Here is a 72,089-nt window from a genome sequence, read left to right as displayed (position 1 = left end):
CGGACCTTAAAAGGTTAACATCCAGCATTTTGACTTTGTTAAAAAAAAATGATTGTTTTTAAAAAAAAATATATATTCTAAATGTTACAATCTACTGTTTATCTTGTCAAATTGTGATTTATTTTAGAAGAAAAAAACATGATCTGCAACATACCATTCTCTATAAATCCATTTTAACATTCAGCATTTGTTTTTTCTCTCAACCATATTGTTATTGCTTTCTTCTAAGTGGGCATGCGCTGCAAACAAATTGCAGACTTTTGCCTCCCGCCACACGTCACATAGGGCGCCACGTGCGGTTTTGTCGCGGAGCAAATCCTCCGGGGAGGTCCGGCCCATCGCGGTGGCGCCTTCCCTCGCCCGGCGGGCCTTAAATGGGGAGCGGCCAAACCCCGAAAGTGCGGCAGAGCGGAGGCTGAGGTCGACGCCTTTGATGACGATGACGATGATGTCTGCGACAGTAGACAGACTTCATCTTCATCTGGAGCCTCATCATACAAGAATATTATATATTTAATACAGAGCAGTGTAATTAACACAAATCTTGTAGAAAAGACTGTTTTGGATTTTTTTTTTTCCTTTTAATTTAGCTATTACTTCATTTGAAAGGCAGAGATGTCCACTTTTTGTCCTTTTTTTTTTTCTCTCCTCAAAGTATGGCTCAGTCAGTCTGTCTGCACGCTGGTCACGCCCCCAAATTGATTCTTCATGGGGATGAAAAGCTTTTCACCTGGGCTCCAGGCATCAATGTTTTCATGAAAAAGATTAGCAGCAGCAAAAGGACATCAGCCACATTGACGCCACATGGCTAGCACTTTTTCATTTGAATGTAAAACGTTGTATTTTCTGTCTCGTACTTTTTTTCTAAGAAAACATTTTTCTTGTAATTTTTGGTAACCTTTCTACAAGTGATGCATATTTCATACTTTTTTCATATAACATCGGGATTAATTCCACTCACGTTGCATAGTTATTTTTTATAACTAGTGTTGCACCAATACTGATAGTAGTATCCGTACCATTGTTGTTTTTGGCGGCTGTTTCAATTTCCGTCTTAGTCTTAGGCAGAGGTGGGTAGAGTAGCCAAAAATTTTACTCAAGTATGAGTAGCATTACTTCAACATAATATTACTCAAGTAAATTAAAAGTAGTCGTCCAAAAAATGTACTCAAGTACAAGTACAAAAGTATTTGGTAAAAAAAATACTCAAGTAATGAGTAACATGATAGGTAACTGCTTATATTTTTGTTGTTTTTTTTTTTTTATACAATGATATTTTTTTTCTGAGCACAAAGTTATCTATGTGAACTGTGATACTGTACAATAACCCATTACAGAACCAAATCAAGCCAAAAAAATACAAAAAACGAACAAACAAACAAAAAAAATCATTGAATTCCGACGAGGGGAAAAAAAGATTACATAAATGAACCATTATTCGTACAAAGAGCTTGATTGCCCTCTGGTGGAGAAAATAGTTCCTAGTTTTAATAGTGAAAACTTCCTTCATAATTACTATTTTGAAATTAAAAGGATCATATCTCCGGTTTTCTGTGTTTAATCGGTAATAAAAGTATAATAAATAAAATAATGGTCAAGAGATTAAAATCTGCGCTTTCAGTCATGTTGACAGTAGCGCTCTATGTCAAATACTTCATTTTTTACAGTGGTTTAAAGACACCACGTGATTGAACAGGCTGGCATTATCATAGCAAGGCAAGCCTGTGTCTGATTGGTATAATGGAGTCATGTGATTTGTGTTGCGACGTTGTCAGGGAAATTCAACTTTGAACTCCTAGACAAGTGTTACCTCGATAGCTCGATTAGAGAAATGAATACGACCCCAACCATGGATTGCTTCGCTTCGAAGGCTTTACGAACAAGAGCTATCGGGTACAAAATGATGTGACTCAGCCAGGAGCTGTGATCACCCAGAAGTACAAAGAAGTACAATAGAGGCTGGACATTTATACTCTTGAAAGGGCGGTGCCGAAGCCCACCGTGAAACGAAACCTACTAAGAAACGAATCTCATCATCTCACAAACCTGGGTATTTTTCCATACAAAAACATCTCAACTTACAGAAAAAACATCCTCTATCAGGGGAAAACCACCTCAAGTTATGACCTTGAACAACATTACTTCATTTCTGGCTAGAAAGAAGATGAACTCAGCCTGATAAGCCACACTCCTCCCTTGTATTCATTCAGGTCATATTGAAAAACACAGGAACATAACAGTCCATATTTGGGCATATTGTGATACAGTCTACAATAGTCAAGGCTATGAGGAGGCACACTCAAACAGATTAATATAACAATAATGCTCTATGCTACAATGTTCTCATGCAAGCATAACAAAGCATACAAAATATAATGTACAATGCCCTCCATAATTATTGGCACCCCTGGTTAAGATGTGTTTTTTAGCATCTAATATTTTTTTTAAATTCAAATAATATGGGACCTTAATGGAAAAAAAGAGAAAAATCCAACCTTCAACACAAGTGCATTTATTCAGTGGGGGAAAAATCCCACATAAAGAAATAATTGTTTGACATCAAATAATGTGTGTCACAATTATTAGCACCCCTGGTGTTAATACTTTGTACAACCCCCTTTTGCCAACAAAACAAGGTCTGGGGACTGAGATGGCCATGGGAGGAGCTTGATTTTGTGTCTGGTGAACCATTTCTGTGTAGATTTGGCCATGTGTTTAGGGTCATTGTCTTGCTGAAAGACCCAGTGATGACCCATCTTCAGCTTTCGGGCAGAGGGCAACAGATTTTGATTTAAAATGTCCTGGTATTTCAAAGCATTCATGATGCCATGCACCCTAACAAGGTTCCCAGGGCGTTTTGGAAGCGAAACAGCCCCACAGCATCACTGACCCACCCCCATACTTCACAGTGGGTATGAGGTTCTTTTCAGCATGCCACGAAAGATGCGCATGCTTATTCTCTCACAGGCATCTCATTGGTGAAATCGGTAGAGCTACTCTTAGCATCGCTGGCTAAAAAGATAATAAATCTAATACGTATGTAGAATAAAGAGGAAAAATGTAACGACTCTTGTTTAGCCCAAAGAACTCGATGCCGTCACATTATGAATTCTAGCCTCGGGTGGAAGCCAGCAAGCTGTGGCGGCTAGCTTCAAACTGGAGTCGAGCACTGGGTCCAGCGTTTTGTCTGAGGTCTGCAAAGAATTGTGGCCAGCCCTCTAGCCCGATTTTTTTGCTGTGTCCTACAACCAGCCAGTGGGAAGCCATAGCAGATTAAACATCAAAACAACTCTTTGGACACCAAACAGGTGCTTTATTCTTCATATACTTGAAGTGTGACACCTAAATAAGTCACAGACTCACAGCAAACATATGTACACAATAAATGATGAAGTGCACCAACCAAAAATACGACATAAAGTGATAAAAAGCTGGCAGTTTTTGGCTGTCTGGGTCACCGCTTCTCTTCGTATGGCCATTCGATTCCGAACACACACATACTTGTCTCAGTGGTTCTTCAATTTTTTAGTCTCCTCCCACGAATTGCTTACCATTTAGCAATCTTTATAATGTCTTGATGAGACATTGTAGAAGTTGTCATACTTGTTCTTAGTTGATACTCTCGCCGGCTTAGTCCATTTTTGCATGTAGCAAAAATGTTTGACAGCGGCCATAGGTGGAGTTTGACTTTTGGGGCAGGGGCGGCACAGCATGTTGATGACCCTGAAACGCAGTGTCAGCAATAAAATTAACTTACAAGAATATTTATAATAATAAGATGGCAATGAGCGTTTTTTGTTTCCCATCATTCCAGAAGGGAATTCTAAATCAGGCTGCTTAGGCAATGCTTTTAGCCAAGATCATCAACCATTGAATATGGTACACCCGCCGCCGGTGTCGTGCCAATGTAGTTACCCCAGTCAAAAATTGTATCCCCTGGGCGGAACCATATAGAGGTAGATTTGTGTCTTTATTATACAATCAAAAAAAAGAAAAAAGTTGCTTCAATCAAAAAAACGTCGCTTCAACCCAAAAGAAAATGTGTTTGAATACAAAAATAAAGTTGAAACAAAAAAAAACAATGCATGTGAAAGCTGTTTTTTGGGGATTGAATTTTTTTTTTTTTTTTTTTTTTTTTTTTGATTGGACTCAAGTTATTTTGATTGAAGCAACTTTTTTGATTGAAGTAATGTTGATTTGTGTTTGGGCCACATTTCGGCTAGGATTGTCTTTGTTATTCAATCAAAAAATAAGTTGCTTCAAAAAATGTATATTTTCCAAAAGAAAAATAACTTTAATCAAAAAAAGCAATTTCAATCTTAGAAAAAATTTTTGAATGCGAAAAAATATTTGAGATTGAAAAATTTGCATTTGAACACTTAATTTTAAGTTAATTAAGTTTTCTTTCCTTTTTGTGTTTGGGCCAAATTATAGGTAGAACATTTGTGTCTAAACCATTCAATTCCAAATAAAGTATTCAATCAAAAAAAAAAAAAAAAATTCATTCAAAGAAAAAAAATCATTTGAAAAATTAAATTGCCCTCCTCTATTTTTTTTTTTTTTTTATTATATGCAAAGAAAATGACCGTCTAAGGTGCTAGTCACATGATCTGTTCAAAAAATAATTTTGACCAATTACATATATAAAAAAAATTTTCATTTCATTCGTCTTGCAGTTTTATTGCTTTACAACTTTTATATACAGTATATAGGAACGTCAATTTCATGCAATGACACTTTTCTGCCACTGGAAAAGCGTAAATGTCTAAAAGTGGAATTCGCAGGAATTTTTCAGATTCATTTGTTAAAGGGATCCTTTATTTTTAAGATAAGTAATTCTTAGAATATAAATGTTAGTATGAGTTATAATAATTTGATATTAAAAACCCTCTCAATGTTTTTGTTTTAATAAAGTTTGTAAAATTATTTTAAGTGATAGGTCGCTATTCTTGTTACGTCGCAGTGAGTGACGTTACCTGTCCCGTTGCCGAAATTCCAGCATGTCACTCGTTAGCTTTCCCAACAAGTCGTCAGTTCTACCTATTTGAACCAGATCTGAAAAGTGAGGAGCAGGACAGCACTGTCGGTCATTCACAAGACGAGCTTCAGGGAAAAATGCGTGCAGCAAATACCTGATAAGACAAAAGTTGGGCAAAAGTCTCAATGACAACAGAACAAGAGAGAGTGTATGCTGTTGGGAACTCCGGTTTTATTAGCAGATATTCAAGGTAAGCATATTGCGTTTTCAAACTTATCCCAATATAATTACAGTAATTTTCGGACTATAGGCCGCTACTTTTTTCCCTCATTTTGAATCCTGCGGCTTATAGTCCAGTGCGGCTTATATGTTGATTTATTTGGGTTAATAGCTAACACTTTATTTGACAGCGGCGTCATAAGACTGCCAGAAAACAGCCATAATTATGACATGACACTATTATGAGCATCAATGAATGCTTATGACAGATGTCACTGTCATCCGGCAAATTATATCACCAACTCTATGTCCAGCTCAGATGTTTTACATGCAGTCAAAAGTGAGATAATTTGACATCTCTCATAAGCATTCATTAATGCTCATGGCAGTGTCATGTCATAATTATGATGGTCTTATGACAGTCGTATAGCGCCACAGTCAAATAAAGTAGCTAACTAGCAATTAATGAAACAACTGGAACAGTAACTGAATACATTATTAGCACAGAACATGAATTTTGAATGTTATTTACATCTGTAGAGCTGCAATGCATGCTAGGAGGCATGATGGATGACAACAGTGTTGACAGCAAGTGGCAGCAGAGGTTCACTGTCTCCCCCATGCGGGAAGTGATGGAAAAATGACGCTTGTTGAATTAATGAAGTTTTGCAGCCAATTGGTTCAAAGCTTCATAATGATTCATTTGGTTTTATGACAGTCTTATTATGCCGCTGTCAAAAAAAGTGTTTCCGGTTAAGATTTTTTTATGTAAATATCCCATAATACAGTGATCACAGCTGCGGCTAATAGTCCAGTGCAGCTTATCTATGAACAAATGCCTTTTTTGTGTCAAATTTAGTGGGTGGCGGCTTATAGTCAGGTGCGCCTTATAGTCCAGAAATTAGGGTACGTAGATTGTTAGGATCCAGAGCTGTCGTGTGCTTTACATACAGTACAGGCCAAAGAGCACACCTTGTGTAATCCATGTCTTGTACATTGTAACACGTGGTAGCTAGGATACGTGTATAAAAGTACCAAAAAGAGGAGAAGCTTCCACTTATGCACATTTATTCTCAAAAAATAATATTTCCACCTTGACCACTCTTCACTCGAGAGCTCAGCAGTACGCAAACACGCGTTCCCTGACGAACTCCAACATTGTTGTAAGGTCCACGTCGTCAGAGTCACTGTCGTCACTGTAGCGTGCCATTGTGCTTTAATTATATAGTATGATTTGGGGAAAACTCCCACAAAAAATAGTCAACAAAAAAGATAGCAATAGTAATCCAAATCCGCGTTTATTACTCACTCGAAGATCCAGGAATTAGACCGACCCCATTGCAATGTTGCAGCCGCGATTAGACCGTCGATTCCACAAAATAGACTGATCCGAAAAGCCGTTGTGGAACCGGAGAAAAAAAAAAAGACAGATCCGAAACCAATATTGCAGACGCGGTGGGACCGTCGGATCCAGAAAATAGACGGATCCCTTACTTGACTGAGGATCCAGGAAAAATGTTCAGGCGCCAGTAAATGCGTGGTAGGTAGGATACATGCATACAGGGACCAAAAAGGGGGAGAAGCTTCCACTTATGCACATTTATTCACTAAAAATAATAATTCCACCTTGACCACTCACTTCACTCCCCTTGTTTCCATTTGACTGTAATTGCATCCAAAAGCAGCACATCATGGCATTATACTTGGTGAGTTTAGGCAGCAAATAAGCAATTGTTGAACACGCTACAGATTTGGAAAGATCCCAAAGACGTCATCACTGCGAGCCCGCAAACCATGGCGCCAACTAACGGTCAAAATATGGACTAAATATTATAAAATATTGCCATTGATTTAACATTTTATGTGTTTCTAACAACATATTTTAGTACAAGAGAACAATTGTGGTTTATTAGAGCCTACATGTATTTAAGGTAGAGGATCACTTTTAATAAAACAAAAAATTAAACTTTTTTTGATACCGGTATTTGATTTTTTTTTTATACACCTGTACATATTTTTGTGATATCGGTGCAGTAAAGGCATTAGTGTATCGGCTTTTTTTTTTTTTTTTCCTAAAAAAAAACAAACTTGCTAGCTTGAGCTAACAAGCTTTTGTACAAAAGTCTAACATAACAACTTTTCTTTCTAAAAAAAAAAAAAAATCTACTTTTTTGTCTTCTTTCATTGTTACGACTATCTCTTTTCCAATAGGCTTGATTACCCAGTCATTAATTTTAAAATCGTGTCCTCTGTGTAACCCTGAAAGCGAGCTAAACTCAACAGGAGGGTCCTTTTTTATTAGCTGAAATATTTTTGCTCAATTTTTCCTATTTTCCAGCAGCTTAGCAGGATAAGTGAGGTATGTAGGACTCTTGATTTAACCTACTTTCAAGTGAGAACATTTTTCTTTCCAGTAAATCCTCCTCTTGGGCGTTCTGAGCAGGTGAAAACAAACGTAGGGATTACGTCGGTGGCTACTGTCGGGTTCTCAGACGCTCGCTCTCGACCGAATGCGGACTTTTTGTCAACACAAAATACTTGGCTAATCCCGTTAGCGTGCTAGCATGGCTGTCGGGAGACTTTTGCATGTGAACAAATTTCAAATAAACAAAATGTAAGTCGACGCCAAAAAGCCTTTTGAATTAAAAACAGTTTCCTTTCATGTCAAGTTAACTCATTGCCTGCCATTGACGGCGATAGACGTCCAATCCATTTGAGTAAGTGAATGTGAGAACAGCGGTATGGAAGCTAAAACATACATTTGAAAGTGGAGGCGGTTCATGAGCGCCAATTGCTGGTGTGGCACTCAAGGCTTTCATATGTATGTACAGTGGGGCAAATAAGTATTTAGTCAACCACTAATTGTGCAAGTTCTCCCACTTGAAAATATTAGAGAGGCTTGTAATTGTCAACATGGGTAAACCTCAACCATGAGAGAAAGAATGTGGAGAAAAAAAAAAAAAAAACTCACATTGTTTGATTTTTAAAGAATTTATTTGCAAATCATGGTGGAAAATAAGTAAAGTATTTGGTCAATACCAAAAGTTCATCTCAATACTTTGTTATGTACCCTTTGTTGGCAATAACGGAGGCCAAACGTTTTCTGTAAGTCTTCACAAGTTTTTCACACACTGTTGCTGGTATTTTGGCTAGGGTTGTTCCGATCATGTTTTTTTGCCCCCGATCCGATCCCGATCGTTTTAGTTTGAGTATCTGCCGATCCGATTGCTTTTTTTTTTGACCCGATTCAATTCCAATCATTCCCGATAATTTTTCCCTATCATATAAATTTTGGCGATGCATTAAGAAAAAAATGAATAAAACTCGGACGAATATATACATTCAACATACAGTACATAAGTACTGTATTTGTTTATTATGACAATAATTCCTCAAGATGGCATTTACATTATTAACATTCTTTCTGTGAGAGGGATCCACGGATAGAAAGACTTGTAATTCTTAAAGGATAAATGTGGCTGTGTATATTGTGACTAAATATTGCCATCTAGTGTATTTGTTGAGCTTTCAGTAAATGATACTGTAGCCATTTAACTGTTCTGGGCAAATGCATGATGGGACGTGCAACCATGACTGTGCGTAGTGGCACCAATTGATATATCTTCTCTGCGTTGGGAAGTAACATAGGGTGTTAAGGAAAAGATCAACCACGACAGAGCTTCCCCACATTGCTTCCCACGATATTTCTAATTGTTGAGAGAGGGATTTTAAGGCTTTAGCCAATTAAAAAGAGGCTCCAAAGACTGACAAAATTCTCTCTACTCATTTTACGCTGCCTGTTAGCTCTATATATAGGTAAAACGGTGCCATTATAGATTGAACGCGACAATGCGTGGGTGGGTCGTGCAGCGCATGCGTTAATTGCATTAAATATTTTATCGTGATTAATTTTTTAAAAATTAATTACCGCCGTTTACGCGATAAATTTGATAGCCCTACTTTAAGCCAAAACTAAAGATTCTGGATGAATGTAAGACATTTTGTCTGTAACGTTAAATACAATTAGAAAACGATTTAATAAAAAAATTTTAAAAAATTATAAAAAGGCATGTCCGATATTTTTTTGCCGATTCCGATACTTTGAAAATGACGTGATCGGACACGATCGATCGGGTCATCTTTAATTTTGGCCCATTCCACCATGCAGATCTCCTCTAGAGCAGTGATGTTTTGGGACTGTCGTTGGGCAACACGGACTTTCAACTTCCTCCACAGATTTTCTATGGGGTTGAGATCTGGAGACTGGCTAGGCCACTCCAGGACCTTGAAATAGTTCTTACGAAGCCACTCCTTTATTGCCCTGGCTGTGTTTTTGGGATCATTGTCATGCTTAAAGAACCAGCCACGTCTCATCTTCAATGCCCTTGCTGATGGAAGGAGATTTTCACTCAAAATCTCTCCATACATGGCCCCATTCATTCTTTCCTTTACACAGATCAGTCGTCCTGGTCCCTTTGCAGAAAAACAGCCCCAAAGCATGACGTTTCCACCCCTATGCTTCACAGTGGGTATGGTGTTCTTCGGATGCAATTCAGTATTCTTTCTCCTCCAAACACGAGAACCTGTGTTTCTACCAAAAAGTTCTATTTTGGTTTCATCTGACCATAACACATTCTCCCAGTCCTCTTCTGGATCATCCAAATGCTCTGTAGCGAACCGCAGACGGGCCTGGACGTGTACTTTCTTCAGCAGGGGGACACGTCTGGCAGTGCAGGATTTGAGTCCCTGGCGGCGCATTGTGTTACTGATAGTAGCCTTTGTTACTGTGGTTCCAACTCTCTGTAGGTCAATCATTAGGTCCCCCCGTGTGGTTCTGGGATTTTTGCTCACCGTTCTTGTTATCATTTTGACGCCACGGGGTGAGATCTTGCATGGAGCCCCAGATCGAGGGATATATCAGTGGTCTTGTATGTCTTCCATTTTCTAATAATTGCTTTGATTTCTTTACACCAAGCATTTTACCTATTGCAGATTCAGACTTCTCAGCCTGGTGCAGGTCTACAATTTAGTCTCTGGTGTCCTTCGACAGCTCTTTGGTCTTGGCCATAGTGGAGTTTGGCGTGTGACTGACTGAGGTTGTGGACAGGTGTCTTTTGTACCGATAATGAGTTGAAACAGGTACCATTAATACAGGTCACGAGTGGAGCCTCGTTAGACCTCGTTAGAAGAAGTTAGACCTCTTTGACAGCCAGAAATCTTGCTTGTTTGTAGGTGACCAAATACTTATTTTCCACTCTAATTTGGAAATAAATTCTTTAAAAATCAAACAATGTGATTTTCTGTTTTTTTTTTCCCCACATTCTGTCTCTGATGGTTGAGGTTTACCCATGTTGACAATTACAGGCTTTTCTAATGTTTTCAAGTAGAAGAACTTGCACAATTGGGGGTTAACGAAATACTTTTTTGCCCCACTGTAACTGCCCGTTTTTTGCTTTTAACCAAGAATCTAGACTGTTTCACATTTATTCTGCATGCTTTCCTCAAGTATTAAGTTTCTGATATGAAAAGCGAGTGATTTATTAGCAGGGGAAAACTTGCACTGAATTAAAAGAAAAATTAAGTTGCTATTTTGGGCGAAAACTTATATGATATGTTAAATATTGCTATTGATCCTGAAAATATAGGTGATTATTTCTGCATTTGATGATTTTTTTTTTTGTGTGCATCTGGCATAAAATTTGAGAATTTTATAGCCATTTTAAGTTTTGTTATACTTGTATATAAAAAATAATCGGGATTTTATTAGTGAACGACTTTAAATCTTTTGATGAGACTCGTATATGCCTAAGGGAGGTGCCTGTTTTGGGTTTAAGTCACTAGCGGCTTTGGTTTTTTAAATATTTAAATTTTAAGTTTTTAAAAATAGGCCACCTATACGGATCGGCCCCGAGCCCCGGGTTCCGTCAACTGATAGTGAAGTTTATGTGTTGAAATAAATGAATAAATAATGAAATACATAAAAAGAAATTGAAATAAAAAAAAAACAACAACAAAAAAAATAAAAAATTCAAATAAATAAACATTGAAATATATAAATAAAAATTGAAATAAATAAATGTAAATTTAAATAATCAAAAAAATATTGAAATAAATATTCAAGTAATAAATATTTAAATGGAAGAATTTTAATGACACACTTGATCATTTATTTAATTGTGTATTCATTTATTTAATTTTTGCACTCCTGGTCCTCCATATTTACAGGTCAATTGCTGTTCAATTTAGAGAATTTACAGGTTACTTTCTGTTGATTTTGAGTCATTTTCTACTCATTTTGGGATATTTCAGTCACTTCCTGTTCAGTAACCCGAAATCAACAGGAAAAGACCTGTTAACGCCCCCAAAATCAGGAAGTGACCCGTAAAAGACAATGTAAGTGTAGCCTCCAGCACCACAGTTAAAAACCTAGGAGTTTTATTCGACCCTGACTTATCATTTAAAGCTCACATTAAACAAACCTGCAGAACGGCCTTCTTTCACCTGCGCAATATAGCCAAAATTAGAAATATTTTATCTAAAAGCGATGCCGAAAAATTAATTCACGCGTTCGTTACATCGAGACTGGATTACTGCAACTCCCTACTTGCAGCTTGTCCTAAAAGTTCTCCAAAAGGTCTTCAGCTAGTCCAAAACGCAGCAGCAAGACTTTTAACAGTAACCAATAGAAGAGAGCACATCACCCCTGTGCTCCAGGCCCTTCACTGGCTTCCAGTCGAGTTTAGAATTAAATTTAAACTTAACTTAACTTACATTTAAGACCATTAATGGGTTGGGGCCATCTTATCTCGCCGATGCTCTGGTTCCATACCGCCCCAACAGAACACTCCGCTCTCAGAATGCAGGTTTACTGGTAGTTCCCAGGGTTTCTAAAAGTACTGTCGGAGCTAGAGCCTTTAGCCACCAAGCCCCTGTTTTATGGAATCAGCTCCCAGCTAATATTAAAGAAGCCGATTGCATCCATTGCATCTTTACGAACTGTAATTCCGCCTGCTAATTCCCATTAGCAGTCCTGGGGCTTCCTGTCAATCTGTCCTGGGAGTGGATCTCTCCTGACTGTGGTACTCCCCAAGGTTTCTCATTTTCTCCCAAAGACTTTGGAGTTTTTCCTTGCCAACATGGAGGGTCTAAGGATGGGGGATACCCAGGACTTGAACTTTATTTATTCATCTTTGTTTCTTCATTTGCTGTTTCTGATTCTGTATCATATTGCCTCTGCAAAGCCCTTTGAGACAACCTTGTTGTGATCCAGGGCTATACAAATAAAATTGAATTGAATTGAATTAAAAGTGACCAAAAATGACATGAAATTCCCCCAAAATGAACTCATTGCCTGGCATTGGCTGCCATAGTTCGAATGGATTGGACGTCTCCGAGTGATAAACTCATTCCAATCCACATTAGAAGAATGAAAAGAACTTGTTTTTTTGTTTATTAGTTGATTTGAAGAATATCCTAGAATGATTTCCTGACCCATGTATCGCCTTATCGTGAGATCATCGTTATCATGAGCTTTGTATCTAAAATCCTATCGTATCGTGTCACATAAATTTAGCACTTAGACAGGAAATAAGTAGTAAGAGAATAATTATATTTAATAAAATCTAGCAATATAATATATATAATCTAATAATATATAATCTGTTGTTCAAGAACAGTTGCTCGCAACCATCAGGATGAATTTTGGACCACTCCACTTTAGTGCAGTCCAGCAAGATTCCTGTCTGGTTTGAAGAGCTCTCTTGAGGTCATGGAATGTACCGCTGCTAACCAAAATCTCCACAGAAGCCTTGTTCCTCCTCCCACCGTTGAAAAGACAGCATCTTCAAACATTCGGTTTCGGTTGAGCCCATCTGCTCAATAAAGACAAAACTTGTCTTCTCCCTCCGTGTAACCCCTTCTCCCCCTCTCTCTGACGTCCTGCTCAAGTTTCCCACCAGGCCAAGACCCTCTTCATCCCCCACTCTTGAAGCAGAGGTCACATATGAGAGCGAAGGCAATGAAAGGGTCCACCGGTGTGATTTATGACCCTTCGCGGTCATCCGATACCGATGAGGGGATGCTTCTCGTTACCTGAAACCTTTTGGCCAACGTCAGGTGCAAAATTTCGGGCAGTGGCGAGTACAATCTTTTACATTTTTAAAAATGTAATTGTCTGCTGGCTATCTGGCATTGGCCAGGTGTGATTCATCTGTTAGATTTTGGGGGAAATTCTTACACAACTGCTTGTATAAGTGGTCTCGTCGTACCGTGGACTCGCTTGTCATTTATTTGGTCTGCTTCATATCAAGCCTGTAGGTCAAGCTCTAGTTTTATAGCTTTGAAAGCATGTTTTTTTAACCTTTACTTTATACAGGTAGCCCCCGGGTTACTACGGACTCGACTTGCGAGATTTCGACATTAAGACGCCCGAGTCTCGTCCGCCATTGACTCCAGTCGTTTATTTATTTATTTATTTTTTAAGCTGCATAAACACTAAGCAATACGTTTTCAACCAAAAAAGTCCCTTCAATCAAAAAATATGTGTTTGAATGCAAAAAAAGTATTTGAGATAGAAAAAGTTGCATTTGAATACTTAATTTTTCATTAAAAAAGTTTTCTTTGATTGAAGCAATCCTTTTTGTGTTTGGGCCATATTATGATTAGGACATTTGTGTCTAAATCATTCAATCCCCGTAAAAGTTGCTTCAATCAAAAAAAACATTTTCAATGAAAGAAAAAAATCATTTTTAAAATAGTTTTTTCTCTAACATATATATATATATAAACGATTAAAATTTTTAATCGAGTTAATTACAGCTTAAAAATTAATTAATCGTAATTAATCGCAATTAATCGCAATTCAAGCCATCTATAAAATATACCATATTTTTCTGTAAATTATATATATATTCTGTAAAATAAATTGTTGGAATGGAAAGATAAGACACAAGATGGATATATACATTCAACATACGGTACATAAGGACTGTAGTGGGCATTTCACTCTACTGTCATTTAAATCTGTCTATGCTGTCCTCACTCCGAAGCGTCTACTTTTTCCAAAGCGAGACAGCTAGTGAACGACGCCTTAATAATTAGACTTCTTCCTTTTTCATCTGATTTATTAATAAAATGGCCTCAAACCATTGTCCTCTTTAGACCGTCGTAAAACTACAAAATAAAAGTACACAAGCATTGCATTAGCAACAACGTTAGCTTAGCACGCTATACAGGTTCACTAAACATAAACAAAAAGCGTCTCATACAAAAAATATAACATTTCGCTCACTAACATAATATGTACATTCTTTACAACAACCATACTTACGGACAAATCTTGTTCAAGGATGATATAAGCACAACATTATCAGCCCGAGACGTCGTGCAGCCATAATGAACTGGCAAGAAAACAATAAACCATGTCGCAAAGCGACCAGAAGAGTTCGCTGTTGGACACCACCTTTTTGTGCTGTCCAACAGCGAACTTGCTGTAAAACTTGCCAAAAGGCAGAATACTTTCTGAGCGGGACATGTGCGTTAATTGCGTCAAATATTTTAACGTGATTAATTTAAAAAATTAATTACCGCGCGTTAACGCGATAATTTTGACAGCCCTAATACATACATACAGTGCTTTGCAAAAGTATTCGGCCCCCTTGAACCTTGCAACCTTTCGCCACATTTCAGGCTTCAAACATAAAGATATAAAATTTTAATTTTTGGTCAAGAATCAACAACAAGTGGGACACAATCGTGAAGTGGAACAAAATTTATTGGATAATTTAAACTTTTTTAACGAATAAAAAACTGAAAAGTGGGGCGTGCAATATTATTCGGCCCCCTTGCGTTAATACTTTGTAGCACCACCTTTTGCTCCAATTACAGCTGCAAGTCGCTTGGGGTATGTTGCTATCAGTTTTGCACATCGAGAGACTGACATTCTTGCCCATTCTTCCTTGCAAAACAGCTCGAGCTCAGTGAGGTTGGATGGAGAGTGTTTGTGAACAGCAGTCTTCAGCTCTTTCCACAGATTCTCGATTGGATTCAGGTCTGGACTTTGACTTGGCCATTCTAACACCTGGATACGTTTATTTTTGAACCATTCCATTGTAGATTTGGCTTTATGTTTTGGATCATTGTCCTGTTGGAAGATAAATCTCCGTCCCAGTCTCAGGTCTTGTGCAGATACCAACAGGTTTTCTTCCAGAATGTTCCTGTATTTGGCTGCATCCATCTTCCCGTCAAGTTTTGACCATCTTCCTTGTCCCTGCTGAAGAAAAGCAGGCCCAACCATGATGCTGCCACCACCATGTTTGACAGTGGAGATGGTGTGTTCAGGGTTATGAGCTGTGTTGCTTTTACGCCAAACATATCGTTTTGCATTGTGGCCAAAAAGTTCAATTTTGGTTTCATCTGACCAGAGCACCTTCTTCCACATGTTTGGTGTGTCTCCCAGGTGGCTTGTGGCAAACTTTAAACGAGACTTTTTATGGATATCTTTGAGAAATGGCTTTCTTCTTGCCACTCTTCCATAAAGGCCAGATTTGTGCAGTGTACGACTGATTGTTGTCCTATGGACAGACTCTCCCTCCTCAGCTGTAGATCTCTGTAGTTCATCCAGAGTGATCATGGGCCTCTTGGCTGCATCTCTGATCAGTTTTCTCCTTGTTTGAGAAGAAAGTTTGGAAGAACGGCCGGGTCTTGGTAGATTTGCAGTGGTCTGATGCTCCTTCCATTTTAATATGATGGCTTGCACAGTGCTCCTTGAGATGTTTAAAGCTTGGGAAATCTTTTTGTAGCCAAATCCGGCTTTAAACGTCTCTACAGCGGTATCTCGGACCTGCCTGGTGTGTTCCTTGGTTTTCATAATGCTCTCTGCACTTTAAACAGAACCCTGAGACTATCACAGAGCAGGTGCATTTATACGGAGACTTGATTACACACAGGTGGATTCTATTTATCATCATCGGTCATTTAGGACAACATGTTGATTCTTGACAAAAAAATTAAATTTCATATCTTTATGTTTGAAGCCTGAAATGTGGCGAAAGGTTGCAAGATTTAAGGGGGCCGAATACTTTTGCAAGGCACTGTACATATATATATGTATATATATATATATATATATATATATATATATATATATATATATATATATATATATATATATATATATATATATATATATATATATATATTTATATATATATTAAATTTTTTTTTTTAACTATATGCAAAGCAAATGACCATCTAAAGTGATAGAAAAATAATTTTGACCCTTTATAAAAATATGTTTTTTTGTTCATTTCATTCATTTTTGTTGCAGTTTTATTGCTTTACAACTTTTATATATACTGGAAAGTCAATTACATGCAATAAGACTTTTCGGCCACCAGGGCCTGGCCCCCTTTAAAATCCGCTTATGCCTCTACCCACCTCTGCCGGTAATGAATGATCGCTACTGATTGGACGTCTAACATCGTCGATAGCAATGAATGAGTTAAAAGTTCACTGTGTCTGTCCCTTAAGCCATTAAAACAACATAGACATTCCCGCTCTGCTGCAGCTACTGGTGCAGAAGAACTATGCCAGATTTGACACACTTCATGGGTCATACCAACCCTGACACGCATTAAGATGACTCCTCAGAGAACGAAGGGAAGGGAAAACCCTGTGACAAAATACACGGGTGCAGTTTGAGGCCACGTGGATGTATGTAAACGGAGCTGTTAGATGTAAAGTAGCACCAAAAAGTGGAAGTGACAACTGGATTCCAGAGGCTTTTCTCATTAGAGTGCCACATTTAGGTCAGGTAGTAGGTCTTGGGACTCCCTGCGGAGGTTTTACGTGAATGAAAAGCCACATCAGCAGCGTGGAGTGCTTTCTCGCGGACTTTGCCAACCTTTTTTTCTGTTCCCTCAGACTTTGCTTGCTCAGCATTGAACCGATCTTTTCCGTCCCTGCAATTACACCACGGGAATTGTTCTCTGCCAGCTGCTGTCTTGTTTATTTCAAGGGTGTAGACTGGATGGACAAGATGGATGGGAATGAAAGCCAAACCTAAAACATGAACATATGTTCAAACCTTGTCCTGTGAACCCAAAACAGGATGTCACACAGCAGGTTATCCGGTCAGTCAGGCAGACACAGGAGGCTAATTGTCTTGCTGTTGCTGTTTTTGGGAAAAGATGGAGGGATGATGTTTTCTGTCTTTAGAATAAACAAATATGTCTGGTGGCGTCCAAATCCAGATGCTTGGCTCCTCAACAGTCCTGAAATTAAAGCATTTCGGTACCAACTGATACTACCGCCAATGCAGAGATGGTTGATAGCGGAATACTAACTTGTGGACTGCAATGACATCTACCGTATGTGTATTGGTTGAGTTATTCACTTTAAATTGGTAAGTAGCTCACAACTAATATTGCTTTCAGACCAGCCGTGTTATTTTCGGCGATAGGCAGTCCTAACGACTTGTTACACACATCAGACACCAGTTTGAGCCGTAGAGAAGATGGCTGAGTTGATCTTTCTGCAACAGATTTCAGCGACAATGAACAAGCAGCCAATCAAATGTTTCCTCATTCACGTGACTTCTGTTGCAGAACGCTGAAGCTGAAACCATCGTCAATATCCAGTCAACAAGTCCAAACAAAGAGAAAAAAAACCCTACAATTTACGAGGATAGTCAAAATATTAGGATATTAACTTCGTAATATTACGAGAATGAAGTCCTACATTGTAATATTGCAAGAGAAAAGTCATAATGTTACGAGAATTAAAGCAACACTCCGTAAGTTTTCAGTTTTGATCGGTTTTAGCGATGCCAGTGGACAAAAGTGGTAGTGTTTTGCCTTAAGGAAGACCAGCACACACCCGCACAGTGTCGTAAAATCATCATCTCCCTGTCACCTTCAGATGGATTAAATGACATTTGTTTCCAGCGGCTGTGTGAAGGATGAATATTAAAAAGGTAATGAATCCATTTGTGGCTTTTTCTGCTATTTAATAGGAATGGAAAATTTGGACGTGCATAGCCGTCCATGGTATAGCCTGACTTGAGTGCCAGTTGAATGTCAGTGCGCTGTAATGGTAAGTGTATGGTCAAAAATAACAGCCACATGTTTTTATGCCATTTAAAATGAATGGAAAATTTAGACGTCCATAGCCGTCAATGGTATAGCCTTAGTTGGGTGCCAGTTCAATGTCAATGGGTGTAATGATAGGTGTAAGGTCAAAAATCACAGGCACACATGTTTTTCTGCCATTTAAATGAATGGAAAATTTGGACGTGCATAGCCGTCAATGGTATAGCCTTACTTGGGTGCCAGTTGAAAGTCAATGCGCTGTAATGATAAGTGTATGGTCAAAAATCAAAACCACACGTTTTTCTGCCATTTAATATGAATGGAAAATTTGGACGTGCATAGCCGCCAACGGTATAGCCTTACTTGGTGCCAGTTGAATGTCAATGGGTGTAATGGTAGGTGTATGGTCAAAAATCACAGGCACACATGTTTTTCTGCCATTTATCAATGGCATCACCTGACTTGGGTGCCAGTTGAATGTCAATGCACTGTAATGGTAAGTGTATGGTCAAAAATCACAGCCACACGTTTTTGTGCCGTTTAAAATGAATGGAGAATTTGGAAGTGCATAGCTGTAATTGGTATAGCCTTAGTTGGGTTCCAGTTGAATGTCAATGCGCTGTCATGGTAAGTGTATGGTGTAAAATCACAGCCACACTTGTTTTTCTGCCATTTAAAATGAATAGAAAATTTGGACAGGCATAGCCGTCAATGGCATCACCTTACTTGGGTGCCAGTTGAATGTCAATGAGCTGTAATGGTAAGTATATGGTCAAAAATCACAGCCACACGTTTTTCTGCCATTTGAAATGAATGGAAAATTTGGACATCAATGGCATGGACGTGCATGGCCTGCAAAAATGCCACATAACAAAAAAAAAAATGCCACATGGCAAAATCCATTTTGCCACATACAAAAAAATGCCACATGGCTAAATCAATTTTGCCACATACCAAAAAAAATGCCACGTGGCAAAAAAAATATACCACATGCCAAAATCCATTTTGCCACATACAAAAAAAAATCCACATGGCAAAATCAATTTTGCCACATTCCACCCAAAAATGCCACATCGCAATAAAACAAATGACACATGCCATAATCCATTTTGCCACTTATCAAACAAATGTTACATGACAAAATCCATTTAGCCATATGGCAAAAAAAAAAATGCCACATGCCAAAATCAATTTTGCCATATACAAAAAAATGCCACATGCCAAAATCCATTTAGCCACATACAAAAAAAAATCCACCTGGCAAAATCAACTTTGCCACATACCCCCCAAAAAATGCCACATGCCAAAAGAATGCCACATGGCAAAATCCATTTTGCCACATACAAAAAAAAAATGCCACATGGCAAAATCGATTTTGCCACATACCACAAAAAAAATGCCACATACCAGAAAATGCCACATGGCAAAATCAATTTTGCCACATACCAAAAAAATGCCACGTGGCAAAATTAATTTTAACACATACCAAAAAAATGCCACATGGCCAAAAAAAAAAAAAAAAAAAAAAGTGACATTCCAAAATCCATATTGCCACATACTAAAAAATGCCACATGGCAAAATCAATTTTGCCACATACCAAAAAAATGCCACGTGGCAAAATTAATTTTAACACATACCAAAAAAATGCCACATGGCCAAAAAAAAAAAAAAAAAAAAAAGTGACATTCCAAAATCCATATTGCCACATACTAAAAAATGCCACATGGCAAAATCAATTTTTCCACATTCCAAAAAAATGCCACATAGCAAAAAATGCCACATGCCAAAATCAATTTTGCCACATTCCAAAAAAATGGCACATGGCAAAAAATGGCACATGCCAAAATCAATTTTGCCACATACCAAAAGAATGCCACATGGCAAAATTAATTTTACCACATACCAAAAAAAATGCCAAATGCGAAAGCCATTTTGCCACATGCCAAAGACCACTTTTCGTTCTCGCTGTCTCTATTTTTTTTCTGTTGAATGATTATCCTAACAAGTTGAAAAAATATTTTCAACCTTCAAAACCATTCGTTGAGCATATTTTGTCAATCGGTCATCAATATTACAAATTTTGACCCCCCAAAAAAAGGGATTTTTTTTTTTTTTGTCTGTTTTGGTCCAAAATATTGGCCACAATTGGTCAGTGAAGAAAACAGTTTGGACATGAAGGTTATGGTGTCCTGAAAAAGGGGACACAACCAGGCTAACAATTTTTTCATTGAAATATAAAGGCAACATTAAAGCTATGCAAATTTGGACAAAATACGCCCGGGTGTTAAAGAGGTAAACTATCTTGACAATGTTCAGTATAACATGAGGTGCATGGAGAGCTGCTGGGTGTACAAAGTACACTTTTGGTGCTCTTTGGTGTCGGTATCAAAAAAGCGACAATTCAAAAAAACTGAGGCACTCAAGAAGTAGAAAAATAAGAAGCCTTTATTAAATCATGGCTTTGTTCAAATTTAAAAAGGCAATGACATCCTGACAATGTGTTCCCAAAGGCTTGGTACCAGGTTACCTTCTGTGAGATTAAAAAATAACAAACCATAGAAACCATGAAAATTAGTCATTATTTACTTTTATTGACTGTGGACATGACACACATCTGGAATTAAAGCAAAGTCTTTCATGTTACCAAACAATGAGACATTTTGTAAACATGCAACCAAATGCAAAATTAGGTCCAGTTGAAGGAGTGTGCCTAGAAGATGTTCAAAACAGGACAAAACTATCAACGCTATGAGTCATTCCATTGATTTACTGCATTAGTCATATGTTAGAACCTTGGTTCAACCCCCAGCATACCTCGGAAGACTCCAAAGTTTATGTTACAGCGAGGCCGAGACACAGAAGAAATAGTCAGTGATGAATAAAGTGAGGTAGAATCTGTGGTTTATCTTGGAGAATTTACCCCCGCATGCAGCTCATCCCGAAACATCTTGACTGTCTTTTTGTTTTAAGCCCCTTTCACACTGAGCTATCCCAATAAAACCATGTGTGCCAATATGGAATGAAAGGTTGAGTTTGAAGTCAACCTGCGCATTAGCTTATTTATTACGTAGTATCAGAGGCTAAAGGCCACATCCCTTCTGACACTACTTGACATCTCCTCACATTCAATTATCTGAATGTGCATGAGTTTGTCAGGAGTGGGAAAGTAATTGCTTATTGTTATGCCTTAAGCAATGTGAAAGGGGCTTCTGAGTGCCGACTGTAATATACTGGAGGCTTAATGGAAGTTCATTTTTCAGGTGTTCCCAGTAATCCTTTGTGGTAATCAATGTTGTCGCAAGCAATTATCAGGACAGTGTATAAAAATAAGGTCGAAGAGACCCCAGAAGACAAGTTTATATCTTAATCCTGCCTCTCTATGTCCGGTTCTTTATACGAACAACCCCACAGGGGTGTCTTGCATGTTTGTTCCAACGCCTGCGTTTAAAAAAAATATATATATACAACACATTTTCAACTAAGCAATTCTTAATGAGGTACTCACGGTCACTTCACAAAGCATTTCCCGATTATTTCAGATCACGAAATTGCAGATTCATGACTAGCAGTCAGTGATAGCTAGCTATGTGCCCCAAGTATGGTTTAGAACCCAGTTCTCTATACAGTGAAGAAAATAAGTATTTGAACACCCTGCTATTTTGCAAATCTCCCACTTATAAATCATGGAGGAGTTTGAAATTTTCATCGTAGGTGCATGTTCACTGTGAGAGACATAATCGAAAAGGAAAAAAATCCAGAAATCACAACGCATATTTTTTATTTTTTTTAAACATTATTTTTGTGTGATACAGCTGCAAATAAGTATCTGAACTCGGGCTGTCAAAATTATCGCGTTAACAAGCGGTAATTAATTTTTTTAATTAATCATGTTAAAATATTTGACGCATTTAACACACATGCCCCTCTCAAACAGATTAAAATGACAGCACAGTGTCATGTCCACTTGTTACTTATGTTTTTGGGTGTTTTCCCGCCCTCTGCTGGCACTTGGGTGCAACTGATTTTATGGGTTTCAGCTCCTTGAGCATTGAGTAATTATTAGGGCTGTCAAACGATTAAAATTTTTAATCGAGTAAATTACAGCTTAAAAATTAATTAATCGTAATTAATCGCAATTCAAACATCTATAAAATATGTCATATTTTTCTGTAAATTATTGTTGGAATGGAAAGATACGGTACATAAGGACTGTATTTGTTTATTATAACAATAAATCAACAAGATGGCATTAACATTATTAACATTCTGTTAAAGTGATCCATGGATAGAGACTTGTAGTTCTTTAAAAAAAAATGTTAGTACAAGTTATCGAAATGTTATATTAAAACCCCTCTTAATGTTTGCTTTTTAATAAAATTTGTAAAATTTTCAATCAAAAAATAAACTAGTAGCCCGCCATTGTTGATGTCAATAATTACTTACACAATGCTCATGGGTGCTGAAGCCTATAAAATCAGTCGCACCCAAGCGCCAGCAGAGGGTGGCAAAACTCCATAAAACACAAGTAACAAGTGAGTGTTTCACTGTACCGTCATTTAAATCTATCTGAGCAGGGCATCTACGTCAAATATTTTAACTTGATTAATTTTAAAAAATTAATTAACACCCGTTAACGCGATAATTTTGACAGCCCTAGTAATTATTGACATCAACAATGGCGAGCTACTAGTTTATTTTTTGATTAAAAGGTTTACAGATTCTAATAAAACGAAAACATTAAGAGGGGTTTTAATATAAAATTTCTATAACTTGTACTAACGTTTATTTTTTAAGAACTACATGTCTTTCTACCCATGGATCGCTTTAACAGAATGTTAATAATGTTCATGCCATCTTGTTGATTCATTGTTATAATAAACAAATACAGTACTTATATACAGTATGTTGAAGGTATATATTCGTCTTGTGTCTTATCTTTCCATTCCAACAACAATTTACAGAAAAATATGGCATATTTTATAGATGGTTTGAATTGCGATTAATTACGATTAATTAATTTTTAAGCTGTGATTACCTCGGTTAAAAATTTTAATCATTTGACAGCCCTAAATTGAACACTTGTCTGTCAGATAGAATTCTAATCCTAAAAGATCTGTTAGTCCGCCTGTTAACTCGTTTGCTCCCAAAAACCTGTAAATATGTTCTATTTTTAATTGTTTCAGTGTCCAAAAGACGTATTTATACGTGTTTTACTTTTTTTTTTTGTCAAAAGAGACATCTCTGGGTTGTGATTCAATTTATTTCCAAAGCACAAAGCTGAAAATCCATTTTAAAGAAATAAAACTGGCCACTGGAAGGCAGTAGCGCATTTGGTAAGACTCGCAACCCGATTCAACGGCAATGAACGGGCAAGCCACAAAGCCGGGGCGAAGGCGGAAGACAACCGAATGGATGCTAGGCGACGGACGACCGAGCAGAACAACCGGTAGGACGCCCGGGATGCTAGGCACTGGATGACCGAGCAGAACGACCGGGACCACTAGATGCCGTTGAGTCCGTGCTGCTCCCGAGCAGTGCCCGCAGAGACTCAAAAAACGAATCTTTTTGAGACAGGCAACGGTGAGGGAAAAGTTTAACCAGCTCTCGCGGCCACAATAGCGTCATCTTTCAGTTAGTTATGTGTAAATAAATTGTTACTTTGCGATCAAAAACTCTATTTGTCTTGTTGTTTCTGTTATTTTGTAAAAGGAAAACATTATTCAGATGTTTGGGATGTAACTAAAGCAAAAAATAGCTGTGTTAAAGTCAGTTATGTTTGAAAAAGTTTAAAATTTCTCCGTTTTTTTTTCATCAGAAATTGGAAAATTGCTCAAACTAAGCTATTTTCTAATGCAGATTTCTAAAGAATGGAAAAAGAACTTACTTTTTTTCTGCTGAAAGAAGAGTCTAATCTTTCTTTTGGTGGGTTCCATGTTCATATAGCAATAGAACAGAATTTTCTGTGGGCCTTGCAAAATCAGTCAAAATCCAGTCAAACGGCCGGGAGCGAAGGGCCTTGCTACGGTTAAAAATGGCTGGGAGTGAATGTGTTAAGAGTCCACCTCCACGCCACGTATCCTGAATCAGATGGACTTGTTCGAGGTTGATGGCAGCATAAAAACACCTGTCCATCCCATACACTCAGTAAGACTCAAACTTGTAACATGGTCAAGACCAAAGAGCTGTCCAAGGACACCAGAGACAAAATTGTTCACCTCCACAAGGCTGGAAAGGGCTACAGACCAATTGCCAAGCAGCTTGGTGAAAAAAGGTCTACTGTTGGAGCAATTAGAAAATGGGAAAAGCTAAACATGACGGTCAATCTCAATCGGAGTAGAGCTCCATGTTAGATATCACCTTGTGGAGTCTCTGATCCTATGAAAGGTTAGGAATTAGCCCAGAACTACATGACAGGAGTTGGTCAATGACATGAAAAGAGCTGGGACCACTGTTTCCAAGGTTACTGTTGGTAACACACTAGACGTCGTGGTTTGAAATCATGCATGGCACGGAAGGTTCCTCTGCTTAAACCAGCACATGTCAAGGCCAGTCTTAGGTTTGCCTATGAGCATTTGGATGATGCAGAGTTTTGTGATCAGATGATAGTAAAATAGAACTTTTTTGGTCATAATTCCACTAACCGTGTTTGGAGGACGAAGAATGATGAGTACAATCTCAAGAACACCATCCCGACTGTGAAGCATGGGGGTGGTAGCATTATGCTTTGGGGGTGTTCTTCGGCGCATGGGACAGGATGAGTGCACTGTATTAACGAGAGGATGACACAGGCCCTGTATTGTGAGATTTGGGGCAACAACCGCCGTCCTTCAGACGGAACATTGAAGATCATGCCTGGGTCTTCCAACATGACAATGACCCAACTCATCACTAGGAAAATAACAAATAGAATCATGGTGTGGCACTGCATATATTTCCTGGAAGTGGAAACCGATACCAGGGATCATGACAATTTTGACAGGTGAAAAAGTCATGTAAGTCATACTGATTAAGGACCTCTATGACTTGAGGTACTACGGAGTTCACTTCGTGGTTTAATTTTCCCCTACGCATTTTTATATACTCCAGATTGCTCGGCATTGATTTGGGAGGGGCCAGCCCAGTACTGTACTAACGCCCATCTCCGTGCAATCGGCGACGGGAGGACCACCAATGGCCACTGAATTGAAGCATATTATTGCGACGTATGTTTGAAGGTCCAAAAAAAATGTGTGAATAGACCAGGGGTCGCGTTAACCGAATATTTTCCGCCGTTGACCGGTTTTTTACAACGGTGACGGAAAAAACTGAAGTCCATCTGTCATTTTGACAGGTTGCAATTCACACCCCAGACCACAGGGTGGCGAGTGAGCATATTAAGTAGCTATTGTCTCTCTTGATGCATGACGTCGTTGGCCTAACTCGGAAAAATGTCAAGGCCACTGAGTGTCCGAAGTTTCTCCAAAAAGCCCCAAAATGACGATGGTGTTGATAAAAGAGGTGAAAAAAGAGGGACTGATGCAGTGAAGGATGACAACGAATCAAGTGAATCGCCGGTTCACTCCTCACTGCGGCGAGCAGTTGAAAACGCCGCCAATTACCAAGAAGGGCAGAATTGGTAACACGGTGAAAGCGGCATAAAGACAAAAAAGCGGACCAGACTAGCCAGAGCCTGAAATTATTTCAAGGAAAATATGGAGGGTGCCACCACTGTGTGTACTCTTTTTGCTAAGCTGAGCTCGCATACCACGGTAGCACGTCGGCTATGAACGAACACTTGACGCGCCGTCACCCAGGTGTATTTCGGAAGACAACAGGAAACAACAAACTAGCGGATTGTAAGTCCATACAACTTTCTAACGATTTTTTAAAAAATTGGAAGTTGCCTTTATGTGCGTCGTATCAACGTGCATTTTTATCTAATAATAATAATAATAAATAAATAAATAAAATATATATATATACAATGGAATTATATAATATTTATTATTATTAAATGGATTAGGATCATGGAAGGTCCCACTTGGGGGGGGGGGGATAAATATATATATATCCTGTATATACATAACATATTAAAAATATATATGGAAACACAGTACTGGCCTGCTTACTGTAATCCATGACTGCACTAATGTTAGTTACTTTATATGATAAAGTATTAGTGTATTATTGTGTATATACATATAGTGACTGCATCAAGATATAGTCATTTTAAAAATTTAAGTGACGGATAAATAAGATTATGACCGGATTTTTATGACCCTGTCAGTCAAAATGACAGACAACGAAAAAGTCTAGCGTAACCTCTGGAATGGCCTATCAGCTCGTCACAGCTCGTTCATGTCAAACGAGTCGGACGGTTCCACATTTAAAATTACAGGTTGGCGGAAAGCCAGATGCACTCATCAAAAGAGCCAGATATGGCAAGCAAGACATAGGTTCCCCCAGGTCTCCAGACTTAAACCCAATAGAAAACCTTTGGAGTCAGCTTGATCTCTGTATTTCTCAAAGACAGCCCAGAAACATGATAGGTGGGCCAAGATCCCTCCTGCAGTGCGTGCAAACCTGGTGAAAAACTACAGAAAATGTTTGACCTCTGTAATGGCAAACAAAGGCTATTGTACCAAATATTAACATTTGTTTCCTCAGGTGTTCAAATACTCATTTGCAGCTGTATCACACAAATAAATTGTTTAAAAAATCCTACATTGTGATTTCCGGATTTTTTTTTTTTTAGATTATCACTCTCACAGTGGACGTGCACCTACGATGAAAAATTTCAGACCCCTCCATGATTTCTAAGTGGGAGAACTTAATAGCAAGGTGTTCAAATACTTATTTTCTTCACTGTACGTGGAATCAGTCCAATTGCATATGAGGTTTCCATGAGATAAATAGTTTGATAGGAGTCATTTGGCAAAAAAGTTTTTCAAAGACACTAACAAAGGATTGACGTGAATGCTACGCGTAAGAGAGCTACTGTACAGTTCTCTAGATTAAACTGTAGATTCTTTGGGTCCCTCATGAACAGCGTTCTTGCATCCGTAGAGCCATTTGATGACCCGAGCGTTCCTCTCTATGATGGAAACGCCGGTAGGGGGCTGATCGGCCAGTTCCTCCTGAAACAACCCGTCTCCGGAGTGGCGGGAGAATTCGCTTGGCTCTGTTCCGCCGTCCCCAGCCACGCTGCGCAAAGCCAGGGAAAGAGTGTCTATAGAGCTGGCCCCTGACAGGAAGTTCTCTCGGCCAAGCCGGTCGATAAGTTCGGCATCCAGGCCGCAAAAGTCAAAGAACTGCTCTTGCTCAGACAAGGCTACTGAGCAGCGGAGATGCAGATCTGATTTCGAACGGTGCAACCCTCTGAACTTGCTCCGTAAAGAAATTGGTGGTGATGCCCGTTTCCATGGATTGTTGTCTCCCATGTCGTCATCAGGGGTGCATTTAGACCCGTCATTGTTATGATCTAGCGTAGAACCTGGGATGGAACCAGGGCTATGTTCCTTCTCTGTTTTACTTGACCTCCTGCTTCCCAGCCCTCCGTCGGTTGTGTCCTTATCGTTAGTCCATGACATACGGGAGTCTCCGTCCCGCGAGGGTGCTTTGTCTTCGCCGATGACCATCTTCTGGAGTCCCCCGCTACCCTTCTCTCTCATGGAACCCTGGAAGAGGCGGCGAACGAAGCTATATCCTTTTAGTTCAATATTACCGTTCTCTACATTGGGACTCTTGCACTCTTTCTTCTGCCGGTAGATGACAAGCGAATCTGGTCTCAGCATGCGCTTTCCGGTGCTCCTGCGGAGGACAGGTGCACTGTGTGGAGCCACTAGAGTGGTGGTAAATGCAGGTGTTCTGGGGCTGGGTGGTTTCCCGTTAATCACGTTGTTATGGGCCTCAATGTCAATGGAAGTCTGTTGATTCTCCTTCCTGGAGTCGTCGTTTTCATTTTCGTCCCTGAAGGACCCAGAAAGAGTAGAGAATGGGGTGCCGGATAAACGTCGCGGGGGGAGCTGGGGGCTGAAGCTACCAGGGGTGGTGAAAACCCTTCGGGGTGGGGGTGGTGTGGCACACGGCACCAACACAGGTTCTTGTTTGGTGTTAATGACCTGCTGGCTTTTGACATACTTGGCCTTGTCTGCCTCCAGCCTTTCCACGGCGCTAATTGCTCGACCGTGGCTCCCTCCGTCGATCTGCCGGCGCAGATAGTCCGGACCCTTGTTAAGGAGCCGCAGGGGAGACGGGGATCCAATGGGGGTCAACGGCTTCATCTTCATTCAGCGAGAGAGGAAAGACATCCAAACTGTTGCCCCTTTAAGGTGTTGTCGATCCTTCACCACGTGACTTCCATTCCTGGAGACTGGAAGGCAGCACTTGAGGAAACCACAGCGTTTACGTTTGGTGCCTCTTTTTTTGGTGGGGGGTAATCTTAGCGCTTAAGCTAATTGATATCCAGTATTTACACAGTCTTTTTGGATAGGCGGGCTGCCCTTTTTTTGTCAGCGAGCACTCTCAAAAGAGACACTCCCTGGCCACAGTGCAGCCAAAATAGCAGCCAGAGTGCTCTTTGAAAAGTCGGCTTCTTTTCCTCCCCCGCGTTTTCCCTTAGCTTATCCTCTCGGCGACTTGTTTGCATCCGACAGCGAGGTACTCGACGCGTCGATTGACAGATGGGCTGGCGTCTCTCGCGGTGGCCTCACCTGTGCGGACCCTGGAGGGGGAGCAGGGAAAGAGAGAGAAGGAGGTTTTAGTTGTTTGAGTGAGCAGATGGCAGACGTCGCTATTGTTGCCAGTGCTTATTTAAAGCAGGAGGGAGTCTCATGTGCTCAGCAGGCTGCCATGCAAAGCTGGCACATGTCATTTATATGCAATGTGCGTAACCTTGTACACATGTGCAAACAGGTCCTCAAATAAACATGAAAGATGAATAGAAATTCCTAAGAAACTTAATGTAAGTTCACCTTGCATCAAATTATCTGAATTTGGGAAGCCGAAATGACTGTGTGGACATTTAATTGCCTGCTTTGTGAAGTCCACTTTTACGAGAGTTTCTGATTGTGAAATCTACGACCATTTTTTGTAACACTAGTACCACCAATGCAGTGCTGCTTAAATAGAATAAAGCGCCAATAAATATTTCACCGCGCTACTTAATGAGCACTGTGCTGAAATGCCAAAACCACAACAAACTTAGTAGGAAGACCCCAAGCTGTGTAAAATAGAGCTTTAATCATACACATGTTTATTACTAGCATATTTATGGATCTCAGAGCATGTGTCTGCATTTAGTTTGTGTGTGATCATGAGTGCATTGGAGGTGACCAATAATAGACAGACGCTGTTTGTAGTCTGGTTGGTGTGCTAGCAAATGTTATTTTAACGTTTTTCCTGTTAGGGCGAAACAATATAAATGACATCATGATTTTTAAAAAGTTACCAGGATGTCAAATCTTTATTTGTTGCTATTGACAAGTGATATACAGTAGGTCACATTCACTTTAAAGTAGACATGTCGATCGGGTCCGATCACGTCATTTTTAAAGTATCGGAATCGGCAAAAAATTATCGGACATGCCTTTTTTAAATATATATACAGTATATTTTTTAATCAAATCGTTTTCTAATTGTCTTTAACGTTACAGACATAATATGTTACACTCATCCAGAGTCTTTAGTTTAGGCATAAGGTAGGGTTATCAAATTTATCCCGTTAACGGCAGTAATTAATTTTTTTTTTTTAATTTATCACATTAATATATTTAACACAATTAATGCATGCGCTGCATGACCCACCCACGCATTGTCGCGCTCAATCTGTAATGGCGCCGTCTTACCTATATAGAGAGATAAAAGGCAGCGTAAAATGAGTAGAGTGAATTTTGGCAGCCTTTGGAGCCATTTTTTAATTGGTTAAAGCCTTACAATCCCTCTCCCTATGATTAGAAATATCGTGGGAACCAATGTCGGGGAGCAAGGTAGTAGTTGATCTTTTTCTTAACACCTTATGTTATTTCCCAACGCAGAGAAGATATATCAATTGGTAGCACTACGTACAGTCATGGTTGCACTTTCCATCATGCATTTGGGCATGGCTACAGTATCATTTACTGAAAGCTCAACAAATACACTAGATGGCAATATTTAGTCACAATATACAAAGTCACATGTATCCTTTAAGAATTACAAGTCTTTCTATCCGTGGATCCCTTTCGCTGAAAGAATGTTAATAATATAAATGCCATCTTGAGGATTTATTGTCATAATAAACAAATACAGTACTTATGTACTGTATGTTGAATGTATATATTCGTCCGAGTTTTATTCTTTTTTTTTCTTAATGCATTGCCAAAATGTATATGATCGGGAAAAATTATCGGGAATGATTGGAATTGAATCGGGAGCAAAAAAAAAAGCAATCGGATCAGGAAATATTGGGATCGGCAGATACTCAAACTAAAACGATCAGGATCGGATCGGGAGCAAAAAAACATGATCGGAACAACCCTAAATGTTATTTTAGCGTTTTTCCTGTTAGGGCGAAACAATAGAAATGACATCATGATTTTTAAAAAGTTACCAGGATGTCAAATCTTTATTTGTTGCTATTGACAAGTGATATACAGTAGGTCACATTCACTTTAAAGTAGAGATGTCCCGATCGATTGGGTCCGATCACGTCATTTTTAAAGTATCGGAATCGGCAAAAAAATATCGGACATGCCTTTTTTTTAATATATATACAGTATATTTTTTAATTAAATCGTTTTCTAATTGTCTTTAACGTTACAGACATAATATGTTACACTCATCCAGAGTCTTTAGTTTCGGCTTAAGGTAGGGTTATCAAACTTATCCCGATAACAGCGGTAATTAAAAGTTTTTAAAAACTGTATCACGTTTAAATATTTAACGCAATTAATGCATGCGCTGCACGACCCACTCACGCATTGTTGCGCTCAATCTGTAATTACGCCGTTTTACCTATATAGTGAGCCAAAAGGCAGTGTAAAATGAGTAGAGTGAATTTTGGCAGCCTTTGGAGCCATTTTTTAATTCCTTTTTTAATTAAGCAATTAATTAATTAATTAATTAATTTTTTAAATTAAAAGCAAACAACAGCTCTAGATGCTAACTATCTCCATAATAATATTGCAATGAGTTGGATCACACAATAGCTTACCGTGAAGATCTGCAAACAGTTTTTGGCACCTCTCTCCTGCTCTTGTCACTAGAACAGGGGAGTGCTGTCACTAGTGAACTTGACACGCGAACACTACTCGTCTCATCCCGTCTTTCCTGTTCGTTTTGCTTTTGCTGTCCTTCTCATTAATGTTCCACTCGGGTTCAAATTTGAAGGGCAGAACTGATGACATGTTTATGTAGTTGAAGAGTGACACTGTGGAAGTCCGACAGCGCACCCATGTGACGTCACCACCCTGCGACGTCAACAACAATGGTGACCTACTAGTTAAAATAATTTTACAAATTTTATTAAAACGAAAACATTAAGAGGGGCTTCATATCAAATTATTATAACTCATACTAATATTTATCTTGGAAGAACTACATGTCTTTCTGTCCGTGGAACCCTTTAACTGAGACGGCTAGCAGTGTCACTACCCTTATCAATGGCCGTATATTAGTTAAATTTATGTCCAATTTGCACTTACATCAGAGTTACATTAAAATGTAACGTTGTCTTTTATGTTTTCTCAATCACACTTCAACAGGCTACCTTTCCACTTTCACATGACCTTTTGCTTCCACATTACAAACGACGTACTGCTGTAAATCCTCTAAGGGCTGACAACCTGGTGGTTACGTCTTTCTCCCCCCCCCCCCAGATGTCAGGGTACTAGCTATGGGAAAATCCTTGTTGGGGATTAAAAAGAGCAGAAACAAAATGAAAACATGACTACTGCAGAGCTGGGCTAGCAATCAATTCTAGCGATACATTTGAGTAGGGATACGAGGGAAAAGATCGACATCATTTTTGCCCTGAAGCTTCGCAGGCATGCTGTTTCCAGCAGATGTGTAAGGTCATTCCTAGGACTTATGACTTAAAACTGTTTCGAAGTTCATTCAAACTATCATTTGTTTAATAAATGTGAAGGTGTCCGAGAAAGCTAACATTTGTGCTTAGTGTGTGCAAAAATAACAACCCAGAAAATAGAACATGAACTCGTTTTCTGGTGAATTATTTTTGTTTTCGTTGCATTTTTATCTTTTTTACCTTAAAGTGTAATTGCTAGTGTGCTAATGCAAACCATGATTGCTAACTGGTTGGCGTAGTCTAATTTTTGTTGATGTCAGATAAATAATGTGTATAAAAGATATTAGGGGCTAAAGTTTTGAACTAAATTTGCGTAAAATGTCAGTAGATAACGAGTGTTAGGTGGGTAGTAACGTGTTACATTTACACCGTTACATTTACTTGAGTAACATTTTGAGAAAAAAATATGCTTTTTTGAGTAATTTTACCTCTCCATACTTTTTATTTTTACTTGAGTAGCTTTGTGTAGAAGAAACGCTACTCTTACCCCGCTACTTTGGGCTACGCTAGCTGTTACATTTTTCTTCAGTAACACTTTACAACAGGGTTCACTAAATCCGGACCTCGGAACCACTTTTCCTGTCGTATTTTCCAGGTCTCTCTCCCCTAACACACCTGAATCAAATGATTATCTCATCAGCAACCTCTCCAGAAGCCTGATAATGATCTTTTTGATTATTTTGATTCAGGTGTGTTGGAGGATGGAGACATGGAAAACACGACAGGAAAAGTGGCACCGAGGTCCAGATTTAGTGAACTCTGCTTTACAATAAGGGTCCCTTAATTAACATTAGTTAATGCATTTTTAGACAGTAACTCATGTTTAAGTAACATGACAATAATTCATTTAATCCCTTATCTAACATTTATTAATATATTAATTAACATGAGTTAATGCACTTTAAGACAATAACTAATGGTTAAGTAACATTACAATAATTAATATAATAGCTTATCTAACATTTAATAATATATTAATTAACATGAGTTAATGCATTAGTTAATGCATGACCAGACAGTAACTTATAGTTTGGTCAAATTAAAAATACATATAGGTTTATATAGGGTTAGGGTTTAGGGTTAGGAATTTCTTAGTTAAGGAACACATATGCTACACTTTACAAAAAGAGGTCCAAAAAGCATTCAGTAATGGTTAACAAAGGTTAAGGGGGGGGGTAACTTAAGCATTTATAATTTCTTAGTTAAGGGACACATATGCTACACTTTACAATAAGGGTCCAAAAAGCATTCAGTAATGGTTAATAAAGGTTAAGAGGGGGGAACTTAAGCATTTATAATTTCTTAGTTAAGGGATACGTGTGCTACACTTTACAATAAGGGTCCAAAAAACACTTAGTAATGGTTAATTAAGGTTAAGTATACTTAACGTACCTCATAAGTATTACTTAACCTTAATTAACCCACATTAATTAAGAAATTATAAATGCTAAGTTAACAAACCCTAACCCTAAACCCGAACCCTATATAGGCCTATATATATTTAATTTTACCAAACCATTACTTACTGTCTGGTTATGCATTAACTAATGCATTAACTAATGCATTAACTCATATTAATTAATTAATAAATGTTAGATAGGCAATTTTGAATTATTGTAATGTTATGTAAACATTAGTTATTGTCTAAAAATGCATTAACTAATGTTAATTAAGGGACCCTTATTGTAAAGTGTTACCTTTTCTTCTTTATTCTACAGATTTTGCTTTTTTTGTTTGCGATGCCAACAGTAGCTCTACCAGTTTCCCCAATGAGACTTCGCAACAATAATCACATGACCCTATTAAACCAATCAGACTCAAACTTGCCGTTCTGCAATGATGCCAGCCTGTTCAATCATGAAGCACCATAAAAAAATAAGTATTTGACATCGAGCATTGCTCGTAGTTTTTATTTGGCACAGATTGACCACGGAAAACCAGAGATATGATCCTTTTAATTTCATAATAGGAACTGTGATGGAACTATTCACTATTCAAACTAGGAACTATTTTCTCCACTAGAGGGCACTCATGCTCTTTGGATGAATGATGCTTCCTTTCGATAGATTTTTTTTCTCTCTTGCCGTAATTCAAAATATGGCGGAAAACACAGACAAGACTGAAAAGCAATTTCTGCTCTTGCATTCCTCTTTAAAAGAAACTGCTGTATTTTAAGCCAAAACAACTGTTGTGTTTGATAGAAAAATATGTCTCTATGCTGTCATAGCAGAATCATGGCGCATTAAGCCCCCGAACTATTTTTATTTTGTCCGTTTTACCCTGAAAACCCCCGTTTACAGACGTCGTGCAACCGCTTTTGATTCAACCCAGCCATAAAACGAAGGTAATAAATAATATCTATTATTAAAAATGTCTGTCGTTTATAGCTTAGAATCATTAATTGATGTCTCATATCTCGTTTAAAAAAAAAAAAAAAAAAACGACTTTAAGAAATTATTCACTCACATATTTTAAACTTTTAAACAAATTATGTCACAATGAAAAAAAAAAAGTCACGGAGATCTACCTCATAACTATCGCTTAATTGTATTTTTTTTTTTTTTTACTGTCACATTTTCTCTGATGTTAGATGATAAATAATGGATCCAAGCAATAAAAAGAAATTGAAAAAAATTGAAAAAAAAACGTTTAAAAGGGTAAATATATGTAAAAGAAAATCTCAAACGCTCCCTTATGTCTGTCATTTCTGCATCGCGACCCTTGTTATATGACCATGTTTCACCCATAAAAACCCCCAAAAATCCAGCTGTGGCCATTCACAGCTGTGTCTTGACACTCAGTGATACATGCTACATGGAGTTTTTGGATCTATACAAGGTAAGGGCGCGATAATATCTTGTTAAAGTCATGGCGTCTGTAATTCTGCTCTCGCGTGCTCTCACCTCCAGATAAGGTTTTGCTATTTAATGTTTTTTTTTTTTTAAATGCCCTCCTGTTTAAAATTTTTCTTCCACCAGAAAATTGAGATTTTAAGGTTTCCAATGATGTATTACACATGCATATAGGACAATTTTGAGTTTGGCCAAATTGGGGGTCTCAGAGCGTCACCTGCGTGTTTTCTGCTATATATATTTTCTTTTATTTCTTTGGATTAATATGGTTATGTAATAGGTTATAGTACAGTATAATAATAACAACAGTTCATATAGATAACATTGTACTGAGAAAAAAATACCAGTGTTTTAAAAAATCAAACATTGTAAGCAGTTTCTCACAATGTTACTCATTACTTGAGTATTCCTTTCACCAAATACTTTTTTGGGATAACTACATTTACTTGAGTAATACTATTTTTGAAGTTTTGACTCTCACTTGAGTCAAATCTTTTGCTATTCTACCCACCTCTGGAGTTGGAGGTCACCTGGTAGTACATTTCTTCAATCTAAGATTATTTTTTAAGGCTAATCACCCTTTCCCTTACATCCGAGGACAAACACAAACCCTAAAGAGCAACAAAATGTATCCTGAAATGTTGTGCAAGCGCATTCTAATCTCCATCCCGCCCGCTCTGCCAGGCGGGATGGCCCTCGCCCGGCAGGGGGGTTCGGAGGCTTAGCCAGGCGACCCCACGCTGGCTAAAGCAGAACCAGATGTTTGGTGTCGCGCCACTCCGAGACACTCCTCACGGACCCTGACAGTTTTAACTTTACTTTTTAATCACCGAGATAATTTCGGCTGTTTTGTAACAGAAAAAATAGACAGTGTGGCTTCATTAAAACTGAATTATGATGAAAATATATCTTTCTAATAGCTTGTTTCCAGCAGCCCTTGCCCACTGCTTCTCCAATAACATACAACAGCAAACAAATATTATGAGATGTGACATTTGGATACAATTGGAAACTTTTGAAATTGTGAAAAAAACGTTTATTATGTCACAACATCAAGCATCTGTTCTCAGGTGGTGCAGAAATTGCTTCATCAGGGACGTCTCCATGAGGTAAACACCAGATAAGAGCCTACAAGCGCGCCAACTCTGTGAGAGCATTCAGGGCCCGTTACCTGTCAAATTCATCTTGAAACATGCTTGAGTGAACATCTGGCCTCGCCGCTAACGCGCTCGAATGTTCGTTCCTGAACCACGGTGTATAAACACATACCCTCATGCATCCAAATGCTACAAATAATTCCTTTGGGCAGAATATACAGTGTATCACAAAAGTTAGTACACCCCTCGCATTTCTGCAGATATTTAAGTATATCTTTTCATGGGACAACACTGACAAAATGACACTTAGACACAATGTAAAGTAGTCTGTGTGCAGCTTATATAATAGAGTTCATTTATTTTCCCCTCAAAATAACTCAAAATATAGCCATTAATATCTAAACCCCAGGTAACAAAAGTGAGTACACTCCTTAGAAACTACGTACAGTACATCCTGAAATGTCCAAATTGAGTACTGCTTGTCATTTTCCCTCCAAAGTGTCATGTGACTCGTTACTGGAGTGCTGTCAGCATTGCTGCAGAGATTGAAGTGGTGGGGGGTCAGCCTGTTAGTGCTCAGACCATACGCCACACTCTACATCAAATTGGTGTGCATGGCTGTCACCCCAGGAGGAAGCCTCTTCTGAAGACAGTAATCCATGTGCTTTGTTGACATGTCTTCAGCAAACTGTTGGCGGGCTTTCTTGTGTACTGTCTTCAGAAGACGCTTCCTCCTGGGGTGACAGCCAAGCACACCAATTTGATGTACAGTGCCGCGTATGGTCTGAACTAGGGTTGTTCCGATCATGTTTTTTTGCTCCCGATCCGAGCCCGATCATTTTAGTTTGAGTATCTGCCGATCCTGATATTTCCCGATCCGATTGCTTTTTTTTTTTTTGCTCCCGATTCAATTCCAATCATTCCCGATAATTTTTCCCGATCATATACATTTTGGCAATGCATTAAGAAAAAAATGAATAAAACTCGGACGAATATATACATTCAACACACAGTACATAAGTACTGTATTTGTTTATTATGACAATAAATCCTCAAGATGGCATTTACATTATTAACATTTAACATTTCTGTTAGAGGGACTTGTAATTCTTAAAGGATAAATGTGACTTTGTATATTGTGACTAAATATTGCCATCTAGTGTATTTGTTGAGCTTTCAGTAAATGATACTGCAGCCATTCAACCCAAATGCATGATGGGAAGTGCAACCATGACTGTGCATAGGGGCACCAATTGATATATCTTCTCTGCGTTGGGAAATGAAATAGGGTATTAAGAAAAAGATCAATTACTATCTTTCTTCCCCACATTGATTCCCACAATATTTTCAATTGTTGAGAGAGGGATTGTAAGGCTTTAGCTAAGTGAAAAAAAGCTTCAAAGGCTGCCAAAATTCTCTCTACTCATTTAACGTTGCCTTTTAATTCTATGTATACGTAAAACGGTGCCATTATAGACTGAACGCGACAATGCGTGAGTGGGTAGTGCAGCGCATGCATTAATTGCGTTAAATATTTAAAAGTTATTATCGCTGTTAGCACGATAAATTTGATAGCCCTAGTTTAAGCCAAAACTAAAGACTATGGATGAGTGTAAGACATTTTGTCTGTAACGTTAAATACAATTAGAAAACGATTTAATTAAAATATATATATATCAGAGGTTGCGCTAGACTTTTTCGTTGTCTGTCATTTTGACTGACAGGGTCATAAAAATCCGGTCATAATCTATTTTTACCCGTCACTTAAATTTTTTAAATAATGATAATGACATTGTGGTGACCCTTTGTTTGGCATAATTCACCTTCCGTACTTGTGTGTCCATTTGGCCGAGCGCGTTAGCGGCTACGACGCAGTCACGTGACAGAGACACTTAAGAGTAAGCTTGAGAACGATAAACCGATACGACCGGATATCCGGTTTTACAGGTGAGAGATACAGCTGTATCGATAGTGAAGTTACCATTCGACAGTAATTACACATGAAATATTCAATGAACCGATTGTAGAGATAGAATTCGGGTATCGCGAGCACAAGAATCGGCTTCTAATGCTAAGTTCAATGCATTGCTTAATGGGATGATAATTTAGCTTTTACTTCACATGCTGCGCTTGTGTCATTCACCACACAGCGCACTTAAATTGAGCCCGCACGCATGATATAATATGGACAAGCACAACTTTCGGTCGTGGTTGCCTCAGAAGAACCGCTACTAGTCGCTGTCATTTTCCGATCGTCACGGGCGTGTCATAACAACGAGAGAGCAAAGAAAACCACTGTAACGCACGCTCCGTAGCGTTTTCTTCACAGCCCAAAACGAAACTAGTAGTGGCAAGTTTGGCAACGAAGCAACATGCTAAAACAATGGACAGTTTGAGCACCGACGCCAGCGACGTGCAGCGATTGATTTTCAACGCACCCAGGAAAACAAAAGTCGGACTTGGAAGTGAGGAAGGCAGCCAGATCTGTTCGCGTGGGACAGAGGTAGTGTGAAGTGTGGATCAGTGCAGAGATCGTGAGTTTTTAAACTTGAAAAATAACCCACTACAATGGTGGAAAGGGCAGCACGACCCTCTAGAGATTTTTTCCCACAAAACGCAGTCTTCTTAAACATGAACGTGTGGATTAGTTGATCTTCCTCAAGAAAAAATCTGCCCTTCAAAAAAGATATGGACAGTGATGAGGAGTAAATGTGGAAACACAGGCATAAGTGAAAGACTTTGCTGTGTATAAGGTTAAAGTAATGATTATTGACCTGTCTGTCTAAAATGCCATATTTTTATTCCCCCAATTATACCAGTGGTAAAGCATAATTTATTATTTATTTATGATAACATTGCAGGTTTAATTCTTTTTTTCTAGAGCTGCTGCATATAATTAATATTTTTTGTTTGTAAGATGTTTACGTTCAAAGTTTGCACTTAAATTACTTACCTCTTGTGTTCAAAACACCAGGAAATACAGTAATTGAATTACTGCACTTTATTGTTGTCTGTCACTGGAGTTTTATTATCAATCCCATCCAACAAAATGACGGTCATATAGTAAGCTTTAATTTTTTTTTCATAAAAAAAATAAATAAAACATAACATCGGTATGAAATTTTGTTGTTTAATTTTGCTATTAGAAACGTGGTCTTTTTTATATGTTTAAAATACTGTACGAACACACACAACAAATGTTTACTATCGTATCGTTTTCACTCTGTATCGAACCGTATCGTTCTTAAACTATATCGAATCGAATCGAATCGAATCGCTCGGCCATAAAAATGTATCGTTTTTTAATCGAATCGTAACCTGTGTATCTAGATACATATCGAATCGGCTTCATGCCAGAGATTCCCAACCCTACTTAAGAGCCACGCGCGTTCCGGCTTGAATAGAGTTCACAGAGAGCAGCGGAGCTACAGCGGCTGGACACAGCAATTCGAGCTAACAAGACTCTTAACATTGCATACCGCAAGCAGATGAATATGTAACTTTTTCTCAGCAGTGACAAAAACAGCTAACTGTGGCCCCAGTAGGTAAGGCTATATATGGAACAATGAAATTAACAGTTCACCTGCTGTGGCCTGAACGGAGTCTTACACCTTCCTCCTGGTGCGCATGGACTTGAATTGCGTGCCCGCTTGTGCAGTCCCTGTTTTTTCACCTCTTTTATCAACACCATCGTCGTTTTGGGGCTTTTTGAAGAAACTTCGGACACTCAGCTGCCTTGACATTTTTCCGAGTAAGGCCAACGACGTCATGCATCAAGAGAGACAATAGCTAATTAATATGCTCACTCGCCACCCTGTGGTCTGGGGTGTGAATTGCAACCTCTCAAAATGACAGGTGGACTTCAGTTTTTTCCATCACCGTTTTAAAAAATCGGTCAACGACGGAAAATATTCGGTTAACGCGACCCCTGATATATATATTACAACAAGGCATGTCCGATATTTTTTTGCCGATTCCGATACTTTGAAAATGACCTGATCGATCGGGACATCTCTAATATAAACTATGCAATTTTTTTTACCCTGCCCATTAAAAGAATCGGAATCGAGAATCGTTTAGAACCGGAATCGAAACGTGGAATCAAAATCGGAACAGTTCAAATTCAAATGATGCCCAACCCTAGGAAGGAGCTCATCGGCAGAAAGAAAATAAATGATATTATATTATATTATACTAAATTAAATTATATCATATAATTAAATAAAAAAGCAATCCCGTGCGCACCAGAAACAATCTGGTAAGTCGAGTCCGTCGTAACCCGGGTACTGGATACTCATTGGGATATTTGTTAAAAAGTCATTATCTGACAACTCAACTTGGTCAATAATTGTTGCAACGCAATGGGGACAACGATCTACCAACCTACCTACCACTACTATAAATAAAAACTACCAAAAAAACACCATCATTGAACATCATTTCAAAGCTTCTAAAAACTCTTTTATTCACTTTATGTGGTTTATTATTTTTCAGTTTGCCGCCCATGTTTGAAACAAAGCCCCCGGCTTTGTTGACATTATTAAAGGGGCACAACAAGTCGTCCTGGCTGTCAACCTCATTAGTCAGGGAGGGGCCCCCAAGCTGCCATAAAACATAAAAGACGTCATCAACTGTCCCCCACTCTTCAAAAGACAAAGAAAGCAGACAATAGTGTAAATCTTGCGGGTATTATCGCGTCTGAGCTGCTGGAGGTTGCTAATGACTTTCTCTCTGGTGACCCCCACCACTGCCAGCCCCCTACTCCACCCTTGAGACCCTGCCTAAGCACAAAATGGATAACACGGGCTCTTAACTGGCTGCTTTTGTCATTCAAAGACAAAGACAAGAGCAAGGGAGACAAGGCTGCTACTGCAGACTGATGAGGGTCACAAAATACAAGGTTTCAAGTGCCCCCGACTCTAAAAATACGTCACATGACTCAAAAAGCAGATACAGCAGGTTTTCATCTGATGGCGTACGCGATGAACCACATCAAACGCTTGAACACTCTGTGGATCGAGAATCGATAGTGGCCCATTTAAAGATGGCAGCAGGCCATCAGGGGTGGAAACTGTCAGGTGGGAGGGGGGATTGTTTGGGGTGTTGTGACCTTACATTTGGGGCCAGAACACAGCTGGAGCAAACAGTTAGCAATCCTCACCAATACAAGCATTCGTATCTTTCTCAGTTTTAGTCACAACATGTAACACGTATCTCGCTACGCCGTCTCCCGTTATTAGCAAGGCTTTGCTTTTGAGGATACAGCAATTCAGGGTCCGCGGGTGGTATTCTTGACACCAAGACGCTTCTTTGGCGGCCTTTTTAGCGCCTTGTTAAAAGCACATCTGTCTGACAGCTTGGAGAGAGAAGGCAACATCTGGACGCTAAGCTTTTCCGAGTCACCTCCGTGAAGTTGGCCACCATATATAAAAAGCATGTCAATTGTTTGTGCTATGTTTGTGTCGGTTTGTGCTGCAACGGTTTTGTAGATATTCAACTTTTAATTTGTAGTAATGACGTCACGCCGCCCCTCGTCTAAGGCGGAATGGAACCGCAACGGAGCCATTTGTTTGTGCTACATTTGTGCTGTAAAAAAAATTGTGCTGGTTATGAACAAGTTTCATTCCTACTCTGGCCACGCAACCCGAATTTCCGCATAAGTCGGAATTAACCTTTTCAAAAAATAACTATCCAAAAAGTCTAAAAGTATTTTATTTTGTTTAATGATGGAGGATACACTGCCCTCTGGTGGCAGTGTTGGTGTGGCTGGTGGACTGCCGTTTTGGCTTCTGTGACTGAATAGGAGACTTGTCTGACATGGATATACTGAACAGCTGTCCTCTCGTTTGGTCCACATAAGGCTGTAAGTTGTTTCAGCTAATATATGTTTGTGTATGCAGTTTTAATTAAGTTTAGAGCTACAGTTTGTAGACTTACAGTGCCCTCCATAATTATTGGATTTATAATAATTATGTGTTTTTTAGCTTCTAATATTTTTTTTTATTCAAATAATATGGGACCTTACTGGAAAAAAAGAGAAAAATCCAACCTTCAATACAAGTGCATTTATCCAGTGGGTAAAAAAATCCCACATAAAGAAAAAATTATTTGACATCAAATAATGTGTGTCACAATTATTAGCACCCCTGGTGTTAATACTTTGTATAACCCCCTTTTGCCAACAAAACAGCACCTAATCTTCTCCTATAATGTTTCAACAGATGGGAAAAGACAGAAAGAGGGATCTTCAGCCATTCCTCTTTGCAGAATCTCTAAATCATCCAGAGACCTGGGTCCTCTCCTCTGTACTCTCCTCTTCAGCTCACCCCACAGGTTTTCAAAGGGGTTGAGGTCTGGGGACTGAGATGGCCATGGGAGGAGCTTGATTTTGTGTCTGGTGAACCATTTCTGTGTAGATTTGGCCATATGTGTAGGGTCATTGTCTTGCTGAAAGACCCAGTGACGACCCATCTTCAGCTTTCGGGCAGAGGGCAACAGATTTTGATTTAAAATGTCCTGGTATTTCAAAGCATTCATGATGCCATGCACCCTAACAAGGTTCCCAGGGCCTTTGGAAGCAAAACAGCCCCACAGCATCACTGAACCACTCCCATGCTTCACAGTGGGTATGAGGTGCTGTCTACACGCCAACAAGCTGTTTGGGAGGGATGCACGGAGAAAACCTTTCCTCACTCACAATCATAAACGCAAACGTCTGGAGTTCGCCAAGCGGTATTGGGGCTTCAACTGGGACCATGTGCTTTGGTCAGATGAGACCAAGATTGAGATTCTTGGCAACTAACACTCTAAGTGGGTCTGGCGTGCCACGAAAGATGCGCATGCCGAAAAGCATTTTAGTGCTACATCAGGGCATCTTTCGATATTAGCATCGATATCTATACAACACTAGTAACGGATCATTATTCGAAAGTTCTTGATTTGAATCGGATCATGGCAGACTTTATAATAAGTATTAGCCAATATTGTTTAGTTTTTCAAAGAATCCGTTGTGAATTGTCATGAAATTGGTGATTCATACCCTTAAGTAAATGTAGTTAACAATTTGGGGTGTGTTGTATAGGCTGACAATTTCCAAGATGCATTTTGCTGGGCTTTTGCACAGATTTTTAATCATAAATTATGTGTTTTATTACTTTTCTTTGTGACTATTTCTTTCTGGTAACGCAGTTGTTATATGTAATGAGTTTATAATTCTTGTTTTTTCATTTTAATTGTGCACCATGAATGCAAATGGTCTTTGCTCAATTAACAAATCCCAAGCATCTTGGTTTGGAGACATCTAGAGGTCATTCTATGCATGTGCTCAGCGGTGACAAGGTTTATATTCACTGGTGGATATTGGCCAAAACAAGCCTTACAACTGTGGGACCATGGGACTTAAGAGGAAGTGAGTAAACATCGTTTTTTGTATTATGTCAAATACTAACACAAAGTAAACACTACAAACTTTCTTTAAATAAATGACTATTTATTTTTTTATCATTGATAGGCATGTAAAAAGCTCTCCTCATGCACATTAGCTGCACAACAACTGCAGCCACCCTCCTCCGTGGAACGAACTGTAAATTGCTCTCCGCCGGACGCTTTGCCGATCAGCGAAGACAATCGACAACCCAGTCGTCATGTCAAAAGTTCCGGGCTAGTTATGTGTGATTTTCCACTTCGAAGACTTTGAAACATCACTCGGTTTGGGTTAGCATGTCGGCTAGCTGTCACGCCTCTTGGTTTGTTTACATTCTCCGAAGCCGGGGAAAGTCGTCCTGAATAAGTGCATTTTTATTAGTTCATATTCCATTTAGCACAAGACTGTTATTTGTCATGACCATGCCATTTATTTAGCAATTGGGGAAAAAAATACTTGGACAAAAAGAATATCCTGTAAAAATATTGAAGGAGGGAGACAGAAACAATGACATTTTGCAGCTCTCTTCGTCACGTTTTCCTCGTTGTGAATAATTCCCCCTCGACGGGCTGACTGGTCCTTCTCAAGCCATTTATTAAGCTATTGGGGAAAAGTACTTGGATAAAAAGAATATCCTGTAAAAATATTGGCGTAGAGAGACTGACACAAGGACATTTTGCGGCTCTCTTCGTCACGTTTTCCTCATTCTGAATAATTCCCCCTCAATGGGCTGAATAGTAAAACCGATGAGCCCATTCTCCCGCTGACGTCATCCACCTGTTGGGGACGCTAGAGCCCTATAATGGTAGGCGTGGCTAACCGGCAGATTAAAAGACTAATTTGTCATCATCTGCGCTTTGCTATTGCTACATTGTTGTATATAGTCGAATTGTCTCAAAATTAGGGCTGTCAAAATGATCGCGTTAACGGGCGGTAATTAATTTTTTAAATTTATCACAGTAAAATATTTGACGCAATTAACGCACATGCCCCGCTCCAACATTAAAATGACAGCACAGTGAAATGTGTACTTGTTGTGTTTTTCGGAGTTTTGTCGCCCTCTGCTAGCGCTTGTGTGCGACTGATTTTATAGGCTTCAGCACCCATGAGCATTGTGTAAGTAATTATTGGCATCAACAATGGCAGGCTACTAGTTTATTTTTTGATTTAAAATTTTACAAATTTTATTAAAACGAAAACATTAAGAGGGGTTTTCATATAAAATTTCTATAACTTGTACTAACATTTATCTTTTAAGGACTACAAGTCTTTCTATCCATGGATCGCTTTAACAATGTTAATAATGGTAATGCCATCTTTTTGCTTTATTGTTATAATAAACAAATACAGTACTTATGTACCGTATGTTGAATGTATATATCCATCTTGTGTCTCATCTTTCCATTCCAACAATAATTTACAGAAAAATATGGCATATTTTATAGATGGTTTGAATTGCGATTAATTACGATTAATTAATTTTAAAGCTGTGATTAACTCTATTAAAAATTTTAATCGTTTGACACCCCTACTCAAAATATGATTCTAATTCACATAATAATGCTATTTAAGACTTTTTTTGTCATGTCGTATGCTTTTTAAGCCAACATATATGTTGGCGCAAAAACAATGCCGGTATTTTCCGATATTATTTTAAATGACTGATATTATCGGACAAATCTCGTTTGAACATTAGTATTGCTTGTATTTTTTAATGCTTTAGATCAGGGGTGTCCAAACGTTTTGCAAAGGGAGCCAGATTGGGTGTGGTAAAAATGTGGGGGGCCGACCTTGGCTGGCAACCTTTACATAGAACAATATATTTAAGCAAATTTTAGCAAGCCATTCTGTGTGTCACATTTGCCTCATCATCTTTTTTAATTACAATATTGGCCCTAATATAAGACAGTGTTTTTTGCATGGAAATAAGACTGAAAAAGTGGGGGTGGTCATATATTCGCGGTCTAGACGTTAAACCCATTTCAAAACGCTAGATGGCGCCAGATATCATTGAAGCGATGTTCTGTCATGACAGATCTCAGCTACTCTCAAGTTTAACCAGTTTGCATTATTTTTTTTGCAATGTTTTTTCCTTTCAGATTTGTTTCAAGACTACAGTTACAGTTAGACTTCACTTTGATGGTTAATGCAGTTATTGGAATTTTGTTTTATCACAATATCACAATTATTTACATTTCAAAAACCAGAAGCCATTCATTTACGAATGTGATTGCACTTTCGTTTACATATTTAAATGTTCAGATATTAAGATTTGAATGAGGCAAAATAACATGCTTTTTCTCTCAAATATATTATTATAATCATTTGTTTCGGATGTACTGTAATTATTTTCTGTATAAAAATTAATTTGGTGTTCAAAAAGTTTTTATTCAAACTTGAATCTTGAAAAAGAGGGGGTTGTCTTATAATCAGGGCCGTCTTATATTGGGGCCAATACGGTAATAATTTCAACAATCTCGCAACCAGCCTTGTGGCGTTCTCTTTCGACTCTCGGGCTCTTGCGAAATACTGCTGCTGTGAAATTAAACTAGCTTCAGGTTGCTTCAATTTCTCGCTGCCTGTAATCTTATCGTACAGGTCAGCGTGTCCTGTTTGGTAATACCGCCTCACATTGAACTCTTTAAAAACAGCGACTGTCTCTTTGCAAATGAGGCAGACACGGTTGTTGTGTATTTTAGTGAAGAAATAGTCCAATTTTCACCTATCCTTGAAGCGTCGGCGGTCGTAGTCAACTTTTTTTTGTTGATTGTCGCCATTTTAGAAAATTGGGAGTAAAGGGTCACACGGGGTAATGTTGCTTAGAGTGCTGCTGCCTTTTAGTGGGTAAATGAGGAGCAGTATTTAGTGTGTAACCTACTTCATATGCTGGTGGCGGTACTGCTGACCAATTTATTAAGTATGTGTGCGGGCCAGATGTGATTGATCTTATGACAGAGGCTGGGGGCCGGATGAAATTTGACCGCGGGCCGCATTTGGCCCCCGGGCCGGACTTTGGACATGTCTGCTTTAAATGAAATGTAACCGGTTGTGTTCAATATAAACCCATCAGTCTATTTAATCAATCAAAGGCCTAATAAATTCAATCAAATTGTGTCAGATTTTTGACTATCAGCAAATATCATATTGTTGTCATTAGAATCAATATTACATCACAACAGACAAGAAGTTCTAGCAACATGGAAGTCTTTAAATCATTTGGACAACTACTTTTGAGTCTTATGTAACGATGCCTTTCAGTGACGACAATAAACGCTCAACCCTTTTGAACTGGAGTGGACGTCTGTCAGTAAATCTCACTACGTGACTTCCCAAAATTCCACCAAGAATCCTTGAAAACTCTGTCTAACGTCAATTTTCTCTTGTTTTTTTTTCAGGCCGTCTGCCATGCACGCTTAGCCGTTAACCTCTTCTGAACCTGCCAGCTGTCTCGTCTCATTACACGTCGCTTCCTGACAAACGCCCCCCCCTTCCACCTCCTCCTCGTCGGAATCACACGCCAACATCCGGCCGGCGACGTCGTCACGGTCGAATGGATCGCCGTGATGTGATGCGGCGACTGCTTGGAGCGTGAACAAACGATAGGATGTGCGGGCGGCCGTTCACAGCTGTCAGACGTACACCGGGGATGGAGATCTGTCAGGTTGGCTTTGGCTGATTTGAGAACCGGGCGTAAATAATAGATGGAATCATGACTCTGCGGAGGCGGTTGATGGAAACGACGTGACGAGAGCGGTGATGACAGTCCAGTCGGCGTGCTTCCGAAGTTGGACGTTAAAATTTGGGGCAGATTTTGACATTTACGGAGCACGGGAATCGGCAAAAGTGACAACAATAAAGTCATACAATCTTAGTAACACACACACACAAAAAAAAGCTTTCTATTCGTCGTGCTAGTTTGTGAGCTTAAATAGATGTTACTCATATTCTTACACAGTCTACTTACGAACGTCTTATGTCTCTGCATACAGAATTTTCAGGTTAAGACACGCCAATAGCGTGAATAAATTTAGTTACGAAAGAAATTTCAGGATACGAAAAGCAAAAATACAGTACGGCTGGTACTCGCAGCTCCCAGAGTTTACTGAACGTAACATACTTAATTGGCTAAGAGGGACTACTACTGTATGTGTATGTGTATGTGTGTATCCCAGCATCCTCTTTGTTCGCCCCTTTTGTTCTGACAGCTTTACATGAGTGTATTAACTTTTATTCTTTACCACAGTCAAGTTTTACCAAATACCCAAACTAACAATTAATGAAACAACTGGAGTAACTGAAGAAGTATTTAGCACAGAACATAAATTTTGATTGTTATTCACACTTGTAGTGCCGCAATGCATGCTAGGAGGCATGCTGGATGACAACAGTGTTGACAGAAGGTGGGAGTAGAGGTTGACTGTCTCCCCCAAGGGAGCAGTGATGGCCAAATGAAGCTTCTTGAAACAATGAAGCTTTGCTTTGGTTTTATGCTTCATGGTGGTTCATTTGGTCCTCTGACTGTCGTATGTTGCCACTGTCAAATAAATTGTTACTGGTTAATATCTTTTGGTGTATATCCCATAATACAGTGAGGACACCTCTGTCTTATAGTCCAGTGTGGATTATCTATGAACAAATGTTGTTTTCGTGTCAAATTTGGTGGGTGGCGGCTTATTGTCAGGTGCGCCTTATAGTCTGAAAATTACGGTAGTATTCAAATGCATCCATGTACATTTGCTGTGGTTTAGTACGATACGTTTATAGCATGACAACTTCCTAATTTTGTCACTTTTTTCGGGACTGGGAGCGACTTCACTCGGCTTGTTTGCAATTAGGATTCGGGCCACTTGCTTGGCTTTCGATCGATTTGACTTGTTGCACAAGAAAACACCAAGTCTTATTTTAATGAGAAGGCGACATTAGCCTCGTAAAGAGCTTTACTAGTTTCGGCAAGAACTGGATAGTTTTTTGTTGTTGTTGATTTTTTTTTTTTTTACTATTCGTGATTAAATGTGATTTTCATGTATAATATTATTTCCTGTTTCGATTGTGGTTGTTTTGATGTTCTAGTGATTTAATGGGATTTTTATGATAATCATGTGATGTAAAGCACTTTAACCCTTTAACACCTAAGCCTATTTTGGCCGAATTTGCATGCCTTTGATGTTGCCTTTATATTTCAAAGAAAAAACTGTTCATAATGGCCAAGTTGGGTCCGTTTTTTCAGGACACCTTGAACTTCATGTCCAAACTGTTGTTTTCTTCACTGACCAATTTTAATCCACATTTTGGACCCAAAAAGACAAAAAAAAATTCCCAAAATCTTTTTTCAAAATTTGTAATGTTGATGTCCCACTGACAACCAAACATGCTCGACCAACCGTTTTGAAGCTTGATAATATTTATTTAACTTGTTAAGATAAACATTCAATAGAAAAAATAAGATTGAATAGTTTTGTGTTTGACAATTCAACACAAACAGCAGGTATGGTCATAGGCGTTTTGGGCCTTAACACATACTATGGTCAAAACAGGTTATATACTGTGCAAAATAGTGATAAAAAAAATTATATATATCATCCAACACAAAAAGGGTTTGGAGGATATCTCTTTGTGAAGTTAAGTATTGTACCCATCACCTTATCAAAGGTATATATGTACATGCAATTAAGCTTCTCGAACACACATCTATATAAAAATTGAAAAGATTCATAAAGAAGAAAAAAAAAATATATAACATTGAAAAAAAGTATTTTCAAAAATATTGACAAGTAGTTCAGTCCAATTCAATTTTTTCAGGCATGCGACCAAATTTTTTTTTTTGTTTTGTTTTTTTTGCACACTCAAAATTTGTTTTTGAACAGGTCACTGAGCTGCGTCACATACAACGTCACACAGCCTACTCTTCTGCCGTTTGCACGCTGCTGTCACTTCTACTCGCCGAGACGCCGACTAATCCAAGAAAAATGGTAAATACAGCTCATCCTATTCCTTGAGTTAATGAAATAATGCATTAGCTTGCGCTAAATTTAGTTTTCGATTCATTCTGCACGTTTCAAATTCGCTCGCTCAATCCAACCTGCCGTTGCTTACTTTGCGTGTCTCTTTTTCCTTAGTTGGTGCCTTGCTCATCAATTTATTAAAAATGTTCACATTAGGTTCGTCCTTCTTGACATCACAGCGGCTCTTGGGATATGTAGTCTTTTGTGCTGCTTTCGGTTTTGAAAAAAGGACAAGAAATGATGGAAATATGGAGATAGACACATGGTCTATGCTGCGTGTTACTGCATATTTATGAGTGCAATAAAACTATAAAACTCAAATGACATTATCTCCCGTTTTACTTGATCGATTGACTTCAAATAAAAACTGGTGTGGACATCAACTTCCGTACTTTCAAATGAGAGCAACCAGGGGCACGTGGGTGACGTAGCTTCAAAGATGATATGCGTAAACGTGTTGCATCCGACATGTTCAGTGTTAAAGGGTTAAATTGCCTTGTGTTGAAATGTGCTATATAAATAAATGTTTCTTGCCTTTGCCTTAAAGTTCCCCACAAACGTACATCGAAGTTTCATTTAGCTTAGCAATTGGAGGTGTGAGACCCATTTTTCGAGTGTCCCAAATTTGCCGCGACGTGTGTGTCTACGTCCACCGAATAGAATGCTATGATGAAGCCAGCTCAGTGTAGCCAAGAACGCACCCTCCCAGTGGCAGCTTTAACAGGGGGCCACAGGGGCACTCGCCCTCTCTCTAATTTAAATGGCCCCTGAAGTGCCCCGGTTCCAATTTTATTTGTAATCTGAAAATAATGAAATTAAATTAAATTATAAAAAATGAAATAAAATAATTATATGTATGTGTATTTTTCGGTTTTTCGACCAAGTGTTTCCAATATTCGGTTTTCGGGAAGAATTTTACCTTCGGTACATCCCTAGTAAAATCGTATAAGCTGCCCAAAGAAACAGTGGACTCAATTTCATTTGTAAATTTGCACCACCTTGGGAAGCCCAGAGGAAATTAACCGCGATATTCGCACCCTCCCAGTCAAAATGGATTGGACATCTATCGCCGTCAATGGCACTGAAAGATGAGCTTTTACAACCAGTCCTCCCAGTTCATATGAGTTGGATGTCTATCGTCATCAATGGCAGGCATTGAGTTAAGAGCGTGATGGCTATTGGGCAGTAAGCTAGCGCGTTTAGCTCAGTTGTCTGGGTAATCCGCTGCCATTGTGATTGCCATTGAGGGTCTGATTCCTGCTACTTCAAATGTTGAGTACAGAAGTCAGATTTACTTAACAAATGTTTGATTTTGAACCGATAACGTTTAGTTTTCTGTGAAAACTTGATAATTAAATTGAAAGTAAAAACTGCAATTTCTGGATAAATTGCAATCGGGCTTTGCTGAGGTAGATACAGATCTATCATGTCACTTTCTGTTGATTTGGGGACATTTGGGGGACACACGGCTGTCAATGGCATCGACTTACTTGGACGGCAGTTGAATGTCAATGAGCTTTACTGCTAAGTTTTTGGTCAAAAATCGCAACCACACGTTTTTCTACCATTGAAAATGAAGGGGAAATTTGGACGTACATGGCCGTCAATGGCATCGACTTACTTGGGCGCCAGTTGCCTATCATGTTTAGTGGTCAAATAATGACAAAAAACTATCTTTTCCTGCCATTGAAAATAAATGGGAAATTTGGACATACATGGCTGTCAATGGCATTCCATTAGAAATGAATGGGCAGGTTTTTGGCGAATTTTGGGCGAACCGTAGGTTTTTGCCAAATTCTGTATACAACGTTTATGCTCCTTACCGTCTTAGAATTTTTTTATGTGTAAATTTTTTGATTTGGTGAAAAATTATAGGATGGGCCTACTTTGCCTTGCAAAGCCCCAACTAATTAGTTGACTTAAATTTTAGTTTCTGTCAACTGCTTTTTGTACAATGCATACGTTTAGACAAAAGTATTGTGATGCACTGATTAACCTCAAATTTTAAAAGCCATTTCGTTTGCATAACGTTTTTCTCACGGGGAAGTTCCCAGGAGCGCAAAGATCCAACAAAAACAAGGCGACAGCGAGCTGTAAAGTCAAATTATAAGGTAGGTAGGGTCCTAACATCTAACATCTCAAAGCAGCTGCTGCCCAAGCAGATTTTGCTTGGGGGTTAGGGGGGTGGTGGTGATGATGTCATTAGCGAGGGGTACCTTGCCCCTCTAATTAGAAACTTAAGCTTCTCAACATAACCGGAGAGGGGGGTCTTTACATGCAAACCTTTGCAGAAAGATTCAACAGCTCGCTCTTTGAAGGTGATGTTTATGAGCCGCGGCTCCGAGGCGAACGCGTGACCGTGATACGAAACACATGGACGATCAATCAGGTCGATACCTCGGAGGAGTTATTGCGGCGTTACGCAAGATTCGTTCAACCCTTGAACAACTGCTACATCGGCTGTTGAAAATGGGTGTAATAGAAGCATGTCATTTCTTCCAATCAAAACACAAGGAACATGCTGTTGAAACTACAAATAGGATTTTTCCTCCTTTTTTTCTTCTTTTTGATTGCATGTATGTTTATGGTGTAGGTTCGTAGAAAAACAGGAGCCTTTAGATGTAACGTGCAATTTTGGTCTTGCAGCGTACAAGTTTTATAGCTGTGAGCAAGTGAGCTTATCCCTGCCATCCAAAAAAAAAATCTAATTTAAACATTTAGATAATAGTCATTAATATTTGAGGCTAGAAATTCAAATTCAAAGATTTTTAAATAGTAACAAAAACAATAATAAAATGCGACAAAGGATTTTTTCAAGGCAAATGAAAATGGCATATTCAAAGGCATGCTAACATGCTCAAAAACTTACCAAAATTTGCATATACATGCGGCTTGGAAATTTTGCAACTTTGCGAAAAAAATGTTTTTAAAAAAATGGCTCAACATTTTTCAAAAAGGCCTCTCCTATTGGGTTTTTTCAACATAGAGCGATAAAATTCTTGTAGTAAATACCTTGTGCAAAACTGCTCCAAAAAGTCTCTTGCACCCATATTTAAAACCCAACAGGAAGTCAGCTATTTTGGATTGAATGTGAAATTTATACCAAGTTACAGGGTGCATATCTGAGACATTACCACCTAGGACGTTAGTTGGATCTTTCTTAGAATTGGTGAGACTGTTCATGAGACATATGAGATCTTAGGTTATCAAAATGGTGAGTTTTTATTCACGGGCCTGACCTGGGCAAGGTGCCAAAGTCGGCAATTTTTTGGGGCAACACACCAAATTCCGTAAATGACTAATAACTCCCTGATCCAAGGTTTAGTCTTTTTCATAGCTGGCATGTATGAAAGGTATCCCAGTAGAAACACGACTGCATGAAATATTACACATTAGGCCTGGCGCCCCCATTTTTATGAGACAGGCTCCTCCTCCAAGGGAAAAAAAAAATCCATTGACCTCAAACCTGCATCAGGGGAACCTTAAGACATGTGTTCAGATGCTTGATGAAAAATATTGGGGTTTCGTTGAAGCAGAGGGGTCCAACCGGAAAGTGAAAAATTACCATCGCCATTTTGTCTCGCCACAAATTTTGAACAGTCATAACTTGGCAGACATACAACATATCTGTGCCAAACTTGCCGTGCTTGGTGAGATTTGTACCCTGAAGGGTCCTATAGGGGATCATTTGCATCAACTCTGCACCGCCAACTAGTGGCAATAAAAAGTCAACAAGTCATGGTCCTGAGTTGGAAAAGGGTGGCGTGCCCTCTACTGGTCGGGGATGAGATCCTGCCCCAAGTGGAGGAGTTTAAGTCTCTTGGGGTCTTGTTCATGAGCGAGGGCAGGAAGGAACGGGAGACTGACAGGCGGATCGGTGCAGCATCTGCAGTGATGCGAACTCTGCACCGGTCCGTTGTAGTGAAGAAGGAGCTGAGCCCAAAAGGAAAATTTCTTGATTTACCAGTCGATCTACAGTGCCTTGCAAAAGTATTCGGCCCCATTGAACCTTGCAACCTTTCGCCACATTTCAGGCTTCAAACATAAAGATATAAAATTTTAATTTTTTGTCAAGAATCAACAATAAGTGGGACACAATCGTGAAGTGGAACAAAATTTATTGGATAATTGAAACTTTTTTAACAAATAAAAAACTGAAAAGTGGGGCGTGCAATATTATTCGGCCCCCTTGCGTTAATACTTTGTAGCGCCACCTTTTGCTCCAATTACAGCTGCAAGTCACTTGGTGTATGTTTCTATCAGTTTTGCACATCGAGAGACTGACATTCTTGCCCATTCTTCCTTGCAAAACAGCTCGAGCTCAGTGAGGTTGTTTGTGAACAGCCGTCTTCAGCTCTTTCCACAGATTCTCGATTGGATTCAGGTCTGAACTTTGACTTGGCCATTCTAACACCTGGATACGTTTATTTTTGAACCATTCCATTGTAGATTTGGCTTCATGTTTTGGATCATTATCCTGTTGGAAGATAAATCTCCGTCCCAGTCTCAGGTCTTGTGCAGATACCAACAGGTTTTCTTCCAGAATGTTCCTGTATTTGGCTGCATCCATCTTCCCGTCAATTTTAACCATCTTCTGTCCCTGCTGAAGAAAAGCAGGCCCAAACCATGATGCTGCCACCACCATGTTTGACAGTGGGGATGGTGTGTTCAGGGTGATGAGCTGTGTTGCTTTTACGCCAAACATATCGTTTTGCATTGTGGCCAAAAAGTTCAATTTTGGTTTCATCTGACCAGAGCACCTTCTTCCACATGTTTGGTGTGTCTCCCAGGTGGCTTGTGGCAAACTTTAAACGAGACTTTTTATGGATATCTTTGAGAAATGGCTTTCTTCTTGCCACTCTTCCATAAAGGCCAGATTTGTGCAGTGTACGACTGATTGTTGTCCTATGGACAGACTCTCCCACCTCAGCTGTAAATCTCTGCAGTTCATCCAGAGTGATCATGGGCCTCTTGGCTGCATCTCTGATCAGTTTTCTCCTTGTTTGAGAAGAAAGTTTGGAAGGACGGCCGGGTCTTGGTAGATTTGCAGTGGTCTGATGCTCCTTCCATTTCAATATGATGGCTTGCACAGTGCTCCTTGAGATGTTTAAAGTTTGGGAAATCTTTTTGTATCCAAATCCGGCTTTAAACTTCTCCACAACAGTATCTCGGACCTGCCTGGTGTGTTCCTTGGTTTTCATAATGCTCTCTGCACTTTAAACAGAACCCTGAGACTATCACAGAGCAGGTTCATTTATACGGAGACTTGATTACACATAGGTGGATTCTATATATCATCATCGGTCATTTAGGACAACACTGGATCATTCAGAGATCCTCACTGAACTTCTGGAGTGAGTTTGCTGCACTGAAAGTAAAGGGGCCGAATAATATTGCACGCCCCACTTTTCAGTTTTTTATTTGTTAAAAAAGTTTAAATTATCCAATAAATGTTGTTCCACTTCACGATTGTGTCCCACTTGTTGTTGATTCTTGACAAAAAATTAAAATTTTATATCTTTATGTTTGAAGCCTGAAATGTGGCGAAAGGTTGCAAGATTCAAGGGGGCAGAATACTTTTGCAAGGCACTGTATGTCCCTACCCTCACCTATGGTTACGAGCTGTGGGTCGTGACCAAAACAGATTCATCTTTTAAGGTCGCTTAAAAGTTGGTGGGGACAATTTGAGCATCCTGAAAAGTTGGTAGTGTTATGTCCCTACCGTCACTATGCAAACCTTCGCCCTTGGCACCAGGTTATATGTTACAATACCACCAATAAATTCATATTATTTTAAAAATTGAGTTTTATTTTTGTTTCATATTGCACGCTATATACAAAGTTGTAAGATTAGTCACCAATTTGTAAGGGCATACGTCACTATTTGTAAGATTGCCAATGGCCTCAGGTTACAGGTATGCTCAGATCCCTATTCTCAGTTTCTGAGCAGCTGAAGAGGACAGGATAATAAAATATATACAGTACATTTTTAAATAAATAGATAGTTTTTGATAACGTCTCCCCCTGTGTAACATCACACAACCTTTTGGGAAAAAAAAAAAACATTTATCCGGCCTCAAGGCACTTTGGACTTGGCGGAGGTAATAACATGCTCCTAGACAAAACCTAGCGTCACTCTCCCATTCAAAGACGAGATCTAACACGCCTCTAAACAACACCTGCAAAGTAGGACACTATCAACCGTGTCGACAATTGAGTGACGATTCACTGAGTCATGCCGGGTGATGTCATAGTCAATGTTAAAACTTTGTTTCATTCTAAAGTCACTTTTACTCAGGACTCTTTCAAATATACCCGTATTTGAATGATATTTAACTAGCAGAAGAAGCTGTGAAGCCACAAAAATCAATAATTAAACATTCTCTGCGGAAACACAGCCGTCCTCGAGGGGGGGTTTAATCCGGGAGAATGTTTACAACCCACGTGCGCTGTGTTTAGTCTGTCACGCCCGCGCTGATCGAACCCATGCAGAGTGTTTATCGGAACGCGAGAGCCCGATTGGACGCCGCGCTTCAACCGTGTCAATATTTGCGGATCGCTTGACTCTCGCTTTTTGGACTGGTTTAGTACACGTAGGCAAGGTAAAGCCATGGGTGTGAAAAATAAGGCACGGGGACCATTGGTAGTCAGTAATACATGTGAAATCAAAAAATTTTAGGGTTAGGGTCTGATCTAATTCATTTGCTGCCGTTGACGGCGATAGATGCTCTCCCAGTAAATATGAATTGAACGCATTGTTGTGTTCGTTAACGATGGCGACAACTAAAATATTTTGTCAAAGAATAATTTTTTTCATGACGGTGAGATGACAAAAACGAGTTAAAAAGGTGTTTCAGGAGACTAAAAGATAACGAGATGAATGCCAGTTTTCAGTTTCCATCATAAGTTAACAATGTGTGGCATTTTCCTATCTTTTATGTGTAGTTAGCACGCATCGTAGCAGTGTTTTGGTCGTGTCACTCATGTGACGTGCTTTCTTATCTTGGCTAGATATGCAATGTTGCTTTAGCCTTTTTAAGGTCTGTGTTGAGTGAGCATTACATACTAAATGTAACTTGTAGCATTAGCATAGCGTTCGCGTTAGCACTTAGCAGGGTGAGTGTCGTTGTAGTTTCTGTTCAAAATGAGACATATTCATATTTTATGTGTAGTACGTCAGCCTGCTTTAGAGCAGTGTTTAGGAAGTCCTTCAAAGTCGGTCGCAGTTCATGCTTGCTTGTTTTGAAACGCACGGTAGGATTTGTTTTTTTATATTGACAAGACGTAATATGCAATGTTGCTTTAGATTTTAAAGGTCTGTGCTGAGTAATCATCATACATGAAATGTAACGTGTAGTGTTAGCATTAGCATTAGCATTAACATGTGGTGAGCTTCCTCTTAAACTTTTGGACAACTTTTTTTACATACAGTTCCCAGCGTCCAGATTGGTATAATTAAAAATAATGTAATGTTTTCCTACTGGGTGTGTATTATCATCACCAAGTTGACGTTGTCTATGTATACATTACTATATGCGCTCGTCTGTCTATGTTCATTTGAAATAGCTGGAAACTAATTTATTTTTTGGTGAAAACCTTTGAATTTTATAGATGAAACAGTTTTAGTTTTCATCAACGAAAACTCGACTAAAATATGACTAGGACAAGTAAATATTTTCAGCCAAAAGACTGAGACTAAGATAAAAATCAGAAGGGCTGCCAAGAACAATGCTGATTGGACGTTTACCAACATCAATGGGAGCTCATGAGTTAAGAATCCAAAAATCTTTTTTATGAAATAAAGTCTTATTTGGCTTTCTTTGTGTGTTTTTGTAAAATTAATTCCAATATAATTCCTTATTTATTTCTTTTCACTTATCATTAAATAAAAATCTAATTAGCACTAATGAATTGCACTAAACTTAATTCGGGTAATTTTTGTTGTTGTTGTTATTTTTTCTTGAAATACCAGGCAAGGTTTATTTTGACATTTTTATAACAGCATATTTAGAAGAAGAAAAAAATACTGGACTATACTCGATACATGAATTAATTAAATTAATAATAAATGAATTGTACAATAGCATTAAAATGAATTAGAATGATTTTTTATTTGACTTTTTTAAAGCTTAAAAAAAATATATATATATTTTCATTAGGGCTGTCAAAATTATCGCGTTAATGGGCGGTAATTAATTTTTTAAATTAATCACGTTAAATATTTGAAGCAATTAACGCACATGCCCCGCTCAGACAGATTTAAATGACAGTAGAGTGAAATGCCCACATGTTAATTGTGTTTTATGGAGTTTTGCCGCCCTCTGCTGGCGCTTGCGTGAGACTGATTTTATAGGCTTCAGCACCCATGAGCATTGTGTAAGTAATTATTGACATCAACAATGGCGGGCTAGTAGTTTATTTTTTGATTGAAATTTTTACAAATTTTATTAAAACGAAAAAATTAAGAGGGGTTTTAATATTATTAATAATATATATTAATATTATATTTTAAATTTCTATAACTTGTACTAACATTTATCTTTTAAGAACAAGTCCCTCTATCCATGGATCGCTTTAACAGAATGTTAATAATGTTAATGCCATCTTGTTGATTTATTGTTATAATAAACAAATACAGTCCCTATGTGCTGTATGTTGAATGTATATATCCATCTTGTGTCTTATCTTTCCATTCCAACAATAATTGACAGAAAAATATGGCATATTTTATAGATGGTTTGAATTGCGATTAATTGCGATAAATTAATTTTTAAGCTGTAATTAACTCGATTAAAAATTTTAATCGTTTGACAGCCCTAATTTTCATACATGAAACTTCATATAAATTTCATTTTTACACATTTTATCCATGAAACTTTTATCTCTTTACACTACACATTAAAAGCACAAAATATGTTTTCATTATCTCAACATGATTTTTTTGGACACTTTTTGGACAGCTAAGAATGTTAAAATATCCATTCATTCTATCATCTTCTGAACTGCTTACCCTCGCGAGGATCACGGGGGTGCTGGAGCCTATCCTGTCCATCAACGTGCAGGAGGCATGGTTGACTCTTACTCGTTCTTTAAAAATATTGCTTTATGACAGCAGCAATTGTCTATATAATATTATTTTTGTTGCATTCTTAATGAACTCATATAGAAAAATCCTCCATATAGTCTGCAAAAGCAGTAACTATCATCACGTGCATAAAATTGCTCATTATCAAGGTGCATTAAAAGCTGCTACAAGTGTGCAAAAAAATGACTATTACAATGAAACAATCCACAAAAGAATGTCTAAAAAGCCTGTAATCCTTGAAATGAAAAAGCTTCATTGTGCTTACCTTTATTTGTTGGGGTTTTAATCCTCTCTTATAAATGGGACCTCTCCTAATATTGGCATCCAACGCACAAAGCGCGCAGCTCTCGTTCTGACAGATAGACGCTTCTCCTGCGTGGAGTTTTTGTGCAGTGAGGCAGCGTGGAGAGAGACTCCCACTATAGAGAGAGTGAGCAAGAGAGAGAGAGTGAGTGAGTGCAGGGGGTTGGGTGTGTGTGCGTGCGTGTGTAAAATGACCCCCACGTGTAGCCTTAGGGGGGGTGACGTAGAAGGTAAACATGACACCAAAACGTGTAGGAGAGCAACATTTACTCCCCCCAAAAAACTTTGTAGATTTGGTATGTATTTAAGGATGGAGCATTACCTTCTTTGGGTATTGAAAAATCTGTCAAAATACGGTAAAATGTCATGTAGCTACATTTACTCTGTTACTTGAGTATCTTTTTGAAGAAAAGTGTACATCTAAGAGTAGTTTTACTAAGCCATACTTTTTATTTGAGTAGATTTGTGAGGAAGAAACACTACTCTAACTCCGCTACTTTAGGCTACACAAGCCATTTCTATTTTCCTCTTTATTCTACGTATAAGATTTTTTTTTTTTTTTTTGCCAGGGACGCCAATAGTGGCGCTACCAATTTCACCAATGAGACGTCGCAACAATAATCACATAACTCCATTATACCCGTCAGACTCAAGCTTGCCGTTCTATGATCAGGCCGACCTGTTCAATTACGTGGCGTGTTTAAAGCACCGTAAAAAATTAAGTATTTTACATAGAGTGCTGCTGTCAACATGACTCGAAAGCGCAGATTTTAACCTCTTTCCCAGTTTTTATTTGGCACCGATTGACCATGGAAAACTGAAGATATGGTACTTTTAGTTTCATAATAGGAAATATTTTTTCTCCACTAGAAGGCACTCATGCTCTTTGGACAAGTGATGCTTCATTTCTGTATTTTTTTTTTTTTTTTCCATCTCTACGGAATTCAATGATTTTTTTTTTTTTTTAAATTCTTTGGCTTAATGTGGTTATGTAGGAGGTTATCATCTTATTGTTCAAAGTATAATAATAACAGTTCATATAGATAATGTATGTGAAAAATATGTTTATAGTCTCGTTTTTGTCGATGAAAACTCAAGACTAATTTCGTCTAGTTTTAGTCGACGTTTAGTAAAAATGTTTTCGTCCAAAAGAAAAAAAAAAAAAAAACATACTCCCATAATAAATAAAAAATTCCAACTATTTCGAATGAACATTGACAGACTAGCACATATTGTAGTGTCTACAAGGACAACACCAACTTGGTGATAATACAGCAGGAAAACTTTAATTATACCCACCTGGATGCCATACACTGTATTCGAAAAGCTGTCAGAGAGTTTAAGCGGAAACTCGCCGTTAGCATTTACCTAATGTTAACCTGAACGGGAATGCTATGCTAATGCTATGAGTTACATTTAGTGTTTGATCATCACTCAGCACAGACCTTTAAAGGCTAATGCAACGCTAAATATTCTCTCTGGCCAAGAAAACAAATCCTACTGTGCGTGCAAGCCTGTATGGACACTGGAGACTACACACTAATGAGTCGGGGGGGGGGGGGCACAGGATGTCACATGAGTGACACAAACAGACACTGCTATATTGCTGGCTAATTGCAAATGAAATGTCACACATTGTGAACATGTGACGGAAACTATAGGGGCATTTTTGTCGCATTCACGTCTCGTCTGATGAAAACTGGCATTCATCTCATTTAGTCTCCCAAAACTAGGGCTGTCAAACGATTAAAATTTTTAATCGAGTTAATTACAGCCTAAAAATTAATTAATCGTAATTAATCGCAATTAAAACCATCTATAAAATATGCCATATTTTTCTGTAAATTATTTTTGGAATGGAAATATAAGACACAAGACGGATATATACATTCAACATATGGTACATAAGTACTGTATTTGTTTATTATAACAATAAATCAACAAGATGGCATTAACATTAACATTCTGTTAAAACGATCCATGGATAGAAAGACTTGTAGTTCTTAAAGGATAAATGTTAGTACGAGTTATAGAAATTTTATATTAAAGCCCCTCTTAATGTTTTTGTTTAAATAAAGTTTGTAAAATTTTCGATCAAAAAATAAACTAGTAGCTTGCCATTGTTGATGTCAATAATTACACAATGCTCATTGTGCTTAAACCTATAAATTCACTCGCACCAAAGTGCCAGCAGAGGGAGACAAAAAACACAAGTAACAAGTGGACATGTCACTGTGCTGTCATTATAATCTGTTTGAGCAGGGCATGTGCGTTAATTGCATCAAATATTTTAACGTGATTAATTTAAAGAAAATTAATTACCGCCTGTTAACGCGAGATAAAAAATGTTTTTATGCATAGCAAATGACCGTCTAAAGTGCTAGTCACATGATCTGTTCGAAAAACAATTTTGACCCGTTAAATATAAAATAAAATATATTGAAATAAAAGAAAATATATAAAATTTATAAAATATATATTTTTTGTTCATTGCATTCATTTTTGTAGCCGTTGTATTGCTTTACCTCTTTTATATAAATAGGAAAGTCAATAATATGCAATGACACTGTTCGACCACCAGGGGGGCCTGGCCCCCCTTTAAAATCCGTATATTGCTACGAGTTACATTTAGTGTTTGATGATCACTCAGTACAGACCTTTAAAGGCTAAAGCAACATTAAATATTCTCTCTGGCCAAGAAAACAAATCTTACCGTGTGTGCAAGCCTGCATGGAGACTGAAGACTACACACTGATGAGTCGGAGGAGGGGCGGGGCGCAGGATGTCACATGAGTAACACAAACAGACACTGCTATGATGCAGGCTAACTACACAAGAAATGTCACACATTGTGGACATGTGACGGAAACTATGGACGCATATGTGTCGTGTTCTCGTCTCGTCAGACATAAACTGGCATACATCTTGTTTAGTCTCCCAAAACACATTTTTAGCTCGTTATTAGAGATGTCCCGATCGTTCGGGATGGATCGGGTCCGATCACGTCATTTTCAAAGAATCGGAATCGGCAAAAAATATCGGACATGCCTTTTTTTATTATGTATATATTTTTTAATTAAATCGTTTTCTAATTGTATTTAACGTTACAGACATAATATGTTACACTCATCCAGAGTCTTTAGTTTAGGCTTAAGGTAGGGTTATCAAATTTATCCCGTTAACGGCAGTAATTAATTTTTTTTGTTAATTTATCATGTTAAAATATTTAACGCAATTAACGCATGCGCTGCACGACCCACTCACGCATTGTCACGTTCAATCTGTAGTGGCGCCGTTTTACCTATATATAGAGCTAAAAGGCAGCGTAAAATGAGTAGAGTGAATTTCGGCAGCCTTTGGAGCCATTTTTTAATTGGCTAAAGCCTTACAATCCCTCTCCCTACGATTAGGAATATCGTGGGAAGCAAAGTGGGGAAGAAAGGTAGTAATTGATCTTTTTCTTAACACCTTATGTTATTTCTCAACGCAGAGAAGATACGTAATCAATTGGTACCACTACGCACAGTCATGGTTGCACTTCCCATCATGCATTTGGGCAGAACAGTTAAATGGCTACAGTATCATTTACTGAAAGCTCAACAAATACACTAGATGGCAATATTTAGTCACAACATACAAAGTCACATTTATCCTTTAAGAATTACAAGTTTTTCTATCCGTGGATCCCTCTCACAGAAAGAATGTTAATAATGTAAATGCCATCTTGAGGATTTATTGTCATAATAAACAAATACAGTACTTATGTACTGTATGTTGAATGTATATATTCGTCCGAGTTTTATTCATTTTTTTTCTTAATGCATTGCCAAAATATATATGATCGGGAAAAATTATCGGGAATGATTGGAATTGAATCGGGAGCAAAAAAACAAACAAACAATCGGATCAGGAAATATCGGGATCGGCAGATACTCAAACTAAAACGATCGGGATCGGATCGGGAGCAAAAAAAAACACGATCGGAACAACCCTACTCGTTATCATCTCGTCGTCACCTGGGGAAAAAAAAGTGTTGATGAAATATTTTCGCGGTTGTCATCGTTGACGAAAACAACACACTAAATGGCCCAAAATCAACAGGAAGAGACTGAAAAATCAACAGCAAATGACTTGAAATGGCCTAATATTAAACTCATTAGTTGCCATTGACCACCACAGACGTCCAATTCGTTTGAACTGGGAGGATGGCAGCGAATGAACGTTCATTCGCTGCCATCCCCCCAGTGCAAACGGATTGGACGTCTACTAGTGATAAACTCAATTCAATTCACAGCAGAGGGATGAAAAGCGCTTGTTTTTCTGTTTATTATGTTTATTTTCTTTATATACTGTAAGATAATCGTTACTGTCAGCCTTGTATTGCAAATCCTATCTTATCGTGAGGTACTCAGATGTTCCCACCCCTCGTGACAACCCATTGATTGATTGATTGATGATCTTTATTGTTGTGTGCTGAATGACTGATTAAGTGTTTCTTCTGTGAACACGATTAACATTAAATGCGAATATTCTACTATTCATCTTCTTTACTATGGTTTGTTTCAGTGATTAACACATGTGATTGATACTTGCTGTCCTCCATTTTGTTTTTATGAGGGTCATCCGCCCAGTTTGTCGGCCAACGACATGAAACAAAAAATGTTGTTTTTGACGTGGAGTTGGCGGGAGTAAAGAGATAAAGTGGTGAACCACACCTGTATTTCATTCCTAAGTTCATCACTCCTGACAGGTGTCAGATGAGTGAGGGAGCACATGATAACACACAAGAACACACATGGAACGACATCAGTCAGTGAGGTTGGAATGAGTTCCATTTTCAGTTTGGGGGGAAAAAAAGTGTTCTACAATAATACAAATTTAAGTGTTATGTAACTATATTATTAATTATGACTTATTTGAAAATATATATTTTTCAGCTAAATTAATTTTAAAAGTTAGATTCACACATTTTTAATTCAAATCAAACAGCAACAATATTTTACTAACTAGAAAATGAAATTTCTGGGAAAATTACGATGGTAGCAGGCGATTTTGGCCATTAGAAATGAATGGATATTTTTTGGGGGTTGGCCAAAATTTGCCAAAATCATGCCCATTCATTTCTAATGGCCAAAATTTCCCATTCATTTCCAATTGCCCTATTGTCCATTCATTTCAAAAGCACAAAACCTTTCATTCACGCCTTTTGATGTCCAACACAAGTGCCCTGATATTAGCAGGAAGTGACCTTGAAATGCCCCAAAATTAACAAGACGTGAGATTGACCCTATATGAACAGGAAGTGACACTGCAATGCTCCCGCAAAAACAGGACGTTACCCTGAAATGCCCTGAAATCAATGGGTAGTAACCCTGGAATGCCTCAAAATCAACAGGAAGTGACCCATTATGTACAGGAAGTGAACTCGAAATGCTCCAAAATAAACAGGAAGTGACCCGATTATATACAGAAAGTCCAAGATGCCTCAAGATCAACATAGAGTGAACCCTATATAGCAACCATCAAGGCCACAATTTCTCTAGAAATTGCATTTTCTAGTCATAAATTTAAAAAAAAAATGCAGTTTTGATTTTTGTGATATTACCATAAATTTAATGTTGTCAGATAATTTGTTTAAAAAAAATGCGAAATACCACCAGATTGTTTCTCACGCGCACCAGAAACTGTCTGGCAAACAACAACAAGCATTTTAGAGCATTTTAGTTAGCGGACTTTTGCTATGCAAGTTAGCCATTGCAAAAATGCAACAATTGGCTAACTTGCATAGCAGAAGTCTGCTAGCTTAAATGCTATATCATGTTAAATGTTCACAATAGCAAAAGTCAGTTAGCTTAAATGCTACATAATGCTAATGTGTACTACAATTGGCTAACTTACATCGCAAAAGGCCGCTAGCTTAAATGCTATATCACGCTAATGTTTACGATAGAAAAAGTTTGCTAGCTTAAATGCTATATAATGCTAATGTTTACAGCAGTTGGCTAACTTGCATCGCAAAAGTCTGCTACCTTAAAGGCTAAATCATGCTGAATGTTGACAATAGCAAAAGTCAGTTAGCTTAAATGCTACATAATGCTAATGTGTACAACAATTGGCTAACTTGCATCGCAAAAGTCCGCTAGCTTAAATGCTATATCACGCTAATGTTTACGATAGAAAAAGTCCGCTAGCTTAAATGCTATAAAATGCTACTGTTTACAACAATAGCGTACCGCACGTAGCACGTCACCTTTGGGCATTAATATTCACGTTAGCAACTGTTGCTGGGGGGGGGGGGGGGGGGGTCAAACTCGCATTTGTCCCTTATGCTAGATGGATGTAAAATAGTGTACGAACGAGATGTTTACTGAGCTAAATCTACCAATTTTGTCCGAAAATGATGTCCTTGGTGCCAAATTCACTGGAAAGATGTGGAAGAACATACAAATGTTAATTTAAAAAGATAGATCTTCTATCACCAGAATAAGTAAGAATAAGTAATAAGTATTTGATACGCTGCCAATGGGTTTTCCCATTAGCAGTGTATCAAATACTTGTTCTACCCATGGTATGCCCTGTCTTTCTTATATATTATATCCTCTGGTTGTCTTATGTCTCTTACCTTCTTGGGGTGTAATTTATATTGCTATTTTTGTGTAGCGATCGCAAATGCTACTCAGTGACACCCAACGAACACTTTAAATTTTTTCATTAATAACAAGTCTTAATTCTATTAATTTATTTACACTTCACCCTTACGAAGGTTGTTTCATTACAACAGAAAAGGTAAAGCTGCTAAATCTGGAGCCATGGCTAATTTATTGAAATATCCGTATTTTAGAAAAATAGGCCTACATGACTATTGTGATATATAATTTTTTTTTTTTTTCAGGTCATTCATTGTCAGACAGAAGCAGTACGACAAAACGCCACGCTAAAAAATATGTAAAGAATATCAAAATGGCTTACCTCTTCGGGGCAGGCTGTGGCAGGCAATTTTCATCTGTATGGCCCGCAACAAAATGTGTACTGTATATGAAGGTGAATGGCTTCACTTTGCTGTTGTTAAACTGGTCTTTTACACGTCCGCACAAGTTGATCCATTGTTCACATTTTTCCCTCTGAGTTTTTGGCTTCGGGAAACGTATGAAGAAAACATCCTTCATATGTGGACGTTCGTAATGTCTAAAGTCGTTTTATACAAGTTCCATAGCAGCAGTGTTTACTCAGCATGTTCTTTTATGGAAGATTACCGGCAGATAACAAGCAGTACTAGCATGGGTTGTATGCGAGTGTGCTTTTATGTTGACCCTCTTCCGGTTTACGATGGTGATGTCATGCAGCCTTGCATTCGTGCGGTACGCTATTGGCTAACTTGCATAGCAAAAGTCCGCTAACTCAAATGCTATATAATGCTAATGTTTACCAGATTGTGTCTGGTGCGCACCAGACTGTTTAAATTTATTTATTGCTGTCGATGCTGCTTTCGGGGCTCCGTAATTCATCGCTAGATATAGCCAGTAATTATTATTATTTTGTAAAAAATGAAAATAAATTTGCATGTATATTTTTAAATGTATTGCAATGCGATTTACCATTTCTAACTCAATTAAAGAACAACAGTGAGTGCAATGCACCATTGACTACAGTAAGACACTCAATTTTATTAATAAATCACTTAGAAATTTGTATCATAAAATGATGTATATAACTCCAAATCGAATATAAAATACACACATGGAAGAAGCTTTGATGCCACGAATGCAGGTCAAAAACAGTGTGTGCATTTGACAAATGACATGTCTCAGAATAGAACTTCCTGTTTAGTTGAGGGTGCAGTCACGCCTCATTTGGGGGTCACCGCCAGACTGAAGAAATGTTCTCTACTTGATCTGCTCTTGCCGATGACCTCTGATCCCCAGGACCCCCCACCCACCCCGAGCAAGTCACGGTTCCTGCCGAGTTGCATGTCTGCCCAACTAGGCCCCACCCTCCTGGTCGGATGCCCATATGTGTCCCCTTTTAGCGGGCCACGGGATTAGAGGGTGACTAAGGTTGCGTTCAGACTGTAGACTATATTTTAGTCATCTCAAAATGTATTTGTCCTTGTCTAGTTTTTGTTGACGAAAACTCAAGACTAATTTCGTCTAGTTTCAGTCGACTTTTAGGAAAAAATGTTTTCGTAAGTAAAATTAAACATTTTACCCCAAAAAAATAATAAATTAAGGTTTAACCACAACTATATCGAATAAACATTGACGGACGAGCACATCTTGTAGCGTCTACATAGGACTTACCTATGTGGTTAAAATCTGATCTGGGCCACATTTTTCCAGAATGTGGCAGCGGTCTGAACTGTCAAGTCCCCCAAATTGGAATTCAGGCAGCAATTACGTCAGCAAAGACCGAGAAAGACAGGGTGCTACGGTAGCAGTGCGGCTGTGCATTAGCGTTAGCACATAGCTTGAACACGGCTTTAATGTAGGGTGACCATATTTTGATTTCCAAAAAAGAGGACACTCAGCCCGGCCTCAAGATACTTGAATTTTACTGTACACTCAAAGATGCCTATATCACTTTAATATATTTAAAGTGTGCCCCCTCACTCTGGATGGAAAAATGCAGTTTGAGGAAAAAAAATAAATAAATAATGACTTAAAAAGCTAAATAAAATAAATATACGGTATATATGTAATTCATTCATTCATTCATTTTCCATATATTGTATATATACATATATATATACATATATACATATATATATACAGTACTGTGCAAAAGTTTTAGGCAGGACACCTGCCTAAAACTTTTGCACAGTACTGTATATATATATTTTTAATTATTAAATTTATTAGGATCATGGAAGCTTCCACTTGGGGAAAATATATACATACAGTATATCCTGTATATACATAATATAATAAAAATATATACAGTACTGTGCAAAAGTTTTAGGCAGGTGTCCTGCCCAAAACTTTTGCACAGTACTGTATACACACACATATATATGTATATATATATGTATGTATATATATATATATATATATATATATATATATATATATATATATATATATATATATATATATATATATATATATATATATATAATATTAATATATATATATATATTATATATATATATATATATATATATATATATATATATATATATATATATATACTAGGGCTGTCAAAATTATCGCGTTAATTAATTTTTTAAATTAATCACGTTAAAATATTTGACGCAATTAACGCACATGCCCCACTCAAACAGACTAAAATGACGGTACAGTGTAATGTCCGCTTGTTACTTGTTTTTTGGTGTTTGGCGCCCTCTGCTGGCGTTTGGGTCCAACTGATTGTATGGGTTAGTACCATGAGTGAGCATGGTGTAATTATGTAATTAACTTTAAGAGAATGTTAATAATGTTAATGCCATCTTGTTGATTTATTGTTATAATAAACAAATGCAGTACTCATGTACCGTATGTTGAATGTATATACTGGACTGTCTCAGAAAATTAGAATACACAATATTCTAATTTTCTGAGACAGTCCTGTACATTAATCCACCATTTAAAGCAGGGGTGTCCAAACTTTTTGCAAAGGGGACCAGATTTGGCGTGGTAAAAATGTGGGGGGCCGACCTTGGCTGACGTCCTTTACATAGAACAATATACAGGACTGTCTCAGAAAATTAGAATATTGTGTATTCTAATTTTCTGAGACAGTCCAGTATGTCTTTCCATTCCAACAACAATTTACAAAAAATATGGCATATTTTATAGATGGTTTGAATTGCGATTAATTATGATTAATTAATTTTTAAGCTGTAATTAACTCGATCAAAAATTTTAATCGTTTGACAGCCCTAATATATACACGTATAATATATAATGCAGACCCATAGAAATGTAGTCCAATCAATATACATACACACAGTAGGCTATGTGCAAACTCAACATTTTTATAAATTACTATCACGACAATTGTCCTTGACAAATTGTTATTCCGATTCAATTGATATTCTCATTCAATGTTTTAGATTGCACATTTGGTTTAGCTAACTGATAGCTAGCTGTGGCAAAAATCAAACTTTGCTATATAAATTTACAATCATTGGCAGCGCAACGATGCGACACTAAACAGGATTTTACAATCAAAGCTCCGACAGAAGTCAACAGTTGCCATTATATACGTATTTATCGTAAAAAAAAAAAAAATGTCAGCCCAGTAGATGGCGGTAATGCCTCATGATAGGGGTAAACTGCCAACAAAAACAAGAAAACTACTCCTTCACTCCCTACTACTCGGAGCCATGTCATCGCAGGCATTTGAATTTATAAAACCCGACCGGACGACGAGGATACTACGTGAAAGTAGGACTTGTCCGGGCAAAAGAGGACGTTTGGTCACCCTACTTTAAGGGAAGAGGCAGGCTTGACAACAGTCATAAAAAAAAAAAATCAAATGGTTGGAGGGATAAGCCTGAGGATGCTCGATTTTCTTTGCTTTTTGCTTACACGGCTGAGAGTCGGGCCAAAGTGTACGTATCTGTGTGTGTCATGCACGCACAGTGCCTGCATGCTATCAAGCCATATAAACTTTGAATACAAGACTAAACGGTGATTTATAGTGTCCTCTTATTGAAAATCAAAATACTATGACCTGGAATGACATATAGCCAGCATGTGTAATCATTTGTTTTGATGCTCCTGCACATGCGAATTAGTGCACATGCGTGATGCTGGAACAGGCTCAATGGACAAAGGGCACACTAAAAAACAGATATGACAAAAAATCGGATTTCTGCATTAAGTAAGACCTGCAGTATGAACCTAGCTTAATAGCTGGCTAAAATCTCGGCGTATCACACAACAGAATAGGTCCAACGAACAGTGTTTTCCACGTCAATCTTTTAGGCCAGGGGTCTCCAAACCGGTCCTCGAGGGCCGCTGTGGGTCCCTGTTTTTGTTCATACCGATCAAGCGCAGACCTTTTAACCAATGTGGTTTCTACTAAAACAAGCAGCACCTGACTGCAATCAACTGATTACTAGAGGTGCACGATAATTATCGGTCCAATAATAGGAATAATGACGTCATCCCAATAAATCCGATAACATTATATATTATCGGCCCTATTAATAATATTTTTGGCACGGTGTCGGATTGTGATGTGTACTTTTGTTTCCACTCCTGATTTTCCAGTATGCAAGTTTGGTTACTGTCTTTGTTTTGTTCATTATAATGTTCATGTCATCATGAAAATTCTGCTTCGGTCAAAGGCAAATCCATGCTGAATCAACCTCTAGTATTTTTGACCTACAGGTGTTCAAAAACTCAGATGAATATACATTTAAAAATTATATATATATTAGAGGTGCATGATAATTATCGGTTCGATAATTATCGGTCCAATAATAGGAATTATGACGTCATCCCAATAAATCCAATAACATTATTTATCAGTCCGATAATATACTGTATAATGTTTTTGCCACGGTGTCCGTGGATTGGGATGTGTGCATTTGTTTCCACTCCAGTATGCAAAGTTTTTTTTTTTTTTTTTTACTGTTCTAGAGGCCATATTTTTCCATCACTGAGTGATTAACCTTACTATATCAATTAGCAAATGTTTGGATTTTACAGTGTTAGTTATAAGTTAGTAAGTTATTGTCATACCTTTACGTTATCGTTAGGCTTGCTGTCCTATAATTACCAGGTTAAGAAAGTTGTTTCATGGGCCAAGACCACAAAAGTCTCCTGTCCTGTTGCACCAAATGTTTTATCTGCTGACAAAGCACAATACCTGTTTGGTTAATGTTTGTTTTAGTTCAGTGTTCATTTTTTTTAGGGGAACACATAGTCAATGATATTGACCGATTGTGATTGACTTGTTATATTTATTTGAAAAAATAAATATGGGCACTTTATTTGAAGTCAAAACTGTTCTTGTCTTTGTATAATCTTCATGTCATCATGAAAATTCTGGTTAGATCAAAGGCAAATCTATGCTGAATCCACCAGTAGTATTTTTGACTTACATGTGTTCAAAAACTCGGGTGAATATACATTGAAAAATTATACATACATATATATATATATATATATATATATATATATATATATATATATTATCGGTTACCGTGTCGGTATCGGCCTTGACGAGCAGGAAGTTATCGATATCGGTTTCAAAAAATGGATATCGTGCACCCCTAATATATATTATCGGTCATCGTATCGGTATTGGCCTTGAAGAGCAGGAAGTTATCGATACCGGTATCGGTTTCAAAAAATGGATATCGTGCACCCCTAGAAATTACGGTAGTTGTGTATATAAGCGTATTGTGCAGTTTGTTGTATATTGAGTATTGAATATATGTTTTCTGTTGTACTTTCACAATATTAAGACGAGTGTCTTCCCATAAAAGCAAGAAAAGACCTAGCCTTGTGGTTTATGGAAGTGCATTCATTCTTAGCTGGCTGTCGGGCAGTGCAGAAGTGAAATGCACTGTTTTGTTCATGTCATTATGAAAAATCTGGTGAGATATGTGGAAACCACCACTAGTTTTTTTTTTCTTTAAACATCCATGTGTTCAAAAACTTAGGTTATACATTTAAAAAACTATATATTTATTATCGGTTAACAATATCGGTATCGGCTTTGAGGAGCAGGAAGTTATCGGTATCGGTTTCAAAAAATGGACATCGTGCTGATTACACTTACAAAACACCTGATTGCTGAAAAGGTGTGCTCTTGTTTTGTTGGAATGAAATCCTGTACCCACTGCGGTCCCATGTGGAATAGTTTGGAGACCACTGTTTTAGGCCCAAGACCTAAAAATGTTGTTTCACAACAACACATTTGCTCCTGTGTTTATTTTAGCCTCCCTACTGACCTTCGAACCCCAGTCAAACGGCTCTAACCATTTACGACGCCTTTTGTCCGGCGTTAACATCTTTCTCGGACACCGGGTTGCAAAGAAAAACAA

At 38.3% G+C, this 72,089-nt stretch overlaps 1 protein-coding gene across 1 annotated transcript; it reads right to left on the bottom strand.

The window, feature by feature from the left end:
* Positions 1–19,981: 19,981 nt before the first annotated feature.
* On the bottom strand, positions 19,982–59,202 carry LOC130914915 (protein FAM110C-like). The gene is made up of 2 exons (XM_057834506.1): positions 59,055–59,202; positions 19,982–28,988 (listed from the first exon to the last, which is right to left on the bottom strand). The coding sequence occupies exon 2, from the start codon at positions 28,552–28,554 to the stop codon at positions 27,280–27,282; it is 1,275 nt and encodes a 424-aa protein (XP_057690489.1). The 5' UTR covers positions 28,555–28,988; positions 59,055–59,202; the 3' UTR covers positions 19,982–27,279.
* Positions 59,203–72,089: the final 12,887 nt, after the last annotated feature.

Source organism: Corythoichthys intestinalis, chromosome 4 (assembly GCF_030265065.1).
Source record: "Corythoichthys intestinalis isolate RoL2023-P3 chromosome 4, ASM3026506v1, whole genome shotgun sequence".
Classification (NCBI taxonomy): domain Eukaryota; kingdom Metazoa; phylum Chordata; class Actinopteri; order Syngnathiformes; family Syngnathidae; genus Corythoichthys; species Corythoichthys intestinalis.
This window is presented reverse-complemented; position numbering and strand designations above follow the sequence as displayed.

Bases quoted from the DNA above. Each gene is read 5' to 3' on its own strand.
- LOC130914915 (XM_057834506.1), bottom strand. From the start codon at position 28,554: ATGAAGATGAAGCCGTTGACCCCCATTGGATCCCCGTCTCCCCTGCGG.